At 38.1% G+C, this 72089-nt stretch overlaps 3 protein-coding genes across 4 annotated transcripts; 2 read left to right on the top strand and 1 right to left on the bottom strand.

The window, feature by feature from the left end:
* Window positions 1–22861: 22861 nt before the first annotated feature.
* Window positions 22862–42999, bottom strand: MRPL32 (mitochondrial ribosomal protein L32). The gene is made up of 3 exons (XM_045827562.1): window positions 42819–42999; window positions 40384–40565; window positions 22862–23405 (listed from the first exon to the last, which is right to left on the bottom strand). The coding sequence occupies exons 1-3, from the start codon at window positions 42967–42969 to the stop codon at window positions 23151–23153; spliced, it is 588 nt and encodes a 195-aa protein (XP_045683518.1). The 5' UTR covers window positions 42970–42999; the 3' UTR covers window positions 22862–23150.
* An 81-nt stretch (window positions 43000–43080) lies between these two features.
* Window positions 43081–60160, top strand: PSMA2 (proteasome 20S subunit alpha 2). The gene is made up of 8 exons (XM_045827561.1): window positions 43081–43226; window positions 52785–52861; window positions 53606–53738; window positions 55529–55651; window positions 56392–56473; window positions 57819–57892; window positions 59193–59250; window positions 59334–60160. The coding sequence occupies exons 1-8, from the start codon at window positions 43186–43188 to the stop codon at window positions 59448–59450; spliced, it is 705 nt and encodes a 234-aa protein (XP_045683517.1). The 5' UTR covers window positions 43081–43185; the 3' UTR covers window positions 59451–60160.
* Window positions 60161–65002: 4842 nt separating this feature from the next.
* Window positions 65003–68995, top strand: CUNH7orf25 (chromosome unknown C7orf25 homolog). 2 transcript variants are annotated; one of them, XM_045828006.1, is made up of 2 exons: window positions 65003–65136; window positions 66061–68993. In XM_045828006.1, the coding sequence occupies exon 2, from the start codon at window positions 66082–66084 to the stop codon at window positions 67345–67347; it is 1266 nt and encodes a 421-aa protein (XP_045683962.1). In that variant the 5' UTR covers window positions 65003–65136; window positions 66061–66081; the 3' UTR covers window positions 67348–68993. The 2 variants fall into 2 exon arrangements, with proteins under 2 accessions (XP_045683962.1, XP_045683963.1); XM_045828007.1 differs by having other exon boundaries at window positions 65038–65192; window positions 66061–68995.
* The last annotated feature ends 3094 nt before the right edge of the window (window positions 68996–72089 follow it).

Raw genomic sequence — 72089 nt, 5'->3', positions numbered from 1 at the left:
CCAATAGTGTACTAGGGTAACCTTTTCTCCATTACCTCACCAGCACTTTTTTTGTTGTTGATTTGGTTATGATGACCATTCTGACTGGTGTGAAGTGGTGTCTAATTGTGGTTTTAATTTGCACCTTTCTGATGGCTAGTGATGCTGAGCCTCCTTTCACATGTCTCTGGGCCCTCTGTATGTCCTCCTTGGAGAAGTGTCTGTACAGGTCCTTTGCCCATTTTTTAATGGGATTTTTTTTGTCTCCCTGGAGTGTAGTTGTATGAGTTCTTTGTATATTTTGGAGATCAAACCTTTGTCTGAGGTATCATTGGCAAGTATATTTTTTCATACAGTTGGTTCCTTTTTCATTTTTCTGATGTTTTCCTTTAGCTGTGCAGAAGCTCTTTATTTTGATGAAGTCCCATCTCTTTATTCTTTTCTATGTGTCTCTTGCTCTAGGACATATACTGGGGAAAATGTTGCTGCTTGGAATATCTGAGATCTTCTTCCCAATGATCTCCTCTAGGATTTTCACAGTTTCAAAACTTATACTTAAGTTTTTTACCCACCATGACATTATTTTTGTATATGGTGTAATTTGGTGGTTAAGTTTAATTTTTCTGCATATAGCAGGCAGTCCAGATCTCCCAACACCTATTGTAGAAGAGGCTATTATTCCTTCATTTTATGCTTCTGCTCCTTTTGTCAAATATTCATTGATCATAGAGCCTTGGATTTATTTCTGGGCTCTATGTTCTGTTCCATTTATCTATGTGCTCTAATGTCAGAACTAGGTTGTTTTGAATACAGTGGTCTTGTAATACAACTTGATATCAGGTATTGTGATCCCTCCCACTTTGTTCTTTCTCAAAATGGTTCCATATTAATTTTTTTTAAATTTCTATGGAACCATAAATATTTTGCAATATTTGTTCTATATCTGTGAAATATGTCATTGGTACTTTAATAGGAATTGCATTGAATCTATAAATTGCTTTGGGTTGTATGGACATTTTGATGATGTTAATTCTGCCAATCCATGAACATGGTACATGCTTCTATTTGTTTGTGTCTTCCTTAATTTCTTTCTTCAGTGTTGTGTAGTTTTCTGAGTACAGGTCTTTTACCTCCTTAGTTAGTTTTTTCCTAGGTACTTTGTTTTTCTTCTGGCTATATGAAATGTGATTTTATTTTCCTGATTTCTCTTTCTGATATTTCATTGTTGGTATATAAAAATGCCTCTGATTTTTGAATATTGATTTTTTATCCTGCTGTTTTACTAAATTCACTTATTAGGTCTAGTAGTTTTTTGGTGGAGTCCATAGGATTTTCCATGTACACTATCATGGCATCTGCAAACAATGACAGTTTGCTTTCTCCTTTCCAATTTAGATGCCTTTTTTAAAAAATTTTCTTGTCTGATTGCTGTAGCTAGGACTTGCAAAACTATGTTTAATAGAAGTAGTAATAGAAGTAGTGAAAGCAGACATTCTTATCTTGTTCCTGAACTTAGTGGGAAAGATTTTAGTTTTTGCCAATTGAGTATGATGTTGGCTGTAGGTTTCTCATATATAGCTTTTATTATGTTGAGGTATGCTCCCTCTACTCCCACTTTGCTGAGTCCGTTTATCATAAATTAGTAGTGTACCTTATCAAATGCTTTTTCCCATTTTATTGACATGATCATATAGTTTTTATCTTTCATTTTGTTTATGTGATGTGTTACACATATTAATTTGTGAATATTTTACCATCCTTGCATTCCTGAGAGGATGGGGATGCAACTTAGTAAGAGTAAGGAGTAAAGCCTAGGTAAATAGAAGGGGAAAATAATATTAAATTACTCAACCAGAATCAATAAGAGGAAGTTGGCAGCAAGATAGTTAGGAGCTCAACCCAGTTGCTTGTGCACCCAACTGGGACACCTAGTCCATCTTCTGAAGGACAGGGTGAAGAGCCAATGGAATCCTAGGTGATATAAAGTCTGGAAGCCAAAGGTTGCCGAGAATGAAAAAAAAAATGTGGGTGGGAGGGATTGTAGGCCAATGTAGGCTGATGTGAAGGTCCCCAGGTCTTGTGTCTGAGACTGCAGCTGCCCCAGGGGTATTGGGGGAGAGCTGGGTCAGTGATTGCAACTTAACAACTCCTTCCCCTCCCACAGCAAGGAAGTCACAGACCCACACCAGGAGAGACTTGGACTCTTAAAGTTGCTTGAGGGATAAACAGGTAGTAAGAGACATACAGCAGGGGGCATGGGGGGAATACCCTGGGTTGGACGGTGGTTGCTGACTGGGGTGGTAGTCTCTGGCTGAAACAATACTAGAAAAATTGTAGAGGCAGGTGAAACCTGGAGCTTGGAGAGGAGACGGCCAGAGATGACCAGAGAGATGGTCTTTGGAAAGCCAGGGCTTGTTAGGAATGGCAGGCCACTGCCAAGGGGACTTCTCTCAAAAGAGGATCTTGTGCACAGCTGCTGTGCTATGGCATCATGTGCACAAGACCTTGCTTGCACTGAGACCTCACACACAGGGTCCTCATGCTTGCAGTAGCCAGGCCAGCAATGAGGGAAGACTTGGGCTCCTTTTGCTCCCACTCAGGGCACCTCACAGATTGTTGAAAGGGGACAGCAGGGACTCAGAGAAGTAGTAGTGCCTAGAGGGACTTCTTTCAATAGGGGAACTGAGCTGCCTTGCAGGGACTTTGCATGGGCATAGCAACCAGGCCAACAAGGAAGTAGGGTAGAACAATTTGCTCCCACTCACTACACCTCACAGAGTGATCAAAACGTTGCAAAACTAGGTGGATTATTGGCACTGGCCTAGTGCATGTCCAGAGAGGACAGTACAGGCCTCACAAGGCTCTGAGGGTTTGGGCTGGAAACTGGGCACCTGTGATTATTATAGTCCAGACTGAGTCCCCATCCTCAGGGAACCATAGGATAGGAAAAAAGGGAGCCCAAACCCCCTCAGCCTGCAGGATCCAGGAAGACCTGCAAATCCCACTTCACAGATTTAAAGAGACTGTGAGAAAACCAGAGACAGATCCAATAAGTAGTGAGAAGGTGAACACCAACAGCTGAGACAATTTCACTTTTCTATCCTTCAGAACTTGCTTTTAAAAAAAAAATCTCTTCTTTCCTTTTTAATTAGTTTTTTGTTTGTTTTCAATGTTTGATTCATTTTCTTTATTTCCCCTTTCACACTGCATTTTAATTTTTCTTCTTTCACTTCACTCATATTCTAATAACACACTACTCTTGGTTTTTTATTTTTTATTCTTTTTGTTCAGATTATGTATTGCTTATCATACTATTGTAATTCCAAATCCCACATAGCACTCTTCTCTGGTCTTAATGCATTTTGCCATCTTCCTGAGGCTTATTGCTATTGTGGTTAACTTAATTTTCTCTCACAGTATGCCAAGTTTCTATCCCTTACTCTCATTATTTCTACTCCAACTAAACTTGTATAAGTGGTCTGGTTTCTAAAGTCTGCTAAACATATTTTCTCTATAATGGGAGTCTTATCTCTTTTTTATCTTTTATAAAATGTGGCTACTTGGGTGAACTATTGGTTATTGCTGTGTTTTCCTAAAGGATCTCCTATTTGTTTACTATGTGTTAATACTTTAAATCCCATAGAATGCTCTCCCACTGTCTTACTCCATTTCACCTTCTCCTTGCCAATGATCAGTAGTGTAAGGAATTCTATCTCACTCTTTTCTTTCTCCTTTTTTTCTTTCTTTCTTTCATCTCTTTCTTTTTTCCCCTCTCTAAACCTGTTTTCTTCCTTACTATTATTAGTTTGATTCCCCATCCTCTCAAAATCATTTTTTCTTTACTGTAGACATCTCATATTCATTTTCAATTTTCTACAATATTCTTATTCCAGTTCCACCTTTGTTAACGTTCATTCAGCAGTCATTGCTATTGACCTTGTTGTGGGTTTTCTGCACTTTTGCACCCATTGGCCCAGTACCTTTTGAATTTTACTTCAAAACTCACAGTATACACTTCCCGCTTCTTACCCCATTGTTCCCATCACCCTTTCATGTTTTACTTACACTATAAATTTTGGTCTCTGCCTTTCTTCTCTTCACTTCTATACCACTTCTATATCAATTCTCCTCTCTCTTACCACACATTTCCCCTCATTTCGACATCTCATATTCCCTTTGTCATATAATATAATATCTTTGATCTTTCTTCACCTTTATTAATCTTAATTCTATTGAGGTAGAGACTGTTGATGTGGCAGGGTTTTTTTTTTTGCGGGGGGGGGGGGCATAGTTTTGATGGTCTGGTAATATTGTTCTGTTAACCAAAACCTGTACAATAGCATATTAGACAAAGGGGGAGATGTGAATACCAGTAAACCCACTGAAGGAGAAAACTGACCAACAAAGGAGCCACCATGAGGTAAAGCCCAAGTACAACAAGAGAGACCACACATACAGAATAAAGGGCAACCTAGAGCATCCAGAGGAAGCCAAAGAGATCACATCAGTGAGTTCCACAGAACTCCTACCATAGAAGTTCACCCTACAAAGACAGCTAGCAAAGCAGAGCAATGGGAATCACAGAAACAAAGAAAAAGATGCACATAAAGTGGGGAGACAAAGAAATAAACTTCAATGAAAAGGAATGGAAGACTACCCAGTAAAAGAACTAACTGTAATGGAGGCAAGCAAGCTATCATATATAAAATTCAAAAGAATAGTTATAAGGGTGCTCAAGGAACTCAGAGACACCTACAGGGAAATGAGTGAGAACTACAAAGGTATGAAAAAGGAAATAGAAACTATAAACAAGAACCAGGAAGAAATGAAGAATACAACATCTGAAATAAAAAAAAATCCTAGAAGAAATTGCAAACAGGCTGAATAAAGAAGAGGATCGAATTAGTGAGCTGGAAGGCAAGGTAGAAGGAAACACCCAGGTCAAGCAGTTGCATGAAAAAAAAAACACTAAAAAATATGAATATAGCTTAAAGGAACTGCAAGAGAACATGAAACACAACAACATTTGAATCATAAGAATACCAGAAGGAAAAGAAAAGAAGCAAGGGATAGAAAACATGTTTGAAAAAATAATGACAGAAAAGTTTATGAACTTGGGGAGTAGAAAACCACAGAAGATCAGAAAGCACAGAGGGTCCCAGTCAAGATGAACACAAAGAAGCCAAGCCCAAGACACATCAAAACTAAAATGTAAAGCTTTAAAGAACAAAGGAGAATCTTAAAGGCACCAGGGAAGAAATGAGAAGTAACATACAAAGGAGCTCTGAAAAGGCTAGCAGCTGATTTCTCAACAGAAACACTGCAAGACAGGGTAGAATAGCAAGAAATATTCCAAATAATTAAAAGCAAAGGTATGAGACAAAGACTACTGTACCCAGCAGGCTCTCAATTAAAATGTAAGGTTAAATTATATTTTAAAACTTAAAATGGAAGGTTAAATAAGAAGTATCCCAGACAAAAGAAGGCTGAAAGAATACACCTCCACCAAACAAGCACTGCAAGATATGCTAAATGGGCTGTTATAGCAAGAATAAAAAAAAGAGTGAGAGAGGGAGGAACACAAGGACAAAGGGAGAAAAATGAATAAATACCTATCAATAATAACTTTAAATGCTGATGGATTAAATGGTCCAATCAAAAGACATAGGGAAGCTGAATGTTTGTTGTTTAGATTTCACATGTAGGTGAGATCCTGCGGTATTTGTCTTTCACATCCTGGCTTATTTCACTTAGCATAATGCTCTCCAGATTCATCCATGCTGCTGTGAAGGGTAGGAGCTCCTTCTTTCTTTCTGCTGCATAGTATTCCATTGTTTAAATGTACCATAGCTTTTTTGATCCATTGATTTACAGAGGGGCACTTAGGTTGCTTCCAGCACTTGGCTATTGTAAATTTTGCTGCCATTTATATTGGGGTGCATAGGTTCTTTTAAATTGGTGTTTCTGGATTCTTAGGGTATAATCCCAAGAGTGCAATGGCCTGGCCAAAGGCAATCCAAATTTTAGTTCTCTGAGGAAATGCCATGCTGTTTTCCACAGTGGCTGCAACAGTCTGCATTCCCACCAACAGTGAATTAGGGTTCCCATTTCTCCATAACTTCCCCAGCACTTCATTGATTTGGTTACAATGGCCATTCTGACTGGTGCAAAGAAGTATCTGAATGTGTGTTTTTTTAATTAAGATTCTGTTTATTTACTTTTAGAGAGAGGAAGGGAAGGAGAAAGAGGGGGAGAAAAACACCAATGTTTGGTTGCTTCTCATGTGCCCCCTTCTGGGGACCTGGGCCTCAACCAAGACCTGCTGGGATGGCTGGGAATTTCACCAGTAATCCAACCTTTGGTTTGCACTCCATCACTCAATCCACTGAGCCACAGCAGAAGGGCTCAAGGTGGTTTTAATTTGCATCTTTCTGATAGCTAGTGATACTGAGCACACTTTCATGTCTCTGTACCCTTTGTATGTCCTCCTTGGAGAAGTGTATTTTGTCCATTTCTTAATTGGGTTGTTTATCTTAGTAGAGTGGAGTCATGTGAATTCATTATATACTTTGGAGATCAACCCTTATCCAAGGTAGCAATGGCAAACATATTTTCCCATATGATTGGTTCCCTTTTCATTGCTGATGATTTCTTTAGCCATGCAGAAGCTTTTTATTTTTTGAAGTCCCATTTATTTCTTCTTTCCTGTATGTCCCTTGTTTCAGGGGAAATATCGGTGAAAATAATGCTGAGTGGAGTATCTGAGATTTTCCTGCCTATGTTCTCGTCTAGGATTTTTATTGCGTAACTTAAAGTAAACTTAAAGTAAACTTAAATATAAGTAGATATATCCACCTTGAGTTTATTTTTGTGTATGATCTAAGCTGGTGGTTAAGTTTCATTTTTTTGCATGTAGCTCTCCAGATATCCTATGTGATTTATTGAAGAGATTTTTTTCATCCATTTTATGTTTCTGCCCCCTTTGTCAAATATTAGTTGACCATAGAGACTTGGATTTATTTCTGGACTCTCTGCTCTGTTCCATTGATCTATGTGTCTCTTCTCATGCCAGTACAAGACTGTTTTCATTACCGTGCCCTTGTAATATAATATAATATCCGGTATTGTGATCTCTTCTAGTTTGTTCTTTTTTTTTATTGCAAAATTGTTACCATTATCTGGGGGCATTTATGTTTTCATATAAATTTTTAAAATTTGTGTTCTATATCTGTGAAATATGTCATTGGTATTTTAATAGGGATTGAACTGAATCTATAAATTGCTTTGAGTAGTAGGGCATTTTGATTATATTAATTCTTCCACTACATTAACATGGTATGTGCTTCCATTTCTTTGTGTCTTCCTTAATTTCTTTCTTCAGATTTGTGTCATTTTCTGAGTAAAAGTCTTTTACATCCTTGGTTAGGTTTATTCCTAGGTATTTTATTATTCTTATTGCAATAGTAAATGGGACTCTTTTCCTGACTTCTGTTTTTGATATTTCATTGCTGGTGTACAAAAATGCCTTTGATATGTGAATATTAAAATTGAATGCTGCTGTTTTTCCAAATTCACTTATTAGGTCAAGCAGTTTTTTGGTGGAGTCTGTAGGGTTTTTCTATGTACCTTATCATGTCATATGCAAACAGTGACAGTTTTATTTCCTCCTCTCCAATTTGGATGATTTTTATCTGGTTTTCTTGTCTCATTCCTGTGACAAGGACTTACAATAGTATGTAGAATAGAAGTGGTGAAAGTGGACATCCTTCTCTTCTTCCTAATCTTACTGGGAAAGCTTTCGGTTATTGCCTGTTGAGTATGATGTTCACTCTAGGTTTTTCATATATGGCCTTTATTACGTTGATGTCTGCTCTCCCTACTTCCACTTTGCTGTGTGTTTTTACCATAAATGGGTGCCATATCTTATCAAATGCTTTTTCCACGTCCATTGTTAAGATCATATGATTTTTATCTTTCCTTTTTGTTTATTTGCTGTATTATGTTATTGATTTGCGAATATAGTACCATCCTTGCATTCCTGGGATGGATGCCACTTGATCATTGTGTATGATCTATTTAATTTATTGCTCAATGTGTTTTCCCAATATTTTGCTGAGGATTTTAGCATCTATGTTCATCAGTGATATTGACCTATAGTTTTCTTTCTTTGTTGCGACTTTATCTAGTTTTGGGAATAGGAGGATGCTTGCTTCATAAAGAGTCTGGGAGCCTTTCCTCTTCTTGGGGTTTTTGGATCTGTCTGAGAAGGACTAGGGTTAGCTCTTCCTTAAATGTTTTTTTTTTTTTCAATTCTGCTATGAAACCATCCAGTCTAGAGATTTTGTGTGCTGGGAGATTTTTGATGACTACTTCCCTTTCATCAGCTGTTTCTGGTGTGTCCAGGCTTCATGATTATTCTTCATTCAGTTTTAGAAGATTATATTTTTCTGGAAATTTGTTCATTTCACCCCGGTGTCCAAATTTCTTGGCACATATGCGTTCATAGCAATTTCTTACAACCCTTTGTATCTGTGTGGCATCAGTTGTAGTCTCTCTTGTTTCATTTTTTTATTTTACTTATTTGGATCCTGTCTCTCTCTTTTGTTCTTGATGAGTCTGCTTAAAGGCTTGTCAATTCTGTTTATCTTTTCAAAGAACCAGCTCCTGAATTTATTGATTCTTTGAATTGTTCTTTTACTCTCTATGTCATTTAATTCTGCTCTGGTCTTGGTTAATTCCTGCCCTCTGCTCACTCTGGGATTTGTTTGATGTTGTTGCTCCTGTTCCTGTAGATGTAGGGTAAGGTTGCTTACTTGAAATGTTTCAGTCTTTTTTAGGTAGGCCTGTATCACTATGAACTTCCCTCTCAGGACTGCCTTTGCTGTGTCCCATAAGTTTTTGACTGTTGTGTGTTCATTTTCATTTCTTTCCAGTAAATTTTTGATATCTCCCTTATCTCATTATTAACCTATTTGTTGTTTAATAGTCTACTATTCAATCTCCATGAATTTGAGTGTTTTCTTTGAGATTGGTTTCTAGTTTCAGGTCTTTGTGGTTTGAGAAAGTGCTTGATATGCTTTCAATTTTCTTGAATTTGTTTAGGCTTATTTTGTGTTCTATTATGTGGTCTAATTTTGAAAATGTTCCATGTGCATTTGAAAAGAATGTGCATTTTGCTTCTTTGAGATGAAATGTTCTATACACTTCAGTTTTGTCCATTTGATATAGGTCTTTGTTCAATTCTGCAATATCCTTGTTGACATTTTGTTTGGAAAATGTATCAATTTTTGACAGTGGAGTGTTAAAATCTCCTAGTATAAGTGTGTTGCTGTCTATGTCTTTCTTGAAATCTTCAAAGATTTTCCTTATATATGTGGGTACTCCTATATGGGTTCATATATGTTTATAATGTTTATGTCTTCTTGATGAATTCTTCCCTTGAGTGTTATGAAGTGTCCTGTCTCTGTATTTACAACCTGTGTTTTAAAGTTTATTTTGTCTGATATAAGTATTGCTACAGTAGCTTTTAAAAAGATTATATTTGTTTGTTTATAGACAGAAGAAAAGGGAGGGAGAAAGAGAGGGAAACATCAGTGTGTGGTTGTCTCTCATGCACCCCCTACTGGTGATCTGGCCTGCAACCCAGGCATGTACTCTGAGTGGGAATTGAACCGGCAACTCTCTGGTTCTCATAACTGTGCTCAGTCCACTGAGGCCAGGGCTACATCAGCTTTTTTCCCCTGCCCATTTGCTTGAAATATTTTTTCCAACCCCTTACTTTTATTCTGTGTAGGTATTTTATTCTGAGGTGGGTCTCTTCTAGGCAGCATATGTGTATGTCATGTTTTCTTATCCACTGCAACTACCCTATGTCTTCTGATAAAAGCATTTAATCCATTTACTTTTAAGGATATTTTGTATAGGTACTTATTGATTTTCCCCCCTTTGTACCTGCGTTCCTCTCCCTGCCCCTTTTCTTCCTCCTTTTAACAGTCCCTTTCTTCCTCTTAAACAGTCCCTTTAGCATCTCTTGGATTGCTGATTTGGTGGTGAATTATTTGAGGCTACTTTTGTCTGGGAAACTCCTTATTTCATTTTATATTTTAATTGAGAGCCTTGCTGAGTAAGTAGTATTGGTTGAAGGCCTTTGTTTTTCATTACTTGGAGTATTTGTTGCAATTGCCTTCTGGCTTGTAGTGTTTCTGTTGAGAAATCAGCTGCTAGCCTTTCTGGAGTTCCCTTGTATGTTACTTCTTTTTCTCCCTTGGTGTTTTTAAGATTCTCTCTTTGTCTTTAAAACTTGGCATTTTAATTATGACATGTTTTGGAGTAGGCCTCTTTGGGTTTCTCTTGATTGGGACCCTCTTTGCTTCCTGAAGTTGTGTGGCTTTTCCCTCTACAGGTTATGGAAATATACTGTCATTTCTTATACACAATTTCTATCCCTTACTCCTTTTTTTCTCCTTCTGGTATTCATATGATTGGAATATTGTTGTATTTCATGATGTTTTTCAATTCCCTTAAGGTATCTTCATACTTTGTGAGTCCATTTTCATGTAGCTGCTATACCTGGATGTTTCTACCTTATCTTGCAGCTCACTAATTCATTCCTCTGCTTCATCTAGCCTGCTTATGCTTCCTTCTAGTGTATTTTCTATTTCTGAATTTGTATTCTTCATTTCTTCCTGTTTCTTGTTTATAGTTTCTATTTCCATTTTCATACTGTTGTTGTTCCCACTCAGTGCCTTGTAGTTGTATGTGAGTTCCTTCGTCATCCTTATCACCATTCTTTTGAATTTTGAATTCCATATTTGATAGTTTGCTTGCCTCCATTTCATTTAGCTCTTTCACTGGGGAGTCTTCTGTTCCTTTTGATTGCATGTTCTTTCTTTGTCTCCCTATTTCATGTGATTCTTTGTTTTTGTGATTCCCAATGCTATTCTTTACCAGCTGTCTTCATAGGGTGAGCTTCTGTGGGACTCAGTGGTGAGGTCTTCTTGCGTGGATGCTCTAGGGTTGCCCTTTCATCTGTTTGTGTGGGCTCTCTTGTTGTACTTGGGCTTTACTTGTTTGTGGCTCTTTTGTTGGTGGGTTCTCCCCTCCAGCAGCTTTACTGGTATTTACAACATCCACCTTGTCTTGTGTGTGTACAGGAGCAGGGTGATGGTAAAATGGAGTAACACAGTGGGAGAATATTTTATGGGATCTAAAATACTAACAAGTAGAGAAAAGTTAGAAGGTCTTTTTGAGAAGTACAGCAATAACTGGCATTTCACCTAACTAGCCACTGTTTATAAAGTATGAAAAAGGGATAAGATTCTTATTGGAAGAAAAAAAGAATTTGTGCTGATTTTAGAAAGCAGAGCACTAAAAAAAAAAGAAAAAGAAAGCAGAGCACTTATGCGAGGTTAGATGGTAGTTAGATGGTGAGAGTAAGGGATAGAAACTTGGCATAGTGTATGAGAGAATAAAGTTAACCACAACAGTCATAAAGCTCAGGCAGATGGTGAAATGGATTCAGATCACAGAATGGTGCTGTGTGGGATTTGGAATAACAATAATGTTATAAGAAATATATAATGTGAATAAAAATAATAAATAGTACAAAACCAATAGTTGTGTGTTATGGGAATATGAGTGAAGTAAAAGGAGAAAAATTAAAATGTAATGTGAAAGGGAGGATAAAGAAAACCAGTGAATGAAATCAAATGAACCACAGAAAAATAACAAAACAGAAGGGAGAGAAATAAAAAAAGAAATAAAAGATGAAAATAAAATAAATAAAAAATGAAATAAAATGCAAGTTCTGAAGGATAGCAAGGTGAAATTTGTCTCAACTGTTGGTGTTAGCTTTCTGACTTCTTTCTGGATCTGTCTTTGGTCTTCTCACAGCTCCAGGTCTTTTTGTCTTACACTTAAGAGGAAAAAAGCAAAAAAAAACAACAACAAAACAAAAACAAAGACAAAAAACAAAAAACCTCCTGGTGACTTTAAACCTGCCAAGAAAGTTTTGCTGTTTTTCCTGGATGCTGCAGACAAAGGGAACTGGGCTCCGTGTTTTGTTTTGTTTTGTTTTGTTTTGTTTTTCCCTTTCCTGTGGTTATTCAAGCTTAAGGATTAAGTCTGGGCTACAATATTCACAGGTGTCCAGTTTCCATACCATACTCTGGGAGCATTGTGCAGTCCACACTGTCCACTGCTCATATATGCAAGGCCAGCACCTAAAGTCCATCCCATTGTGCAACCCTTTGATTATTCCATGAGATGTACTGACTGGGGGCAAATTGCACCCCTCCTTCTTTCTCTTTGTTGGCCTGGGCCTGTGTGCACACAAAGGCCCTTCAGGGCAGTTTAGTTCCACTATTGAATTAGGTCTCTTTTTCACTGCTACCTCTTTGAGCCCCTGCTGTCCCCCTTTGGTCAATCTGTGAGGTGCCCTTAGTGGGAGCAAGTCGCACCCTGCTCCTCTCTCTTCCCTGACCTGGCTGCTGTGCATGAGAGGTCCTTGCACAGTGGCTGAGAGCCTTCTTTGAATGAATTCCATTTTTTTTTTTGCAGAAAGATGTCCCTAAGGAGTACCCAACTTTCCACACAGACCAACTCTCTGAGCAGTCCAGAGACTATCTGAGTCACAGCCAGTAGAGGCCTACCTCTTCTCACATCTCCAGGTGTCACCTGGCTCCCCAATTTCTCTGATCTTGTCCCAGCCAGCAACCATATTCCCAGCTGGGGTATGCCACCAGCTGTATGTCTCTTACTGTGTCTTTATCCCCCACAGCGACTTTAAGTGTCCAGGTCTCTCCTGGATTGGGTCTGTGAAATCGCTGCTCTGGCAGGGGAGGGAGCCACCAAGTCATAATCACTGACCTGGCTCTCCTTCAAAGGTGCTGCAGCAGCCGCAGTCTCCAGTGCAACAGCAAGGGACCCTCCCGTTGGCCTGCAAAATCTCCTTACCATCTGGTGTTTTTTTTTTAATTAAATTAAATTTTTTTTTATTTTGATTGTTGTTCAAGTACAGTTTTCTGTCTTTTACTCCCATCTTAGCCCATCTCCCCAGCCCTCCCCACTTCCCTTCCATTTCCAACCCCCCCCCCAGTTTTTGTCCATGTGTCCTTAATACTTGTTCCTGTAAACCCTTCCCTTTTTCCCCTGAAGTTCCCTCCCCTCACCCGTCTAGTCACTGTCAGCCTATTCTCTATTTCAGCGTCTTTGGTTATATTTTGCTTGTTTGTTTGTTTTGTTGTTTAGGTTCCTATTAAAGGTGAAATCATATGGTATTTGTCTTTCACCACCTGGCTTATTTTGCTTAACATAATGCTTTCCCGTTCCATCCATGCTGTGGCAAAGGGTAGGAGCTCCTTCTTTCTTTCTGCTGCATAGAATGCTATTGTGTAAATGTACCATAGGTTTTTGATCCATTCATTTACTGATGGCCACCTAGGTTGCTTCCAACACTTGGCTATTATAAATTGTGCTGCTATGAACGTTGGGGTGCATAGGTTCTTACTATCCATTTTTAATCGTCCTCTGGAACCTTTTGCTTCCAAACTTCATAACAGCTGGAATTCTGTTTGCTGTTCACTCTGTTCCTTGGAAGATCAACTAGGTGTCTCATCCTTGATTTTAATTACTAAGTCCTATCTATTCTGTTTCTGAAACATATTTCAAGTTCCTCTAGTTTTTTCTATGAGCATTGCTAACATCCTGGTCTGTGCTATATAACATCTGGTCTAGATTACTGCAAGAGACACTTGGCCTATCTGCCTTTGTTCATTTTTGCCCTTCCCAAATGCCTTCTTCTTGCAGCATTCTTGCCTATTACTTCAAACCAATTTCCACTCAGGAATCAGATGTATTTTAGGGGTAGAGTCAAGAAAAGTTGTTTATGGGGGATGAGAAGGAAATAGAGAAATCAAGAATAACTAGAGTTTTGCTGGAGTGACTTTACAGGAGGTGATAACTTTTATCAAGTTGGGTAAGTTTGGGTCAGGTACAGGTTTGGTTGGAAGTGTGATGAAGAGTTCTGTTTGCTGTGTTTTATTCTTGAAATGTCAATTATTGTTTAGGTGTGCTGTAGCTGGATGGAATAATAGACATGATAGATATCTGTTGAATGAAAAAGTTAATCAAACTAGGCTACCAGAAAAGGAAAATATTCAGGGAGAAAGATTTGGAAGACTTATTTGGTTGTAATGTGACATTGTAATAGAAATTTCTGGTATTATTTGGATATATAAGCCTGGAGATCAATAGGAATTTTGGACCCAGAGGCTTAGACCTGAGGCTCATCCTGAGAGCTTAAAATATGGAAAAGCTAAGATGGATGTGAGACTTGTAGAAAATTAAACTATTTTAATGTCATATATTTTATTCACACCAAAATTAGTGTTGTTGAGTCTGATGGGGAAATATTTAGCAACATCCCTGTCTTTTCAACCTACTAGTAGCTAGTAGCACTCTCCTCACCCCATTTATAACAACCAGAAATGTCTTGAGACATTTTTCATTCCTTAGGGGTGCAGCAAGAATTGCCACTCATTGAGAACTACAGATTAGAAGAATGTCAATGAGAAAACTGGTACTTCTTTTTATCCACTGAAATGTTAATATTTGAGAAACAACTACAAAGCAGTAGCATTCTGAACTTCTATGTTGCAAAAAGTTCTTAGAAAGGACTTCCTAATTAGGTAAGCTTCATGCACACCAAAGGTGGGCAAAGAAGATGGTGGATGAGAGCTCTCAGAGGGAGAGCCCTGGAAACACAAGCAGAAGAAGGAAGGCAGCTGAGCACCTTCACTCAATGTTGCAGACTGCCCTTTATCCCCTGCAGTAATCCTTTTTGCTTCCTACAGGTGGGTGGCTTTGATAGAAACAGACAATATGTTCCCAGAATGGCCACTTGTTTCCCCCTAGTGAGGTGGCTCAGGATCCCTGGTGAAGAGTAGCACTTCTTGGGTTTGATTTCAAGGTTGAAACTGTCAAGCTGGTTCTGAGCTTGAATGACAAAGTCCAGGAGACCAGAACATGTTGACCTCCTAGCTTTGCTCCTGTCCTTGCTCCACTCACTGGCAATTTTACAAATGTGGAAAAGGGGAGATCACAAGAGGTCAATAGAATAAGGCAGGGGTGACACAAAGGTAGGAACATTGCAGAAAGTTTCCAATAAGGTAAAAAAAAAAAAAAGTCAGTGAAGAGTAGGCTGAGACAACTCTCTGTTGTATAAACAAGAGAAGTCCACAGCTGGAATTTTGCCCCTGAATTAAAATATTATGCACCAATGTAGTTGGTTAGAGTGTCATCCTGAGTTATGCATCAGCATAGGCTATGGAATGCCACTGTTTCTCCTGAATTTCAGCTAAAGACAGAGCATCTATTTGTATGTGTGCCAGGAAAAGAAATACTAAACAAAATCAGAGTTCCTTAGTACAGATTTAGAAATATTGAGGGACTAATCCTGTTCGTGAAATGTAACAGTTGCATATGGGAGGATGGCAGCTGGGATTAGAACTAGTTCTCTGCCCTGGCTGTTGTAGCTCAGTGGATTGAGCACCAGCCTGAGAACCAAAGGGTCGCTAGTTCAATTCCCAGTCAGGGCACATGCCTGGGTTGCAGGCTGGTCCTCAGTAAGGGGCATGTAAGAGGCAAACCCACACTGATGTTTCTCACCCTCTCTTTCTCCCTCCCTTCCTCTCTCTCTAAAAATAAATAAAATAAAATATTTAAAAGAAAAAGAACTAGTTCTCTGAGGTGAGGGTTAAAGTTATCCCCATACCTAGAATGTTTGAAAGGTCCCTACTCTTTGTACTTCTTTAAAGATAAAATCTTGAATTTAAAAGTCACACCACAAATGTTATTAAAAATATTCCTATTTTTTAAAGATTTTATCCAAATTTCTTTAAATGGTCACCACTTATAGTATACCTAAAATATTTTTGGTTTGCCACAACTTGGCCACAAGGAATATATATTTTACAAAGCAAAAATTCTCACATATGTATCTGCATGTTTCATCTTAGGGCTTTTAAATAAAGGAATTTGGACTTCCAGTAAAGATAGAGGCATAGGTAAACACACTTCACCTCCATGCACAACTATAGCAAAAAATACAACTAGACTACAAAACAGATATCACCCACAATTGTTGGAAAATCAAGTTCTGCAGAAGTCCAACAATCGAGGGTTTAAAGAGGCCACATTTACCCAGATGGGTAGGAGGGGTGCAGATGAAGAGAGGCACAGAAGCACAGAGAGGAATAGAGACATGGAGTGGTACAGAGAGGTACAGAGACGGGAATGGGCAGTCCCATATCCATGTGTGGTGGATAAAAAAAGGAAAGGTACTTTGGGAGCTAGGGATGCAGCCCTAGTCCAGACCACCCAGCCCAGGGTTCCAGCACCAGGAAGATAAGTCCCCATAACTTCTGGCTGAAACACCAGTGGAGGTTTGTGCGGTGGAAAAAAACTGGAATTTTCAAGGCTCTTTTTAAAGGGCCTGCAATGGATTTAGGACTCATGTAGATCCACCACTTCTGGGATTCAGGACCAGGACAACAGCTGGAAGGGCACCAGGAACATATGGGAGAAAGTAAAGTGCAAGTGCTAGGAGACAGCTTCCTTCTGGGCAAAAGTCCAGGTAGTGGTATTATCCTCTTTGCAAGCCATTCCCCACATAGAGCAACAGAGCACGGACACAGGTTGCCCGGTTCTGGAGATTACCTAAGGTTCCACCCCATACAAATTGATAGGTGTGATTTCCTACAATAGGTCACACTACTGAGGGAGTCAAAGCAGCTCTACTTAATACACAGGGGAAAAAATGAGAAGACAAAGAAATGTGGCCTAAATGAAACAGCAAAACAAAATTCCAGAAAAAGAATGAAATGAAATGGTGATAAGTAACCTATCAGATACAAAGTTCAAAACACTGCTTATCTGGATGTTCCTGAAACTCACTGGGTACTTCAACAGCATACAAAAGAGCCAGGCAGAAATGAAGGTTGCATTAACTGAAATAAAGAAAAATTTACAGGGAACCAACAGTGGAGGGGATAAAGCTGATAATCAAATCAAAAATTATGAACACAAGAAATGAAAAAGCATTCAATCAGAATAGCAGGAAGGAAAAAGAGGATAGGCTTAGGATCCTCTGGGGCATCTTTAAAGGTAGCAATATGCAAATCATAAGGGTGCCAGAAGGAGAAGAGGAAAAGCAAAAAATTGAAAACTTACTTGAAAAAAATAATGAAAGAAAACTTTTCTAATTTGGTGAAGGAAATAGACATACAAGTCCAGAAAGCAAAGAGAGTCCCAAATAAGTCGGACCCAAAGAGGACCACACCAAGACACATCATAATTAAAATGCTAAAGGTTAACGAGAGAATCTTAAAAGCAGCAAGAGAAAAGCAGTTATGTATAAAATTGATCCCATAATACTATCAGCTGACTTTTCTTAAGAAACTTTGTAGGCTAGAAGGGACTGGCAAGAAGTATTCAAAGTGTTGAAAAAAAGAACTACAATCTAGATTACTCTATCTAGCAAAGCTATTATTCAAAATGGAAGGGCAGATAAAGCGCTTCTCAGAAAAGGTAAAACTAAAGGAGTTTGTCATCACTAAGGCATTATATGAAATGTTAAAGGGAATTTAATAAGATCAAAACAATGAACATTAAAATGGCAATAAATTCACAACAAACTAAGCAAACCAGAACATGAACAGAATCACAGACATGGAGATCACTTGGAGGATTATCAGTTGGGAGGGGGAAGAGAGACAATGGGGCGGGGGGAGATGGTACAGGGATTAAGAAGCACAAATTGGCCCTGGCTGGTGTGGCTCAGTGGACTGAGTGCTGGCCTCTGAACCAAAGGGTTGCTGGCTCAATTCCCAGTCAGGTCATATGGCTGGTTTTCGGACCAGGTCCCCACTAGGGGGTGCACTAGAGGCAACCACACATTGATGTTTTTCTTTCTTCTCCCCCCCCCAAAAATAAATAAAATATTTTTAAAAAGAAGCACACATTTGTGGGTACAAAATACAGGATGTTAAGAACAGTATAGGTAATGGAGTAGTCAACATATGTGTGACCCATGGACATGAACTAGGAGGGGAGAGATTTCTGGAGGGAATAGGGGTAGAGGGTAGGGTGACAAAAAGGAAAAATTGGGACAACTGTAATAGCATAGTCATTAAAATGTATTTAAAAGGAAAAAAATGGGAAAAAATGGTGTTTGAAGAGAGGAGACAGAATGACCTGACTTAAAAAAATTCTCTGTACTGTCCTGGGAATAGACTATAGGAGACTAAGCAGGGAGACCAGTTAGTGGAGTATTTTGGTATTCTAGACAAGATTTTGGGGGCTCTGATCAGGGTGAATTTGTTCAAGGCAGGTTTTAGGATTGAGCAATGAGAACGGAATTGCAATAAACTGCAATAGAGAGAACTGACGAGTGGGGAAACAGTAGGGCTTGGAGATGAGATTCTGACTTGGAGATTCTGAGATTAATGAATTATCTGTCAGACATTTGACTGGAGATTCCAAGCAGGCAGTTGAATATGACTTTGGAGTTCAGGGGAAGAGGCCCCTATCAGAAATACCAAGTTGGAAGTCCTCAACATGCAGTTGCTATCTTAAAGCCATAATAATAGGGGACTCAAGACTTGGACAATTTTAGCTTAAGGTAAAAGTTATAAGTCTAGCAAGTAATGTGTATAGTAAAGCTTTTGTTTCAAAAACTACAGATAAGGCCCATCTTGGCTCCTGGGAAGACAGCCTGGGGCACTGCTAAAGATTACCACCTGGGGACAAGTTGGAGGCATCTGGACCTTTGTATTCTAGGAGGAGCAGACGACCACCCTCTGCTGGGAACAGCTAACTGCCCAGGACAGGAATGTTGCAGCTTTTGATTCTCAAAGCCCTCATTGTACCTTGTTTATCTCCCTCCCACCCTCTTATAAAAGGTCTGGCCTGGAAAGAAAAGACAAGATGGACTGTTAAGGTATGAACCCACCATCTTCTCAGATCAGCAGCCATCTGAATAAAGTGCCCATAAAAGATTCAATTACTGTCATTGTTTATTGGGTTTGGTAGAGACAGGCAGCCGGAATGGTGGTGTCTTTTCCAGTTATAGTAAGACTGGCTAAAACCACCAGGGATGAAGAGTTGGGCACTAGAAAGTTAAGGGTTTGGGAGAGGAGAAGGAATTAGCAAGAGAGTCTGAAAAGAAGACCCACTGAGGTAGAATGTAGGGAACCGCTTTGCGTGGCATGGAAATGTAGCTCAGCACTTACATGGGAAACCAGTGGGGAGCACGTGGCATGCAGGACCACGCCCACAGAGAGGTTTTCCTGTGGGGAATCAGGCCTGCATTGTACCTAGACTACTATGAGACTGGCTTTTGCTAAAAATCCCTCACCCTGAATTGAGGCAACAAGGACTTACTGCAAATTCCTAAAATCTGAGCTAAACCTCCGAAGTATGGAGTGTGACAGGTTCGACCACTTTTCCCCTTGGTCTGCAACATCCTTCTCTTTGAAGGAATTAGCAACATTCTTTCCTTTGTTATCTGTAAAAGGTAATCCCCTGCAGTAAACCTGTGCATAGTAAATGAGGACTACTCTCCATGTAATGTACCCAGAAAAGCAATAAAAGCCTGTCCAGGCAGGGACTGGAGCCTCTGGCCCTCTTGACCTCTCTTTCTCAGAGACTGGCCATACCGTCCCTTTATCTACACAGACTTCTGTAGTCCATATGTATTTGTTCTCTAGCAGCCACAACATACACAGATCCTGTGGGCCAGGATCTGCCACAGAACACACACAGTGAAGCATAGCGTCCAGATACTTGTCTCCATGTATATACCTTACATGAAGATTTGTGAAGGGAATAAGATTTTACTAACAGGGTTCCCAATATGAGGGGTCTTAGAGTATTCCTGTTGGGCTGACTGAGCAGACTTCTGTAAAATACAGAAAACCAGCCACACCCAGGAAGATTAAAGACCAAATACGTGTTCAGAAGTTCCCCATTATTGCTTATCTGTAACCCAAGGTTGTTACTCAAACGGGTCTCCCTCTCTCCAGCTCAAGCCCCCCACTCTCTCTCTGCGGGGAGAGTCACCATTGCCTCTCAGCAGCTATCTCATTTGTGAAATGCTTAGTCTCCATATGTTCCTCTCTGGGTGAATGGAAGCAATCCAGGACCCATGGACTGTGCTACACAGTGCTGTAGTGTCCCAAGGGCTGGCTGGCATCCAGTGAGGCACACACACCAGTGTGAAACCTTGCCTCCCACAGCTGGCTTCCAACCATGCAAGGCCTAAAACCTGAGCAGTCCCGGCATCTGCTGCTCCCAGCTGTGAGGGGCAAAAGCAAGAGGAACTTCTGCCTCCCTTTGCTTTTAAAGTTCTCTCTCAAAATCCCACATGCACTGGAAGCCAGTGCAAGTATCCATCTTTTCAACCAACGAGGGCCAGCATCAGCTATCTTTACCTTTGCCCCTCTTCTGGTGACATGCTGAGGTAAGGGGGCAGTCTTGAACCATGTATGCTATGTACAAGCTCCCTTCTCTTGAGTTAAGAGCTGCTTGTCTGCCTGGGCAACAGTCTTCTTCTAGTGGCCCTTCCCATGGGGAGGGCAAGCCCCTTTTAATCTTCAATTCTACCTTGGAGTTTTTCTCCCTTCCCCCTGCCTTCTCTAGGTGATTTGGCCTGACCTCTCTGTTTCAAAGCCTAGTAAAGACAGTGGGAGAGGAGTGATGCATTCTGAGGTGCTCAACAATCTCTGCTACATCTGGTTATTTCAACAGCCTAAGGGTTGTATATATACTACACACAGTATTAGGAGGTGGGCATAAAGACTTGAACAGATTATGAGGACACAAGAGGTTTAATTTGGACCCTGGTTTTGATCAGGGAGTGAGTTACATAATCACAAACAGTGTAGTAGTGTGGCACTTTGGAAGCATATACATGATGGAATGTGGTAGGTATGGTTATAAAAAAATGATTAACTTTTTTGCTGATACTCTCTATGTATTGCTTCAGTAACCTTATAAATAACAAAAGAAACTATTACATAAAATCAATTGGAAATATGAGACTGGGAAATACTTGAAAAGTACACTTTAACATCTCAGGAAAGAGATGAGGGTTAGGATGAGGGAGGTGGATTCAAGTCAGACACGACAGATTTTTAGAAGCTGGTGATCTACCAAAAACTGGTTAAGGGGAAAAACAAATACTATTCTTCAAAAGTGCCTAGTATCTCAACATATTGATATGTAGGAGTTAAGATCAAGTTCACTTCTAATGTTCAGAATGTATACAAATCAGTGGTATAAATGACTTAATTAATTATAAAAATAACTTTGAGGGGACAGCCTCTTCAAAGAAAGTGCTAAGAGTGCTAAGTATTCCCCTTTATGATAGCTTTCTGACATGAACTAGACATCTGGTTTTGCTATTTGGGGACACACTTTATAACATTTATCTGTCCATGAATAGCAAACAAAAGTTTTATTCTTATTAGTTGTATTCTCTGCCTGCACATTCTCATTAGGTCTACCTACATATGCAGCCTACGGCTATTCAAAATACAAAGGTGGCAAATGTAGGTGTATATTTTGCAACCAGGTACAGTCACCTGAGATGCTGAGTAGGCAGTGAAATAGATTCAGGTATGTACCTGGTTAGAACAGCTTTCTTGAATTGTTTTTTACCTCGAGTATACTATCTACCTTAAATGCAACACAACATTTTTAAGGCTTGTCAGAGACTAAGAGACTAAGAAACAATTATTCATTTTTAAGGCTTGTCAGAGAATAAGAAATAATTATATGCAGAGTAGTGCCTTAGTAAATAAGTCTATTCAAATAATTCCTCCAGGAACTCAATTTTAATGCTCAGATCAATCCAAACGTTAAAAGAGTTATATACTGATATTCCAATACTTTGTTAGTTTTAAGAATTTGCTTTGACTGAATTGCATTTCAACACATTATTGGACTTACTGTACCTTATGAAACTGGTCATTTAACTTCTAGGAATAATATGGATTACCCCTTTACATAATCCTTATTATAAAGCACCTTGGGAGAATGGTCTGTTAGGCCCGAGTACCAAAACAGAGGTGCACTTTTGGATTGTGTCTTACCTTGTAGAAAACTTATTCATGTAAATACTTTCCAAAGAAAAGTTCAATGTTGAATTTGCTGTCCAATTATAATAGTTATTCAGGCTATTGTAGTACGCATTGTTTTAAATATGTCTCTGGACTTGATCTTGTCCCCTGATTTTCCATTCAAACATAATATCTTACTTATCTCTGTGTGTTTTAATAAGCTACCTTTTATTTATTTTTGAATAAGACAGGAAACAAAATATCAAACCTTGGGCTCAGGGTAGAAATAGGGCGAGACAAATATTAAATCATTTGCTTTAAGTTAAAAAGGCCACTGCTATAAAGAGACAAAAAATGATAAAACAAAATAAACTAAAAGGAAAATGCAAAGGCAACATCCTTGGCACATTTTCTGTGCACTACTGAATTCACTCACATCTCCTTTAAAAGTCTCTCTCCCAAAGCAATACATTATAAATCTCAAGAGCTGTTTAATGAATTTCAAATGTCATTCTGACTTAATGTAAAATGTCAATATTTTTATCCAAGTAAGTTAACATAGTATGTCTCATATAAGTTCCAAAGGCAATTTTAATTTAAAATTAAAAACTCAAACCTTTTCTTACTGCTAGAATTGCAAACTTAAAAAGTATCCACAATTAAAATAATAACCTATTTCTAGATGTTACTTAAAAGTCTATGTGTAAGTATTCTGTTGTAAGAAAAACCACTGGCAAACAAACAAAACCAGGGCCAAACACATATCTCTTGGTATGATTTTTAAATTATTTTATTGCTTTGTCCTGGAAATTTAATGTATACTTAAAATCTTATAATAAAAACAGACATGTAAATCCACTGAACTTCTGCATAAACATTTTCAGATTTTATTCCTATCTTCAAATTATCCACATAAAACTAACTGCTTATGAAGAATGTTTTAAGTCACACTGATAATTTTAAAATAGGCACAAAACACTGAAAACAAAGAATCTTCCTTTTATCCAAGAGAAATGTTTTATGTTAAGTTATACTGTTTAAACATCTCTGGCGTCAATTCTGAGTGAACCAGGATGGTCGCTTCCTGTCTCGTTCAATGATCCTCTTGCCCTGATCTTGTTCAGATGGTGTCTCTCCTGTGTACAGCACCATGGATTCTATGGTAGGAGCCTTAAAAGGGCCCCCTTCTTGTTTCCCTATCTGTCTTCTTATTTCTGCAGTCTCTTTGCACACCTTCTCATAGCAACAGCCACAAAGGACATGTTTCTGTTTCAGGCGACCACATTCAGGACAGACGTCTATGTTGTTCTATGAAAAAAAAAAAAACAAACAAAAAGCATTGTAAGAAGAAGCAAAATAATGAACAAATAATTACGAACAAGAGTGATGCTTATATTTGAATATTCTTAGAGTATTCATGCTGCACAAGAGGTCATAAACTATCTAGTCTAACCTCATTTTAATAGGAAAACAGGATAAACAACACTGAGTTTGAATTAGTAGAAAAACTGGGACTAGAACTCAGGTCTAGTCTTTGAACTACCCTACCCTGCAGTCATGTTATGTAAAATGCTACTCTATTTCCCCTATCTTCCAATACAAAGCATCTAATAAAAAGGAATTCACTTTTCTTTTCAATCTGTCTTGAGAAAAAGACAAATACATTACAAGCTGGCTTCTGATTCATCACAGTGAAACTCAAATTCTTATATGAAGTATAGTTGATAGATGGTGTACTTTTTAAAATAAATGAACACTGAGCATTCCTTAATGTAAAGTTTCCCTCTTATAACTTAAAGGTATTTTAGTAGTTTTTGTACTGTCTATTCAAGTTTAATGAGACAATTACAACTTCAAAGAAGACTTTTTGATATGTTTAAAAGTAGGTTTGAAATGTGAAAATATGGGAGGGACATCAGCAGCATGATAGCATGAGGACTGCTACGTCTCTTCCCTTTACATTTCAACAAAATTGACAGCAATAATGCAAAAGAGGATTCCCTGCTCAACACAGAAATACATCTGAGAGATCCATGCATTGAAACACCTGAAGGTGGGTGTGTAACAGGAAACGGGGGAAGAGGGAAAAAGGAAGGCCAGGCACAGGTACCAAAGATCCAGTCCAGAGCTCACTATGGCCCTAGAAGACTCAGTAGCAGGGCAAGTGTTGGGTTACAGCACAGATAATCTGAGCTCTAAGGAACAGAACACAATCAATATTCCTCCTGAGTAACCAGCACACACTACAGCTAGCTACACCTTGTAAAGGGGGCAGAGACAAAATACAAAAGGGTGTCAGCTGTGGTCCACCAGTGGCTATTACCAGACAGAAAACAAAAGCACAGACGCACAGCTATCTCCCCTCACCCTCCCAGAGCTAACAGTGCCAGCAGTAGATGCTGTAGCAGTGGAGGTGTTGGGTTACAGTAAATGCTCTCTCTGCAGCCCTGAGGACTAGAGGGACAGAAAGATCTCTCTAAAGGGCAGGAGCATACTGTGATATAACCCAGTGACAATGGCAGAGATGTAGCAACTGAGTTCTGGCAGATACCATTACTAGGATGACAGCAAAGCCACAAATGCAAGAACTGACTATTCCCTACCCACCAACACAACTGCCACCCATTGCAGTGGAGCCTGGTGGAGGCCCTGGGAAACCTCAGACAGTACACTGCCAGAAGTATCTACTTGCAGGAGGCAGCATATAGATGTCACAGGCCCAGAGAACCACTACTCACCGTAATTCTCAATAGGGATGGTGCCCAGACTAAGGATGCCCACCTCCCCAAGGAATATATGTCATATTACACAGGGAAGGTAACAATGCCCCCAAGAATATCCCAGAAGCCCCAGTAATTCAGGTAAGATCTCAGAAGCCCCAGCAGCCTCTGTCACTGGGTTGAATTGCAGTGTGTGCTGGTTGCTCAGGGAGAAATATTTCTGCCCTTCCTTCCAGTCCTCAGGGCTGTGAAGAGTGTGCTGGTATCAACATTTCCACTGCTACAGAGTCTGCTGGGGGCTGATATGAAGTCTGAGAGGCTGAGGGTAAACAGCAACTGTGGCTTATGCTTCAGCAATACCTACTCAAAAGAAAAGGCCTCTATTTATCAATGTACTAAACAGTGAGGGGTCAAATATTTTTTTTTAAAAAGCATACTTTATTCCCACAAGTGTCTAGGGATAGAAATAATCAGATACAATGAATAACCAAAGTAACAAGGTAGCTTAAAAATAAAAAACCTCCAGAAATGACAAAGATGAAAGTTTAAAAAAAGAAAAAGGAAAACTCAACAATACATGAAAACTGAGTTTAATGAACTCAGAAATACAATAAATGAATAAAAGGAGTAATTTATCAAAGAGATTAAAAGTATAAAAAAATAGCTGAACAGAAATTCTGGAGATGAAAAATAAACTGGCAATCCAAGGAATAGAGCTGACCATGTATAGAAAAGAACCAGTGATGTTGAAGATAGAAATCTAGAAATTAGATGAAAGAACAGAGAGATTTGAGATTAAATATGAAATGGGCCCTGGCCAGTGTGGCTCAGCTTGTTGGAGTGCTGTCTTGTCAACTGAACATCATGGTTTGACTCCTGGTCAAGGCACATGCCTAGGTTGTGGTTCAGTCCCAGGTTGGGGCGAATGTGAGAGGCAATGGACGGCTGTTTCTCTCACTTTAATATTTCTCTCTGTCTCTACCTCCCTTCCTCTCTCTCTACAATCAGTGTGCGTGTCTTTGCATGGAAATAAAATAAATTAATTAATTCATAAAAAACGCAAGAAAGAACTATACGAGTGCTGGAAATCCAAGATCCTGGCAGAGTAGGTGGAAGTTGCCTCACCTCCTCCCAAGACTGAACTGCCATTTTAAATTAGAGAACAATAATCCTGAATAAACAAGTGAAGACTAGCTAAAGAGGTCTTATAACCAAAGATTTATAGAAGAAGCCACATTAAGACTGGCAGGAAGAGTGGAGACACGAAAGGGCTGGCGTGCTCCCACAGGCGGTGGGGAGGCTAAAGTTCAGGAGACGTATCTCACAAAACACCTGGCTGAGAAAAGCAGCTGGGTTTTTTGTCTGCCAGGGAGAAGCAGGGGTCTGTTACACATAAGTACTCTCTTAAAAGGCCAATGAACAAAATATCAGCCACTCAGTCCGTGCTCTGGTGGAGGGAGCGCCGAGCAAAATAGAGTTGTATAAGGCTATGGAGTTTGAGGCTCTGGGGAGGGAGCTTAAGGGACAGCTGCCAGGATCCCTGTGCTGAAATCATTCTCCCAAAGTGCAAACACCATTTTTCTTGGGTGGGCTACCCTACTCCGACAGAATCACCCTGAAGGAAAACAATGACTTCACCCTCTGGACTGTCTCGTCACACACTGTGGAACTTTTACCCTACTAAGGGGTATACCCAGAGACTCTTTCATGACAGATTAACAGGAAGCTAGCAGGTGGAAGCAGGCAGAAGTGAACCTTGTTGGGGTGTCTTGAAACTTTTGCTGACCAGTCCCCAGGCCTGGTGCTGGTAAAAGCCGGCTTTGGTGCACAGTCAGTCCTTCCCGTGCACACCCAGGCCCAGCAAAGGCACATACTGTGGCTTGCTTGTTGCTCCAAACAGGTTACCAAGAGCCAGCAGTCAAAGTCACAGGTGGTTAACTTACATTGCCCTACACCACAGTCTCTTCAAAAAGGCCGACAACAAACACACCCAATGGCAAGCTTCAGAAAACACCACAGCAAGATCCAATAAGCTTCATAAGCCACATATCCAGGGATCTCAGCAGGCAGCAAACCCTGCTGAGGCAAACTCTGATTCATGTGGTCAGCACCTGCACAGCAGCTCAAACACCATGGTTGGGGGGTGAGCCACATAGCCAGCCAGCCTAAGTTTGGATCACCTAAACAAACTGCCAATATCAATCAAGATGCAGTTATAACAGGAGGGACCACATAACCCACACAAGGGACATTCCTAGAGTACCTAGCACAGGTAAATAAGGAGACTGGATCACTGGGTCCCGTGGGACACCTATTATGTAAGGCCACCCCAACAAGAACGGGAGTCATAGCAGATCTAACACAAAGAAACAAACACAAAGAGTCAACTAAAATGGGGAGAAAATGAAACATCCCAAATGAAAGAATAGAAGGAATTTACAAAAAAAATTGCTAAATGAAATGGAGGGAAGCAATTTATTAGTTACAGGGTTCAAAGTCATGGTTATAGTATGCTCAACAACATAAACAAGGACATAAAAACATAAAAAAGGAACAATCAGAAATAAAGAATACAATACCTGAGAAGAAAAATACAGTGGAAATAAACAGTAGGTTGGATAAAGATGATGATGGAATCAGCAATTTGGAAGACAAGGTAGGAAAAACACCCAATCAAAGTGGTAAAAAGAAAAAAAATTAAAACGGATAGTTTAAGGGACCCATGAGATAACATGAAGCATAACAACATCCACATCATAGGGATACAAGAAGGACAGAGAGCTAGGGATCAAAAACCAATTTGAAGAATAATGGAAAACTTCCCAAGCTAGTGAAGGAAAAAGACACACAAACCAGAAGCTCAGAGAGTCCCAAATAAGATGGACCCAAAGGTTCCCATAATAAGACACATTATAATTACACTAGCATATGTTAAAAAAAACAAAACAAAACACAACTGTAAAAGCCACAAGAGAAATAGTTACCTACAATGGAGCTCCCATAAGACTGTCAGCTGATTTCTCAACAGAAACATTTCAGGCCAGAGGGACTGGCATGAAATATTCAAAGTGATGAAAGGGAACAACCTACAACAAAGACTACTTTACCCAGCAAGGTTATCATTTAAAGTTGAAGGAGAAATAGACAGCTTCCCAGATAAGAAAAAGCTAAAGGAGTTTGTTACCATCAAACCAGTATTACAGAAATATTATAAGACCTGTTTCAAGAAGAAGGAGGAGGAGGAGAAACAAAACAAAGGAACATAGTTAACAGAATAAAATGGCAATAAATACATAACTACAAAGAATCACTTTAAATGTAAATGCCTTAAATGCTCCAATTAAAAGATATGGGTTAATAAATGGATAAGAAACCAAAAGCCACATATATGATGTCTATTAAAAGACCCACCTCAGAATGAAAGATACACACAGACAAAAATAAAAGGATAGAAAGAGGTGTCTCATGCAAATGGAATGAAATAAACGCTGGTGTAGCAATACTTATATCTGATAAACAGACTAAAAAAAAAAACAAAAAACCCGTTATAGTAAGACAAAGCAAGACACCACAAATGGGAGCATTCCAAGAAGAAGATTAACCCATGTAAACATTTATGGAGACAACATAAGAGCACCTATGTATTGTGACTGCTTATGGTTGGACAGGTCCACTCTGGATTTGGGCAGATGGAAGAATCCCTATACGAGGAGCTCTAGGGATGTCTGACGTACCTTTATTCAAGGGTGGACGATCCATGCATGCTACAATCTGCAGGTCCCCCTGCTGGAAGCCCCTAACTCCCTTATATACTAAATATAGACAAAGCCAGCAGGATGCCAGGATACACTGTATAACAAAGCGAGAGTCTGTGCATGTGAGCCCACTCAATGTTCTGGGAACTGTTTATAGGATCCAGTCTCAAGGCTATGAGAACACAGCCTATTTTTGCCTTCCAGACATCTGAGTGAAGGAGCTAGACTGCCTCTGTTTATCCTACAACCTAAATATACAAAGCAAACCCTGATCAACACAATGGGAGAAATCAAAAGTAATAAAGTCACAGTAGGGGTTTTCAACACCCCAATGACATCAATAGATAGAATTTCCATATAGAAAATCAACAAGGAATTAGTGGCCTTCAAGAACACATTAGATCAGATGGATTTAATTGACATCTTCAGAGCTTGATGGGTTTAATTGACAACTTCACATCAAAGCAGCAGAATATACTTTATTTTCAAGTGTACATGGAACGTTTTCTGGGATAGGCCACATGTGAGAACATGAAACAACCTCAATAAGTTTAGGAAGACTGAAATCATATCAAGCATCTTCTCTGACCATAATGCTATAAAACTGAAAATCGATCACAAGAGAACTGAAAAACACAAATAATGGAGGCTAAGTAACATGTTATTAAACAATGAATGGGTTAACAATAAGATCAAGGAAGAAATCAAATGTGCTTTGAAACAAATATAAATGTGAAACCAACAACCCCACACCTATGGGAGAGACGGTAGCAATGCTACAAGAAAAATTCATACCATTACAGGCCTATTTCAAGAACCAAAAAAAAAAAAAAATAGCTGAAATAAGCAATCTGACTTTACACTGAAAAGAACTTGAAAAAGAATAAAGCAAGCCCAAAATGAATAGAAGAAAGGAAAGGCTCAGAGCAGAAATAAACAAAAGTGAATCTAAAAACGCAATACAAAAGATCAGTGAATCCACCCAGAGCTGGTTCTTGGGAAAGACAAACAAAATTGACAAACCTTTGACCAGACTCACAGAAAAAGAGAAGATCCAAATAAATCAGAAATGAAAGAGGAAAATAACTGACACCAAAGAAATAGAAAGGATCATGAGAAAATATTATGAACTAAATGCCAACCAACTGAACAATCTGGAAACAAATGGATAAATTCCTAGAAACATACAATCTTCCAAAACTGAATCAAAGAATTTGAATAGACAGATTACAACTAGTGAAACTGAAGCAGTAACCAAAAGACTCACAACAAACAAAAGCCCTGAACCAAATGGCATCACATGAGACTTTTACCAACCATTTAGAGAAGAACTAACATTTATCTATCCTGTAACTATTCTAAAAAATTGAAGAGAGGGGAAGACTACTAAGCTCATTTTACGAGGCTAGAATTATCATAATTTTAAAACTGGAAAAGACACTACAAAGAAAGAAAATTATAAGCCAATATCTCTGATGAACATAGATGTTAAAATCCTGAACAAAATATTAGCAAACTGGATCCAACAGTACATTAAAAAGATCACACACCATGATCAATTACGACTTATTTTAAGGATGCAAAGTTGGTATATCTGCAGAACAATAAACATGATATACCACATAAACAAAATGAAGGATAAAAACCACATGATGCAGGGAAAGCATTTAATAAAATCCAGCACCCATTTATGAGAAAAATTCTGGGCAAAGTGGACACAGAGAAACATATCTCAACATAACAAAGGTTATACATGACAAACCAACAGCCAACATTTTACTGAACTGGTAAACACTACGAGCCCCTTAAGATCAGAAACAAGACAGGAATGATCCCTTTCACCATTCGTATTCAACATGATACCGAAGTTATAGCCACAGCAATCAGACAAAAAATGAAAGGCATCCAAATGGGAAAGGATGAAGAATAGCTGTCATTATTTGCAGATGACACAATACTGTATAAAGAGAACACTAATGATTCCAAAGTGAGGTATCACCTCACACCTGTCAGAATGGCTATTAGGAGCAAATCAACAAACAAGTGTTGGTGTTGATTTATGGACCTTGGTCCAACACCTAGGGCTACAGTGACTCGTAGGGCAGCCGCCAAAGTGCTAGCCCTCCAGCGGTACCAACACCAGTATCAGCAGTTGTAACCCTCCCAAGAACCTCAGCCTTATAGCCAGGTATTAGTGATGCTAAAAGGGATAAAACACCTTATAGCATCAAAGGGGGGAATGTGGCAGGAAAAGAAAAACCCCCATGAAAAAGTTTCTATGCTCTGCAGCTTCTTTGATAAGCAGTGCTCTCTGTAACACTTGCAAAAAGCTATTTTTAGGTAAGGAGCCATCACCAAAGCAACGACCAGTTATCTCAAGGCCAAAACTGACCTCAGCCGCTTGCTCTCAGTGGCTGGTTCCCCCTCCTTTTCTGCCTGTGTAACGTATATAAAGAGGGCTCCAGTCCAGCCTTTTTGCTCAGAATTTGGGATTTAACCATCTGGGCCCCCGGGTAATAAAGTTTGTGCTTCGTTACACTCACTCACTCACTCACTCACACACGTGGCAGAGAACCAGGTGACTTCCACTGGGATGACTGGGCCATTGTTTCTGGCTCATAGCCAATGACCCATGATTCATTTCTGGTTATGACCTTCTTGAAGAAATATGGTTCACTGATAGTGATTTGAATCAAATCATTAACTGCAGCACAATGTTCCTTCTGCTCTAGTAGCAGAAGACACAGAATGAATTTTGCCATGGTATGTTTCATGCCAAGATCCTGCATCTAAATCTTGGATATGGTACTTTTTGGATTCCCCAGATTAGCTTCTAGTTCTCACACTGTCAGTCATCGATCTCTGTTGATTGCAGCCTGTATACGTTCAACATTCTTAGGTGTTCTGCTTGTTGCAGGCCTTCCAGAATGTGGATCCATTTCAACAGATTCTCGACAATCTTTGAAGCATTGTACCACACTTTTATTTGTGCTGCACTCATTGCATCATCCCTGAAATGCTTCTAAATCATCCGAACAGTTTCCATGGAGGAATGTTCAAGCTTAACGCAAAATATTATGCAGATTCATTGCTCTACTTGCTCAGTTAGTTTGAATGTGATAGTCATACAGTACACATGCTCACTCAACAGTGTCTGCCACCCCCAATGACTAGTACCATGAAGTTGTCATTGTTCATGCATATGCACTGCAGTCCGCTCTCCCTGGCTGCCAGGTTACATCAATGTCACTCAAATCATTCTCATTATATTAACAACAGCTGGACTTTTTCCAGACAGACCTCAAATGTCCAGCAAAGTTAACCTTTAGATATGAAGGGGAAATAAAGGCTTTTCCAAAGGCTTTTTCCAAAGAGATAGAAGCTGAGGGAATTTACCACAAGAACTGCACTATAGGAAATATTGAAGTGTGTTCTTTTACTGAAGAGAAAAAGGATGTGAAACTGTTAGAAACATGTCTACCAGTAACAAGAAACAGAAAATGCCACCTTTGTTCAGAGAAAGTGTTTAAAACTTTAAGGGTTAAATACGGTAAAACATTTTTAAAAAGAAGAAAACAATAGCTACTGCAATTTGGAAATAAACTCAGCACAAAAAGGGATAATTTGTTACATCAAAAACATAAAAGGGTGACAGGGAAAGGATTGAACTTGCATAGGTGAATGAAGATGCAATCATAAAAAAGAGAACTACTGTATATCTGAAATTTTCTTTTATATAACCTAAGGTAACCAATCAAAAAAATCCCAAACTGAACATAACACACACAAAAAGAGGAAACCCAGGACAAAATCACGGAATACCACCAAAGTAAAATAACAGACAGAAACACAAAGGAAAAGAAACAATGAAGATACAGAGCTACCAGATAAAATAGCTATAGGAAAACCTCACGTATAAATAATCACCATAAATGTAAATCACCTTAAATGGGTGAATTCACCAATTAAAAGGCATAGAGTAGTAGGCTGGATCAAAAAACAAAACCCAATTAAGTGCTGCATTCAGAAAACCTATTTCAGCCCTGGCTGGTGTAGCTCAGTGGATTAAGTGCCAGCCTGCATACCAAAGGGTTGCTGGTTCAATTCCTAGTCACAGCACATGCCTGGGTGGCAGGCCAGGTCCCCTGTAGAGGGTGTGCGAGAGGCAACCGCACACTGATGTTTCTCTTCCTTTCTTTCTCCCTCCCCTCCCCTCTCTCTAAAAATGAATAAATAAAATCTTTAAAGAAACAGTTATTTAAAAAACTCATTTCAAATGCAAGGAGAAGCATAAATTCAAAGTGAAGGGGTAGAAAATGATACCTCAAGAAAATTACATCCAGTGAAAAGCTGATGTCTTATTTATATTTGACAAAATAGATTTCAAAATAAAAAGGTAACAAGAGTCAAAGATACATATTTTATAATGATAAAGGGAATAAGAAGACATAACACATATTGATATATACACACCCAACCTGGGAGCACAAAATGGATAAAACTATATTAGTAACGAAAGTAAAGGGAAAAACTAACAATTATAGTAGGAGATCTAAATACTCTACTGACAGCTATGGATAATCATCCAAACAGAAAATCAATAAGGAATTATCAACTTTAAATAACACAATGGACCAAATAGACATAATTGACATTTATAGAGCTTTTCATCCCAGAACACCAAACTATATATTCTTTTCCAGTGCATATGAAACATTTGAAGGGATAGTCAATATGTTGAGACACAAAACTAGCTTCAACAAATTTAAGATTTAAATCAAACTGACCATATTCTCTGACCACAATGCTTTGAAGAATGAAATCAGTTGTAAAAAGAAAGAAGAAAATCCCCCACAAGTATATGAAAATTAAACAACATGCTATTAAACAATGGCTGGGGCAGCTCTCACTGGCTTGGCTAAGTGGGTTGGGCATTGTTCATCAAGCGGGGGGTCGCAAGTTAGATTCCTGGTCAGAACACATGCTTGGGTTGTGGGCCAGGGTCCCCAGCTGGAAGTGTGCTAGAGGCAACTGATCAATGTTTCTCCAGCACACTGATGTTTCTCTCCCTCTCTTCCTCCCTTCCTTCCCCTTTATCTAGAAATAAATAAATATAAAGTCTTTAAATAACTGGATCGAAGAAGAAATAAAAAGAGGTCAAAAGATATATACACAAATGACAAAAACAATAGAACACATCCAAATTTGGGGGATATAGCAAAAGTGGTAATAAGAGGAAAGTTTATAGCATTACAGGCCTACCTAAGAAACAATAAAAATATCAAATGAACAGCCTAACATTTCACTTTAAAAAAGTATAAAAATAACAAATGAAGCTCAAAGTCCATACAAGATAATGTTAAAAGTCAGAACAGAACCAAATAGAGAACAAAAATGCGATAGAAAAAATTACTGCAACATAAAGCTGGTTCTTTCAAATGATTAATAAACTAGGCAAACCTCTTGGCTTTACACTGAAAGGGAAAAAAAAGAGAAAATACTCAAATAAACAAAATCAGAAATGAAAGAGAAGTTATATAAGAAACCATAATTATACAAGAATTCCATGAAAGACTATATACCACCAAATCTGATTACCTAGAGGAAACAGACAAGTTATTAGAAATATATAACCTTCCTAGGCTGAATCATGAAGAATTGGAAAATCTGAATACCCTGATCAAAAATAAGGAAATTGAAGCAGTCATCAATAAACCTGCCAAAAAGTAAAAGTCCCTGGACCAGATGGCTTCATTAGTGAAGACTACTAAATAGTCAAAGAGGATAGAAGATTTAATAGCTATCCTCTTTAAACTCTTCCAAACAAATTGAAGCAGCAGCAATACTTCCTAATTTATTTTATTGGGCCAACATGACCCTGATACCAAAACCTGTCAAGAGCAACACAAGAAAAGAAAATGACAGACCACTATCTTTAATGAACAGAGATGCAAAAATCCAAAACAATATACAAGCAAATCAAATACACTACATTAAAAAGATCTACATTAAAAAATCACTATCAGGTGGGGCATAACTATGGTTTAACATACACAAATAGATCCATGTAATATATTACATAAACAAAAAGGATAACAATTGTATGATCCTATCAACCGATAAAGGAAAAGCATATGACAAGATATAACATTCATTTATGATTTAGGCACTCAATAAAACAGGTATAGAAAGTATCTCAACACAGTAAGTCCATATATGAGAAACCTTCAGCTAGTATCATAGTCTATGGGGAAAAACAAACATTTTCCTCTAAGATCAGGAACAAGACAAGAATGCCCACTGTTACCACTGTTATTTAACATCGCACTAGAAATCCTAGCCAGAGCATTTGGGCAAGAGAAAGAAATTAAAGGCATTCAACTTGGAAATGAAGAAGTAAAATTATCACTTTTTGCAGATGACATGATTATTTACATAAAATAACCACAGAGACTCCACCAAAAAACTATTAGAAACAATAAACAAATACAGTAAAGTGGCAGGATACAAAATTAATGTACGAAAATCCACTGCTTTCCTATATAGTGCTAACAATGAAATCTCGACTTCTGGTCAAGATGGAGGCACAGTTAAAGGTTTGCTTCCCTGTGAAACTACACAAAGAATTACAACACAGGAGGCAAAAACAAGGCCCACGGGCCAAATCTGGCCCTCCACCTTTTTATCCAGCTTGGCACCGTGTTTCTACCCAGCAGCAGTGCCAAGCTCCTTGCCCCTAGTTAAGGAGTGTTTACATTTATACAGTCTTAAAATAACATTCAACCCTTTTTGAAGGCAACCACAAGGCTGATGTGGCCCCTAGTGAAAATGAGTTTGACACCCTGAATTACAACTAGACCTCAAACAAACACCCAGAACCACCAGAAAATCAAGAAAACTGTATGCAAGTCAGACAACCAAGGATTTAAATAAACCACATACATCCAGACAGGTAGAGAGGGCAGAAATGTGGAGAGTTGCAGAGACACAGTGTGGTACAGGACAGCTGGCTACAGTGGAACAGGAGGTCCCATATTCACGTGTAGTGGATAAAAATAGGGAGGTATACCCTGGGAGTGAGCAATCCCAGACCCAGGCCAGACTACATAGCCCAGGGTTCCGGCGCCAGGAAGATAAATCCCTGTAACTCCTGGCTGGAAAAACCAGTGGAGGTTGAAACAGTAGAAAAAACTCCACTTAAAGGGCCCACACAGACTTAGAACGGAGGCACACCCTGCTTGGAAAACCTCCAGAAGCCAGGCAGCAGCACTGTCCCCTCTCCCCACATAGCCACAAAGTGGTGAAGTGGGATGCCTAGTTCTGGCGATTATCTATGGCTCCCCCCACACAATTTACAGTTGCCTTTTCTACAATGGGCCACACTACTAAGACATGGAGTCAAAGCAGCTCTACCTAACACTCAGAAACAAACAGGGGGGCTGCCAAATTGAGGAGACAAAAAAAGATGGTCCAAATGAAAGAACAGAACAAAACCCCAGAAAAAGAACTCAACGAAACAGAGAGAGACAACCTATCAGACGCAGAGTTCAAAACATTAGTGATCAAGATGCTGAAAGAACTTACTGAGAACAGCAGCAACATAAAAAAGACCCAAGAAGAAACGAAGGGTACACTAAGTGAAATAAGGAAAAATCTACAGGGAACCAACAATGGAGGTGATGAAGGATTCAAATCAATGAGTTGGAACCTAAGGAAGAAATAAGCATTCAAACAGAATAGCAAGAAGAAAAAGGAATTTAAAAAAATGAGGATAGTATGAGGAGCTTCTGGGACATCTCCAAAGGTACCAACATCCAAATCATAGGGATGCCAAAAGAGGAAGAGGAAGAAATTGAAAACTTATTTGAAAAAATAATGAAGAAAATATCCCTAATTTGGTGAAGGAAATAGACATAAAAATTCAGGAAGCACAGAGAGTTCCAAACAAGTTGGACCAAAGATTACCACACCAAGACACATCATAAATAAAATGCCAAAGGTTAAAGATAGTTTTTTTTAAAGGAGAGAGTTTCATCTGACTTTTTTTCTTTTTAAAATATTTATTTATTTTTAGATAGGGAAAGGGAGGGAGAAAGAGAGGAGAGAAATGTCAATGTGTGGTTGCCTTTTACGCACCCCCTACTGGGGATCTCACTCACAACCCAGGCATATGCCCTGACCGGAAATCGAACTGGTGACCCTTTGGTATGCAGGCTGACATTCCATTCACTGAGGCACACCAGCCAGGGCTAAAGATACTTAAAAGCAGCAAGAGCAGAGCAGCAAGTTACCTACAAAGGAGTTCCCATAAGACTGTCAGCTGATTTCTCAAAAGAAACTTTGCAGGCTAGAAGGGACTGGAAAGAAGTATTTAAAGCGATGAAAAGCAAACAGCCTACAACCTAGATTATGCTATCCAGCAAAGCTATCATTTAGAATGGAAGGGCAGATAAAGTGATTTCCAGACAACATAAAGCTAAAGGAGTTCATCATCACCAAGCCATTATTACATGAAATGTTAAAGAGACTTATTGAAGACAAAGAAGATTAAAACTGAGAATGGTAGAATGACAACAAATTCAAAACTATCAACAACTGAATCTGAAAAAACAAGCCAAGTAAACAGCCAGAACAGGAACATAATCACAGATATGGAGATCATTTGCAGGATATTAGCTGTGAGGGGTAGGGGGGGAATAGGGGATAAGGTACAGGGATTAAGCATAATTGGTAGGTACAAAATAGACAGGGGGGGTATAAAGAATAGTATAGGAAAAGGAAAATCCAAAGAACATACATGCACTACCCATGGACATGAACTAAGGAGGGGATTGTTGGATGGGAGGTGGTTACTGGGTGGAGGGGGGACAAAGGGGGAGAAACTGGGACAACTGTAATAGTATAATCAATAAAATATATTTAAAAACCCAATGAAATTTCAGAAAAAATTCATTTGCAACTTCAACAAAATCACCTAGGAATAAACTTAACTAGAAGTGAAGATTCTATATGCTGAAAACTGTAACACACAGGTCAAAGAAACTGAAAATGACACAAAGAAATGGAAAAATATTCCATGTCCATGGACTGGAATAATCAACAGTTAAGTGGCAATATCACCTAAAGCAATATACAGATTTAATGCAATCCCTATCAAAATCCCAATGGCTTTTTAAAATAAATAGAATTTTTTAAAAAATCATGAAATGTGTAGGAAACCATGAAAGATCCCAATAGCCAAAGTAATCCTGGAAGAAAAAGAAAAAAGCCAGAGATAATACACTCCGATTTCAAATTATACTACAAAGGTATAATAATCAAAACAGTTGGAAGAAAAACAAACACACAGATCATTGGAATAGAACTGAGAGTCCACCCGTATACATACATGAAACTAATTTTTGTCAAAGGAGTCACACACATACAATGGAGAAAAGAAAGCCTCTTCAATAAATGGTTCTGGGAAATTGGAAAGTCATGTGTGAAAGAACAGAGTGCTATCTGACACCATACACAAAAATTCACTCAAAATAGATCAAAGACCTACATATAAGACCTGGCACAATAAAACACATAGAAGCAAGCATAGTTACTAAACTTACGGATGTTGGTCTCAGAGAGGATTTTATAAATTTGACCCCAAATGCAAGAGAAGTAAAAGCAAAAATAAACGGACTATATCAAACTAAAAAGCTGTGTACACCAAAAGAAACCACCAACAAAACAAAAAGGCAACCAACTGAATGGGAGAATATATTTGCAAACAGTACCTCCAATAAGAGGCTAATATTCAAAATATAAAAATAACTCATACACAGAACTCATCCAAAAAACAAACTCATTCAAAACACACAATTAAAAAATGGGCAGAGGACCTGAACAGACACTTCTCCCAATGAGACATACAAATGGTCAACAGATTTTCAAAAATATGCTCAACTTTACTAGCAATAAGAGAAAAACAAGTCAATGAGATAGCACCTAACACCTGTTAGGATGGCTATTACTGACAAGACAGGAAATAACAAATATTGGAGAGGATGGGGAGAAAAAAGAACCTTCCTGCACTGCTAGTGGAAATGTACATTGGTACAACCACTATGGAAAACAGTACAGAGGTTCTTCAAAAAAGTAAGAATTGAGCAACCATATGACCCAGGCATTCCCTCCTTTGGATTATCAACCCCAAAATTTTGAAAAGACTTATTTGCAAAGATGTATATAGACCCCTATGTTTATTACAGCATGATTCACAGTGACCAAAATATGAAAACAAGTGCCCTTTGATGGATGATTGGAAAAGAAAATGTGGACCATATATATTACTACTCAGCTGTAAGAAAAAATGAAATATTGCCATTTGAATCTTGAAAACATCATACTATGGGAAACAAGTCAGCAGGAAAAAGAATCATATGACTTCACCCATATGTGAGATATAAAACAGAAAGCAAGAAACAAAACAACTCATTGACCCAGACAATATGATGATTATCAGAGGGTAATGAGGTAGAAAAAGTAGAAAAGAATAAAGGAAGCCAAATTCATGATGATGGAAGGAGACTTGATTTGGGGTGGTGAAAACACACTGCAATATACAGATTATGGTTACAGGATTGTACTGTTGAAAGTTATCAGCTAATGCCACTCAAATAAATTTAATAATTAAACCATGCACCCAGGACAATATACTATATGCAGCAGAAAACAGTTCAATGAAGAAAATGAATGCACAGGATAAGAGCTATTCTTTTTCCCTCAGAATAAACACATAGTCAGGAATACATAATGGACTGGAGCAAGATCTTATTCCTAAAAAATTAAATTTTATCACCCAATCGTATGAATTATTGTTCTTTTAATTGATGAAGTATTTTTTAGATCCAGGTTTTAAGTGTAGTCCCAACTTCAACTCAGTAATACATCTTGGCCTAATTAAGTTCTAAGGATTTGGTTTAATAATCAACATAGAAGCTTAATAGTAAGTTCTCTGTTCTGGAGTTTCATATGCACTGTGCTGATGCTGTGGAATTCCAGTAATTTAAACATGGCCATTAAGGTAATAAATTAACAGATCAAAGTTAATAAACAACTATATTTTTTGCTTATTAGATAAATGAAAGGTGTATCTATGTATTCAATGAAGAGAGCAAAGATCTGGAGTTGTCTGACAGAACACACAACAATTTTCAAGAGAAGAATTTGAGCTAAAAAATTAGACTTCCAGAGCTCAAATCCTGGCTCCAGCACCTAACAGCTTGTGAACACAGGTTAATTCTTTTTGCCTCAGTTTCTTCACCCTAAGAATGGTCAGAGCAATATTTACTTTGGAGGGCTGTTGTTAGAATTTGATAATTCACATCTTGGATATATCACAGGCACTTAATAGATGTTAGCTATTTTTATTACTAATCTAAGGATTTCCCTTTGTAGCATTTTTACAGGGCACAGGGAAGAATAAAATAAAAATGTGAAGGCCACTAAAACCCAAGATCCAATATAACTATTGCTTCTAACTTTAATTTGAGGTTCTGCCAGTTAAGGTGTTTACCCATATATGGGTTAAAAAGTGATTTATGCTCTTCCCAACCTGGTCCTCTGTGCAGACTTCAAACTCCCTCCTTGACACTGTTCCTACCAATTAGGCTACAGCATAGTAGACGTACAGAATATTGTATTTTACTTTTAGGCCAGAAGAAAGTAGACATATAAAATCTGAGAATAATGTACTCATAGGTTATATGGATATATCAGGAGAATATGCAGTGGTAGTCATGAGAAAAAGCAAATCCACAAAAATCAACACATTACCTTAACTTTAATAAGCTTCTGAGGATTTCTTCTCCTACACTGGTTAACTTCAATGCTACGTCTGTTTTTGGGTGCTGCCATCCAAAAGATATTATCCAAAAGGCTGGAGATCTCCTTACTTCCATTAGTAGTATTTTCTGGTTCTATAAATGTAGTTGAATCTTGGATAGCTAATGCTGGTCCTACAAAATAAAACATGGAGATTCAGAATCAGTTTTAGCTTCTAAATGACTATTTACAGGTATCATTCTCCTTAGTCAACAGTGATATAAAAACAGATATATTTACAGGTAATTTAGAATATTACATTCAATAGACATTTAACAGAAAATCTTAGCTATTAAATATACTAAAACTCATACATAAAGCAAATTTAAAGAACACAAATTGAAGTTTTTCTTAGAGGAACCTGCTGAAATAAATCAGTGAAATCCTACCAACAGTTTCTCACCTTATGAAAAATAGAACTCTGGGGTTTAGTGGTAAACATACATACAAGTCTGAGGCACCTAATTTAAACAAAACAAAGCAATAAAAAGAAAAAGAAGAAAATCATTCAACTGTCCATATCCAGTTGGTGGGCAGTTACCTAATCACTTTACAAGTAAATCTAAACATGAGAGTCCCCAAATGCACCTCTAACCAACAGTAAGATAACTTGCCCACTGACCCTTTTTTATTATATTCAAACTGAGTTAGTTCCTTTGCCACACACTTGTAAGTTGGCAGGCCCTATTTAAGTCACTTAGTTCATAATATTTAACTTTGATTCCTATCTGTTCTATAAGAAAAAAAACTAGCTCACCATTCTTTGTATGATAGTAATTTTCTGTATGATTTTCTGTTGCTGTAACCATCAACATTTCACTTTTGTTTTTCTAAATTGTTTATAAAATCAAACAGATTCCTTAACCCTCTCTTGGCTATTCCTCAGACTTGCAATACTTCTTTTGATTTTAGGAACTCTTAATATACAAAGCTCTGAAACACTTAACTGGTACTCCCTTTCAATGTATCTAAACGTATTTTCTAAGCATAGCCCAGTGGTTAACAGCACAGGTTCTGGAAGGTATGTTTAACCTAGGGACCTTTTCAGACTATTTCAGCAGCTGAAAGTTGGGGATATCTAATGGGATTGTTCTGGAAATTATCCCAGTAAGTGCAGGTAGACTTTGGTATATAGGGAGTGGGCTCTCAGTTCAGACTGCCTGGGTATTATCATGTTTGGAACACCTTAGAAAAGGTGTAGAATGTAAATACCAAAGCAATGACAATTTTAATATCTAAGAAGCTTCTCATTCAACTTAGTTTCTGGGGGAAAGACAGGTGAGACAGGATAACGAAGCTATGAAAATTCATTGGCAAATGGAATAGGGAAACTGAGAAAGATAGCCGAACAAAACGGCTAAGAGATTTACAGCCAGATGCAGTTGGTCACCAGGGCATAAGACCTGGCAGGACGCAAAACTGGGGGAAAAAAGAACCTCGCCCCCAGGATAAACTCCTCTCTGGAGATAACATATACGCCTCAGCTGTATTTCAGCTTCAGGCCCAGAAAAGCAGCAAAACCAGGTGGGCCACACCAGGACCAACTGCAAAGACTAAAGACCACAGTCACTGACCAATCAGTAGAGATCTGGACCCTAAAAGAACATATCTGGAGAAGTGATAAATATTCTACTGAAACTCTACCTTTAGACCTCCCCTAAGATTCCCACCCACAAGAGATGAAAGCCTCAAGACAAAAGGACCCAGCTCCCATGTGCTCTCCCTGTGGGTAGAAGAGGGGGAGGCACTTCCTTTCCTCTCGCCCCACTCCCACTCTTCTTTCTTCCAAGCACCTGTCTCCTAAACTCTAAAGCAACGGGCCTCGGGTAGCTTGTCCCAGGCTAGTCCCCTAAAGGCCCCTTTCTTCTGACTTACCAGTGAATTAAGGTAGGCAAGCCCAAGCTCTCCTATTGCTTCCTCCATGCTAAGCCCTTCCCTGTGTCATTGCCTCCCTGGACTCGTGTTGTGAAATCTAAACACTACAGCTAGTGGCAGACCAACTCAGGTCCAGGTTCCTGTCCGGTAATAGGGCATCTGGATTCAACTGCACAGAGCTCAAATACCACAAAAGAAGATGAACTGCTTTAAGGTGTGGGAGGACTGGAAAGGAAGGATAAAAAAAAAAATCCAGATGGTGGTGGCTGTAAATGCTGAGCTAATGAGCTTGGGTGACTTTCTGTGTAGGAATGTGGGAGAGGACTATTTTCTTTATCGCGGAGAGGGAGCAGAAAAAAAGTCAGCTGTATCTTGTTCCTAAGTAAATGTCCTTGACAAGGTCTCCTAAGCAGGATCCGAAAGCCGGAAAAAGGCATAGTATGAATTGTGCCCACCACGCTGCCTGGGGTTCCCTGATCCATCCCTTCCCTATGCCGGTATTCTTTACGTACCCCACGGAGGGCTGGGAAGACCTGGCCTAGTGTCCAGAAATTTCCATTGCAGTAGCTCCCACCATTTCCGGAGGAGTCGGGCCACTGGCCGTTGAGGAACCACCAGAACCAACATGGCAGCCAACATCTTCCCATCCCGAAGCTCACCCATCTTCAGCGGATAAGTCCCGCCCCTACCCCCAGTACGCTCACAGACGTAGAGTCCGTCAAACTGGGGTTTTGCAACTACAACGCCCAGCGTGCCGCTGGAGCGGCTCTGACTTTCTTCCAATCAATGAGAGGAGAAGCAGGGCGGGGCGCGGGAACGTGAAAAGAGGCCATCTGCAGTGCGCAAGAGTGTGTACACGCTTTGATTCTCTGGGTAAAGATGGCGGAGCGCGGTTACAGCTTTTCGTTGACTACGTTCAGGTATGGAACTCCTCTGCGTAGCTGAGGTTGCGGTATAATCGCCGATCGGATTTTCTCACGTCTTTGGTCTCTGGCTTGGTGCTTTCAGATGGCCTAGTAGGGGATGAGGGTGGAAATGCGATTTTGCAAAGTCATTTGTCGGGCCCGCGGGAGGCATGGGGAGCTGCAGTTCTGGGAGGCCTCGGGAGGTCCGGGGATTCCAGCTGACCCTGGGCCTGTGGGAGGGTCCAGCCCGCAGCCAGGGATTTGCTTTTGCTTTGGAGACTACGGAAGACGGCAGCTTTAGCTGATCTTTGCCCGGATGGCCTATTCAGAACTTAGTATTTCCTTTACGAATTACCCAGGTAGGCCTGACCCTGGAGCTTCTGGAGTTCGAAATGTTGGTCAGATCTCAGAAAGCCTCAACTTTACAATTTGGACTGTCTCCTTTTGGTACTAGTGTCCTTCGAAATCTGCTTTCGGTTTCTTCGATGCCCCCGTTAGAAGCCTAGGGGCTAAAAATGAAAGCCCTAAGCTTTCTGTCACGTAGTGTTTGTGGAACCCGGACTACTAGGCTACATTTGCGTTTTGGATTTTTTTTTTTTTTTTGGAGAGTGATATGTTTACTTTAAAAAAGATTGCAAGCTTTTCTACTTCAGAGCAAGGGGTTAAGGTAAGTATACTTTTGGAACAATTGAGTGATTTATAGCGTTTCCAATGTGAGAAAATAATCATCGAAGATTTAATAAACCGACGGGAAAAGGTTTAGTTTGACCATTTGGTTACGTAAGAGTGAGTCCCCATTTAATTACAATGTCTTCCTATCTGACGACTGAAGGCAGGCGCGATAACTTGTGGAGTACTTTCAGTGTGGGTGCAACTTAACCATCATCTCTTTCCACGACCATGTGTTGACAACGTTATTTCAACATTTTACAGATGAGCCAAGCACAGATGGCACAAATAAATAACTTGTCCAAGGTCATAGGTGAATAGCTGAGACAACATTCATACTGGACTCTGATGATGCAATCAATACACTTCATTAACATGATGTTTTCTTAAAATACTAAATTACTTTCCTTGCTCTTGACATTTTTCACTAATTAAGTGAGGGTATGTATGTTTTAAACCTTTGAATGAAATTAATTTGAATTTAATTCTGTAGTGAAGGTTCTGATGTACAATGAGGAAGAACAATATTTGCCAAGTAGACACTTCGTATTTGTGAACAAAGCAAACCTGTTCTTTTATTTTTGAGAAATTGTAATCCTAGTGGAGTTGAAATGTAAAACCACCATATATCATCAGGGACTGAATCTTTTTATAATAAGTTTCTTTATTATAATAAACTCGTTTTTTTAACATGATGGTTCAACTGTTAGATTTTAAAAACATTTATTTCTAAACTGTTGTGATGAGAATTAAATTATTAATGGTGTGATAAAAGACTGTAATGTAGGATGAAAAGGTATTCTTTTTTTATTTTTTCAATTTTCTTAATTGTTGTTCAAATACGCTTGTCTCCGTTTTGCCACCACTACCACCAACCCTCAGTCCTACCCACCTTTGGCTTTGTCCATGGGTCCTTTTATACATGTTCCTTGAGTACCCTTTCCCTGCTTTCCCCCCATTATCTTGCTCCCCCTCCCCTTTGGCTACTGTCAGTTTGTTCCTTATTTCCTCTCTGGTTATATTTTGCTTGCTTGTTTGTCTTGTTAATTACATTCCACTTACAGGTGAGGTGATATGGTATTTGTCTTTCACCTCCTGGTTTATTTCACTTAGTGTAATGCTCTCCAGCTCCATCCATGCTGTTGTGAAGGGTAGGAGCTCCTCCTTTCGTTCTGCTTCATAGTATTCCATTGTGTAAATAAATGTACACAGTTTCTTGATCGACTCATTTACTGCTGGGCACTTAGGTTGGTTGCTTCCAACACTTGACTATTGTAAAGTGTACTGCTATAAACATTGGGGTACTTATGTTCTTTTGAATTAGGGTTTCCGGATTCTTAGGGTATAATCCCAGCAGTGGAATTGACATTTCCATTTTTAGTGTTTTGAGGAAATTTCCATACAGTTTTCCAGAGTGGCTGCCCCAGTCTGTATTCCATCATCAATGTACTAGGGTTCATGTTACTCGACCACCTTGCCAGCACTTGTTTGTTGATTTGTTCGTGATGGCCATTCTCACCTGTGTGAAGTGATATCTCCTTGTTTTACTTTGCATCTCTCTGATGGCTGGCTAATGATGCTGAACATCCCTTCATAATGTCTCAGGGCCCTGTGTATGTCCTCCTTGGAGACGTGTTTGTTGAGGACTTCTGCCCATTTTTTTAATTGTGTTATTTGTCTCCCTGGAGTGGAGTTATGTGAGTTTTTTATATATTTTGGAGTTCAGACAGTTGTCCGAGATATCATTGGCAAATATATTTTCACATACAGTTGGTTTCCTTTTCATTTTACTAGTGTTTTCTTTAGCTGTGCAGAAGCTTTTTATTTTGATGAAATCCCATTTGTTTTTTTGGTTTTATTTCCTTTATATGCCTTCCTCTAGGGGACATATCGGTGAAAATATTGCTGTGTGGAATATCTGAGATTTTCCTGCCTGTGTTCTCCTCTGGTACTTTTATGTTATCAATACTTACATGTAAGTCTTTTATCCATCTTGAGTTTATTTTTGTGTATGGTGTAAGTTTGTGGTCAAGTTTCATTTTTTTTACATATAGCAGTCCAGATCTTCCAATACTGTGTATTGAAGAGGCTCTTTTTATTCCATTTCATGTTTCTGCCCTGCCATTGTTAATTGACCAAGAGACTTGGGTTTATTTCTAAGCTCTTTGTATGTTCCATTGGTCTATGTGTCTGTTCTTTTGCCAGTTCCAGACCATTTTGATTACTGTGGACTTGTAATGTAGTTTGATGTCAGATATGGTGATCCCTCTTTCTTTGTTCTTTCTCAAAATTGCTGTGGCCATGTGGGGTCGTTTATAGTTCCCTGTAAATTTTTGATGTATTTGTTCTATATCTGTGAAATATATCATCGGTATTTTAATAGGGATTGAGTTTAATCTATATATTGATTTGGGTAGTATGGTCATTTTGATGGTGCTACTTCTACTAATACATGAACATGGTATATGCTTCCATTTCTTTGTATCTTCTTTAATTTCTTTTTTCAGTGTTGTGTGGTTTTCTGAATACAGGTATCTTACTTACCTCCTTGGTCATATTTATTACTAGGTACTTTATTTTTCTTGTTATAGCAAATGGGATTTTTTTCTGATTGCTGTTTCTAATGCTTCTTTGTTGGTGTACAAGAATGCATTCAATTTCTGAATATTGACTTTGTATCCTGCTGTTTTGCCAAAGTCATTGCAAACAATGACTGTTCTCCTTCCTCCTTCCATTTTGTATACCTTTTATTTCTTCTTCTTGTCTGATCGGTATGGATAGGACTTCCAATACCGTGTTGGATAGAAGTGGTCAAAATGGACATCCTTGTCTTGTTCCTGATCTTAGTGGGAAAGCTTTTAGTTTTTCCCCTTTGGATATGATGTTGACTTTAGGTTTTTCATAAATGACCTTTATTATGTTGAGGTATGCTCTCCCTATTCCCACTTTGCTGTTTTTATCATAAATGGGTGCTGTACCTTACCAAATGGTTTTTACACATCCATTGATACAATCATGTGATTTTTGTCTTTGCTTTTGTTTTTGTGATGTATTATGTTTATTAATTTGCTAATATTGTGCCATACTTCCATCCCTGGGATGACTCCCACTTGGTCATGGTATATGATGTTTTTAACGAATTGCTGGATGCAGTTTGCCAGTATTTTATTGAGGATTTTAGTGTCTATGTTCATCAGCAATATTGGCCTGAAGTTTTCTTTCATTGTTGTGTCTTTGTTTGGTTTTGAGATTAGGATGATGCTGGCTTCATAAAAAGTGTTTGGGAGCCTTCCCTCTTCTTGAATTTTTTAGAATAGTCTTGAGAAGGAAAGGGTTAGTACTTCCTTAAATGTTTTGTAAAATTCTCCTGTAAAACTGCCTGGTCCAGGGCTTTTGTGTCCCAGGAGTTTTTTGATTACTGCTTTTATTTCACAAGCTGTTATCAGTCTGTTTAGGCTTTCTTCTTAATTCAGTTTTGGAAGATTATATTTTTCCACAAATTTGTCCATTTCACCCATGTTTTCAAATTTCTATGCACATAGTTCATAGTAATTTCTTAAAATCCTTAGTATTTTTGTCATACCAGTTGTAATTCTTTTCTTTCATTTCTGATTTTATTTGGATCATCTCTCTTTTTTGCCTTGATGAATTGGTTGAAGGCTTATCGATTTTTTATCTTTTAAAAGAACCAACTCCTGGATTTATTAATCCTTTGAATTATTCATTTAGTCTCTTATGTCATTTAATTCTGCTCTGATCTTGATTATTTCCTTCCTTCTACTTGTTCTGACTTTTGTTGTTCCTCTAGTTCTTGTAGATATAGGGTTAGGTTGTTTATTTGAAATGTTTCTGTATTTTGTAAGTAGGCCTGTATTACTATGAACTTGCCTCTCAAGCTTGCCTTCGCTGTGTCCCGTAAGTTTTGGACTGTTGTGAGTTCATTTTCACTCATTTCCAAAAATTTTTTGATTTCTTCCTTGATCTCATTTATTCACCCATTCATTGTTTAATAGTGTGCTATTCAATCTTCATGAATTTGAGTGTTTTTTATTTTTTTCCTTGAGGATGGTTTCTAGCTTCAGGCCTTTGTGGTCAGAGAAAATGCTTGATATGATTTTAATTTTCTTGAATTTTTTGAGGCTTGTGTTGTGTCCTATCATGTGGTTTTCCTTTTGAAATGTTCCATGTACATTTGAAAAGACTGTACTTTGCTTCTTTGGGATGAAATGTTCCATATGCATATTAGTTAAATCCGTTTGATGGAATGTGTTCTTCAGTTTCACAATTCCTTGTTGATACTTTGTTTGGAAAATCTGTTCACTTTTGATAGTGGGGTGTTAAAATCCCCTAGAAAAAAATGTATTACTGTCAATATCTTTCTTGAAGTCCTCCCAAAATTTCCTTCTATATCGGGTGCTCCGATTTTGGATACATACATGTTTATAATATTTATGTCTTGATGGATTCTTCCCTTGAGTATTATGAAGTGCCCTTCAGTGTCTCTTTTTATGGCCTTTGTTTTGAAGTCTATTTCGTCTTGTATAAGTATTGCTATGCCAGGTTTTTTGTCTTATCCATTTGCTTGGAACATTTTTTTTTCCCTCAACCCTTTACTTGCAGTCTGTATAGGTGTTTTGTTCTGAGGTAGGTCTCTTGTAGGCAGCATACGTGTGGGTCATGTTTTCTTATCCATTCAGCTACCCTGTGTTTCTTGATTGGAGTATTTAGTCCATTACATTTAAGGTTATTATTGATAGGTCCTTATTCATTTGCATTTTACTCTCTTTGTACCAGTGTTCCTCTCTCTCTCTTACAATTTTTCTTTCTGTTCTTAAAGCAGTCTCTTGAGCATATATTGCAATGCTGCTTTGGTGGAGATGTGTACTTTCAGCCTTCCTTTGCCCAGGAAGCCCCATGTTTCACCTTCTGTTTTAATTGAGAGCATTCCTGGGTGGAGTAGACTTGGTTGCGGTCTTTTGTTTTTCATTACTTGCAATATTTCTTGCCTTTCCTTTCTGGCTGTAATGTTTCTGTTTAGAAGTCAGCTGCTAGCCTTATAAGGGCTCTCTTATATGTTACTTCTTGTTTTTCCCCTGCTGCTTATAGTATTCACTCTTTGTCTTTGAATTTTGCTATTTTAATCATGTTGTTTCTTAGAGTGGGCCACTTTGGATTCCTCTTCGTTGGGACCCTCTCTGCTTCCTAGACTTGTGTGGCTTTTTCTGTCTTCAAATTAGGGAAGTTTTCCATCATTACATTTTCAAACAGACTTTCTATTCCTTGATGCTCTTCTTCTCACTCTGGTATCTCTGTTATATGGATATTATTACCATATAATATGTTTCATGTTGTCCTGCAATTCCCTTAACCCCTCTTTGTTCTTTTTGAATCTTTTCTCCTTTTCTTGCTCTTTCTGGGATTTTTTTTCTACCTCCGCCCTTCAGCTGGCTGATTGATCCTTTGCTTTGCTTTATCTATCCTCCTTTTGATTCCTAATGTGTTCTTCAATTCAGAAATTTTATTCATCATTTCCCTTTGGCTCTTGTTGATTGTTTCCGCGTCCTTTTTTATGCTAATACAGTTTGCAGTAAGTTCATCCTAGTTTCTCTGTTGTTGGTAATTGTCAGTGAGCTCATTGAGCTTCCTTAACAACTGTTGTTTTGAACTCTATCTGATAGTTGCCTTGCTCCTATATTGTTTAGCATTCCTTCTGAGGATTCTTACTTTCCTTTTGATTGGGGGTTGTTTCTTCATCTATTCCCATTTGTGAGACTCTTCTTGTTTGCTCCTGCTTCTTCAATTGATCTTCTGGTTTCCTGAATTTGTGGTGTGAACTTCTATGGTAGGAGGCCTATGAGATTCAGTAGTGCTGTCTCCTTCAGCACCTGAATTAGATGTTCTTGGGATGCTCTTTTTGCCATTTATATTGACTCTTTAAATGTAATTGGGTTTTAAGTATTGTTGGGTCTTTCTTTGGTGGATCCTTTCCTCCAGCTGGTTTACTGAGTGTCACTGTGTCAACCATGTCTTGTGCACTGTTGTGATGGTATAGATAGGTTGTGCCAAAGCTGATTCTTCTATCTGTTTGAGGTTATAATACTTTTCTCTTGCTATTTCTCAGTTGTTCTGGGTGATTCTCCACAATTAGTTGTGATTCCAGGTTATTCTTGGGAGGAGGTTAAGTGTGACTTCCATTTACTTCTCTGCTATCTTCCTCTGGAAAAGTTTTTCTTTTTCAACTTTTATTTATTGATTTAGGAGAGAGGAAGGGAGAGAGAGAAACATGTATTTGTTGTTCACTTATTTATGCATTCACTGGTTGATTCTCATATGTGCTCCTTGGGGATTGAACCCACAACTTTGGTTTATCAGGGTGACTCTAACCAACTGAGCTACCGGCAAGGGCAGTAAAGGTATTCCTGTGTATTGCATGCAGTTGGGGATATTGACAGTAAGTGAGTAAGCATATTGGTTCCTATAATTGCATTTTGGAAAATGTTTTTCCCTTACTTTTTGGAATTTTTACAAAAAGAACGTTAAAGAGGAATACAACTTTAGATTGGGTAGTCAGAGTCAGGAAAGGGGATGATTTTTGACATTGTAAGATGAAAAGGACAAAACTGATGATTTAGGGAGAGAGTTGCAGACAGAGGGGTGGGCATGCATGAAAGCCCTAAAGTTGGGAAAGAGCTTGAAATCTTAAAGAAATTGATATAAGGTCAGTGTGCTAGAGTGTAGTGAGAAAGGAGTTAGTATGAGTCAAGTCTAATCTCATAGGGCTAGAGTAAGAAGTTTAACTGAACCAAGAAGTTATTCTAGAATTTAAGCAGGGGGTGACATGGTACAAAGGTAATTCTGGGTGGAAAGATGGAAGAGAGGACAACTAGTTAGAAGGCTATTTCAGTTATCCCAAGTAGAGATGGTGCTTTAGAATAGGGTAGAGGCATGATTGAATACAGAGATTAGTCAGTGAGCTCACAGATTTGAGTTTTTATACACAAAGATGCAACGATAAATGTGTATATAAGTGATAAAAGGAAACTTAAGTTTACCTGAGCTTTTAATGGGTTCCCCAGAGGCACCACATTTTGCCGTATAAAATATGCACTTTTTGCCCAAATTTTTGAGGGAAAGATAAGGATGCACATTATACATGGGTATAATGATTACATGACATGGGCATAGTAATCCCATGTATAATGCATACTAAAAATGTGGTTGTGCATTATACTCAGGAACACTTTTTATATGGCAGAGTACAGTTAGTTGAACTAGGTATTCAACAATAATTGAAAGCTGTGTGGGATGGACCCAGAATACCATGATTTGGTAATTGGAAAAGTGACCGTGAAAGGAAAACAAGCACAGCCTAATTAACTAATTTAAATGCCTATTTATGTCATTCTGCTTAAGTCAGCTAATTTTGTTACGTAAGAGTCTTTAAACTACCACTCCTAGACTTCTTTAGATGGGACTGGATGTGTCTGTGTCAGCCAAATGGTTATGGACTCCTGGTAATAGGTTATATGTTGGAATATTGACTGAATAAAGCTTATACTTTGTTATGGAAGACAGATATTGCAAAAAAATAATTCAAGTGTGATGATTCTTAGCCTGAGAGGAGGTACAGGACACCGTAGGCATGAGGGTATGTTTTTCAACCTAGTTTGGCATGGTCAGGGCAGCTTCCCCAGGACATGACATTTCTACAAAGGATTAAGGGTGACCAAGAAAGAGTTCACCAGGTAGTCCTGAAATGCATTCCAAATAAGGATTAGCTTGTCAAAGGGTTTTTGAAACCTAAGAATAGTCCGTGTTTGGAGCAAGGTGGAATGGTATGAATTGAGATTTAAGTGACAGAGAGTACTCATAATTTTATGAAGCTAAAAGAGATGACTTTGAAACTCAAGATTTTCTTTTCAGTAGTAGTCTGGAGCTATGTACCTAGCTGTTTCACTTTGAACAATTTAATTCCACTCAAGGACTTTATAAATAAGGTTGATCTGTGACATTTATGATGATTCTAATTCAACAACTAGATCAAAATAAAGTATAACCTAAAAAAGCCATTCGGGGGCAAGTATTTAGCTACCAAACCCATGGAACCAGGTGTGTTACATAAAACCAGTTCATGACTTCTAAAAATAGTTTTACATTATATAAGAAGTACTTTTGTTGTGACTGATATCTAGGTCTTACATCTTAGGCCATTCTACTTTCTAAAATGTATATATGACTTCACCCACATGAAACATACGCTGCTGTTGTTTGGTATTTAACATTCAACATTACTATTTTGTGTTTATTTACTGCTAATTTTGTGCTGGAGACAAAAGGCATCACTTCATTTAATCTTCACAGTCTTTGAGATAGGTAAAACTACTACAGTACTATTATCCCCATTTTACATATGAGAAAACTGAGATACATAGAGGTTTAATAACTTGCCCAAAGTCACAAGGCTGAGGTAAGTGGTGAAAGGCAGCAGTAATGATATTTCTTTAAGTAGCAGACAAGAAATAAACAATCAAATGAAAGAGTTCAGTACCTCACTATGAATATGTTCAAATTGCCTGGTAAACTTTATCTGTACAACTTCATGATAAATTTCAAAGTCAAGCTATTCTTTTTTTGTAGTTTTTCAAGAGAGATGAAGGGAGAGAGAGACTGACCAATTTGTTCCACTTATTTATGCATTCATTGGTTGATTATTTATGTGACCTGACCAGAGATTAAACCCCCAATCTAGACATACTGAGACAACGCTCTGACCAACTAAGCTACCCACCTGGCCAGGGCCTCTTGATTTTTGATTAATGGGCTTATATAGCTGCCTTTTTAAGAGCTGTTTCTTTAATATTTGAGATTGTGTGAATTTAACAAATGTATTTGTTTCTTTTTAAGCCCATCTGGTAAACTTGTCCAGATCGAATATGCTTTGGCTGCTGTAGCTGGTGGAGCACCTTCAGTGGGAATTAAAGGTAATTAAATTCATTCATTTCAGATGCCTGTTAATAGTTATCCTGTTGTCCTTATGGAATTAAGTTATAATTCCATATATGATTCCATATACTAAGTTATAATTCCTTAAAGACAACAACATAGTAATTAATTTATAAATAAATAGCTATAGCAACATAATTTTTAACAGTTCTTTTTGTTAATTTATAGTATTTTAAGGTTTAAAGGAAGTAATAAACCTGAAAAGGTAATTAATTTTTTTCTCAAAATAAACATAGGACCTTTATTTACTAAGTATGATAATTTATAGTCTTTCCCATTCAGATAACTGAGTATTCTTTCACTTTTCCATTGATTAGATATCACTCTTCTCTGGCAGTTTTTATCTTTCCTGTAATTTAGAAACAGTTATTTATAAAGCTTAATCTAAAGATACCCTTTGAAAAAAGTCCCTGTCATTGACTTTAAATTTTCTATTATATGAACAGTAGGCAAAATTTCATTATTTTAAAACATGTGGTCTCTTACCTTAAGAAAAGTCATTTAATATTGTCAGCTATAGGGGTTTCTTAGTGTATATAGATGACTTGTTAGGGAGAAATTGATTTACTGTTATTTCTTAGGTCATTTTAATATAGAAACCCAGAAGAAAAAGTTTTATAAGTAAGAGGAAATGGGTGAAATGTAGGTATAATTCAAAAACTGTTGAAACATTCTTCAAATTATTAAACATTTAAGTGTTGTTTTATTGTTGTATTTTTAAGCTGCAAATGGTGTGGTATTAGCAACGGAGAAGAAACAAAAATCCATTCTATATGATGAGCGAAGTGTCCACAAAGTGGAACCAATTACCAAACATATAGGCTTGGTATATAGTGGCATGGGTCCAGATTATAGGTACGTTATACTATTTATTAATATTTATTTTCACCATCTCATGTCTTGCTCATAATCTGTTTGAGGAGAAAAAAATTAAGGAGTGTTTTTCCTTTAATCTCCCAGCTGGCTTTTTACTTCTTTTGTGTAGCAACAGCAGCATCACTGGCGGCGGAATTTAAGTTTGCCTGTACATGACAGACTGAGAGTTATTTTAAGGAAGATACTCAGAGCATGTTTGTTGTAAAAGAGGAGATAGAAAGAGTACTTATTCTTATTAACTTTTTTTTAGTAGTTCCTCCTTTCTGATGACAATCCCTCTTCTGCCATCCAAGGGCTGTGCCTCAAGGACTTTGCTCTTTTCTAATGGATTTTATAAGCAATACTAGTTATAACAGGTATAATAAACTACATTTTAAAACGTCATCAGGCTGAGGTAGCTCAGGTCATTGGAGTCTCATCCCATATACCGAAAGGTTGGAGGTTGAATTCTTTGTCAGGGCACATATCTAGGTTGTGGGTTCAATCTCTAATTGGGGCATGTATGGGAGGCAGCCACTTGGTGTCTGTCACATTTCTTTCACGTCAGTGTGTGTGTGTGTCTGTCTCTGTCCCTCCCTCCCTCCCTCCCACCTCTCTCCTCTCCCTCCATTCCTCTCATTCTAAAATCAATAAACAATTTTAAAAACATTTGCGGGAAAAAATGGCATCAAGCAGCAGAAGAAAGCATCACCATCCAGAGTTAACTCCATTATATTTATTTCTGTTTTTAGTAAAGGGACAAAACTCTCCAAGGCCATTGAAAATAGCAGAATATGGCAGCCATTTGGGGTCCAGTTGCACATCTGTTTACTCCTTTTATATTACACACAAGGAGATAGAGTTACAGCAGGGCACCAACAAGTTGAAAGACGGACAGTTTTCCTATGTCTGTCATTTAACCATAAAAGGGGTATGACTTCATTCTTGATTTTGTGTGGAACAAGATAGGTGGAGCCAGAATTTCACTTTAAGTTGAAAAATGGCTGGAATGGTGACTAGACTTCACTACAGTGGATCCTGTTACTGCTGCATAGAAGGAATGCCTCAGTGTGCTACCACTGACAGAATAAACTGAGAGAACGGGGACATTAGTATTGTGTGGGGGGATAATGTACATGGTTCAGATCAGTAATATATGAGCAGATAAAGTACATCCTATTTGTCTTCCTGTATGTTTTTGATGGCTACATAGTATACTCTTTTGATAAATTTCACATTTTTTAACTTATAAGTAGTTTTTGCTCTCCCTTAGTCTCTAAAAAGTACTTTTTGATGTATAGATGTAGAAAAGATTGAATCATTTCAATCAGTCTTTTGAAGCAGAGTGAGAAAAAAATGCCTGAAATTTGGGTGTGTATATTCACATGTGCAGGTGTATCTGTTTGCTGGAATGAGATATAAAACAAGATGACTGCTCTCGAGATAAGGAGCACAATCTTGAAACTATAGAGGTGATAAAACTCTCATTGTGTACACTAAATCTGTTGTTATTAAGCTGGCTGGTATCCCTAGTCTCTCTTTTTTGTGTCCTTAATCATCTGCTGTGGTACATCTCCTCTGTGACACTGATACCTTCTTGTAAATTAACTGGAATCATGTAAGAGCAAGACTGACTTTAAGTAGACAGCTACTATTAAGAGAGATACATGTAAAACTGTGCTGTAGGTATATGCCTTTAGAAGGAGAATGAGTCTTTAGGTACTAGACTCTTAATTTTTTTTTTTTTTTAGTGTCTTAATTTTAATTAAACCTTCTTCCTTGTTTGCTAGAGTGCTTGTGCACAGAGCTCGAAAACTAGCTCAGCAATATTACCTTGTTTACCAAGAACCCATTCCCACAGCTCAGCTGGTTCAGAGAATAGCTTCTGTGATGCAAGAATATACCCAGTCAGGGTAAGTTGATTTTATTACTTGGAATGTGTCATGAATTAGAAAGAAAATCATTTTAGAAGCACAGATGTATTTAAAAAGATAACTTACTATTTCTGTATTTGTTTAACAAATAGATAAAATCATGAATATGATTAAATTCTCACCTGGAGTTAGAATATTTTCTTAAGGAAAAATTGGATGTTTTCTTGCTATTGGTATAATAGGAGAAAGCAGTAGAAAGTAGCTTCTGTATAAAGTTCTTTGACCAGGTACTAAAACACTCCTTTATACCCAGACAGCCCTGATGTTTCCAAGTTTATCTTCTCCATCAGAAATTGTCATAAGCTCACCATGAAAACAAAGCTCTTTGACACCTCCATATTCATTTTAATTCTGTTGGATTTGGGTGTGAAAATGGATGAAGTGGCATAAAGGTAGTTGCTCATATGTAATGCCAGTGGGAAAGCTGCATTTGTTGAAGGTTGTCATTTTGTTAGGACACTAAATGTTACGCCACACTTATTAAACTCAGTATTTGTATCACTCCATTTACCAAAATGATTTAACTGTGGTTCCTTGATTCCACAAAGAGAATTAATTTTGAATTGATTATTAAGAAAAAGTAGGAAATACCTTTTGAGGAATTTATAAGTCTAATACGGTTTACCTGATAATTTGCTTTACTTGAGAGTTTTAATAAATTCTTAACTTAGATTGACTTTAACAACATGAAGACATAATTTTCATTTTCCTTTGTTCAGTGGTGTCCGTCCATTTGGAGTTTCTTTACTAATTTGTGGTTGGAATGAAGGACGACCATATTTATTTCAGTCAGATCCATCAGTAAGTATTGTCATGTGTATTTTGAGGGATTTGTTAAAGTGCTTCTTTAATAGCTAATAAAAATAACCATAAAAAATTTTAAATTAACAATATTTTGTCTTTTTCTTTTGGGCTTTAGAAAGTATGTAGTAGTACATATTTATTTGCACATTTGAAGTGTTGGTAATTCAGCCTTTTGATAAGGAAGCTACATTAGTTCTGCCCTCTGTTTTTCTTTCATGTTCATTAACTTCACATAATTGAATGATTTGTTCAAATAGTTATCAAATCTTCCAAAATTTAGAATTCTGTTCCTTTGAGAAATATTGTAGTGAAATATACAGGTCTAGAGGACATGTTATAGTCTTTACCATCTATTTAATCTTGAGGCTGACTGGAGTGTGACTAATCCTGTGCTAACGTTGGTGTAACTGCCTTTCATTTTGCCAAATGGGTGACTTGTCTGTTCTAAAGCAGAGGATTGGTCTCTCAAGTTAAAAAGTATATGAATGTTGCCTATTCCACATCCTTCTCATTTGCTGTGAAGAAAACTGGAAGAAAAAAAATGATTAGGAACTGATCTTTCATATTTTATGAACCATTAGATATTTCTAGGTTCACCTAATTCACATTTTGTGTAAAGACAAAGGAAAATATTTTGGTTGTTATTTAAGAAAAAGGAAGTATTTTGAGAACTTTGTTACCGCATCTCTTGATTTTCTAAAGCAACATGACAGGCCCTCTTACTTTCCTTTCCAGTGAGTAGCAGAAACTACTACGACTGGAATCCAGGTTTCACCTTTTGCCCTTTTTTTCCTGTTTTATCTAAAAGCAGTTGTTTCTCTTAAAATGTTTATATTTGTGTGTTTGTATGGTCATATGTACTTTTTCAACAGATGAAGTCATGACATTGCTACTGCTTTCATTTAATTAATTTATTCACCAGTGATGATGAGATGAATTGAGCACCATTTTTCAGATACATGACACTTTTGTAGAACCCTTTAATCCTAGTAAACTAAAAGATTACTGTAAATTGTTTGCTTTAAGTTAACCTGAGTTTCCTTTAACTGGCTTTTTTACATAAATTGTGTACAGTAAATTGCACATTTTTAAAGGGTACAATTTGATGAGTTTTGATATATGTGAATACCTGAGAAAACCATCACCACCATTAAGATACAGAACTTCTCCATTACTTCTAAAAGTTTCTAAATACCTTTTGTTATTTATCCCTGGAACTTTTTAAAGAGAATAACCAACTTTATGACCTTAGAAGTTAGAGACAAATTATAAAGCCAGAAAATAAATGGCAGGGCTATAATTAGATTAATGATTTGAATATGGGTTTTCCTTCCTGGTTTAGGGAGCTTACTTTGCCTGGAAAGCCACAGCAATGGGAAAGAATTATGTGAATGGGAAAACTTTCCTTGAGAAAAGGTAAGCTGACCATAAATGGATTTATTAGCGAACTTACTTTATGGTTTTCAGCTTTCTTTTTTCTACTTATTTACTTATTTTTGTTTTTAGCTCATTTTAAATAACTAATGTCATGAGTCCAAATCTGTCGTATTACTCTGTATTTGACCCTACTTACAGATGAAACAAACAGAAGATTCCCCATCCTAGTTCTCTAATCTTCAGTATATTAAATGGTAACATTAATTTCTTAAGAACTTGTCCTATCAAACAAAAAAAAAAAGCCAAGCAAATTTGGAAAAAAACTTTTGGGAAGAACATTTTTACATGATTACTGGTAACATTTTACATTATGATAATTACAAATATAAATTGTGAAGCCAAATACCTGGTGTTGGTGGTAGAATAAATATATGATACACATGCTTAATAAAAAGTAGAGCATGGGGAAAACCTGCTGTCACTGCCCTAGCATTGGAAATTGCTTTCAGTTATTTCCAGTTGTATTCTAGACTCAGCATTATTGTAGTCCACCAGTAATGTCCTACATTTTGAATGGGAAAAGTTTGTAATTGACTTTAACAGATGACCCTTATTGGTACATTTCCACATAGTGTTAAGATTGCTAACAGTCTCAGACCTGGGATTAATTGGTAAACTTAAATAATTTTAGGATCTTAAAGCACTTCCCTTTTCTGTTTACATTTTATTAGTGAGTCTTCAAAACATTTCACATAGAGGTACGGCTTATAAAAACAAACTAGGAATTTTAGCAAAAGTCTGTTTTCTCTGCTTTATTATTATATTTTAAAGATTTGTTTCTTTCTGGAGAGGAAGGGAGGGAGAAAGGGAGGGAAACATAAATGTGTGGCTGCCTCTCACACTCCCCCTACTGGGGACTGGCCCACAACCCTGGGCATGTGCCCTGACTGTGAATTGAACCTATGATCATTTGGTTCACAGGCTGGCACTCAGTCCACTGAGCCACACAAGCCAGGGCTCTGCTTTATTTTTTTAAATTATTATATTTCCACCACATTCTGATTATATTGAATTATTTATACTTAAAGAAGTTTCCTAAAATAAACTCATCTGGGGAATTATCATCGTGATAATGGGAATGCACCTAAAATTATTGTCAGTTTATTTGTGGATGACTATCTCAATGAGATGGCTAAAATAATTAATCTGTACCTTAGTATTTTAAGAGTGCTTTAAATTTTTTAAAAGTCTTAATAAGCTGTTACTATCACTGTTTAAATAATTATAAATAGTATAAATAGTACCATAAATTATTTTTTTTCTTCATAACATTCTTTAGATACAATGAAGATCTAGAACTTGAAGATGCCATTCATACAGCCATATTAACCCTAAAGGTTAGTCCAATATCTAACAGTTGGATTTATAATGAATTTGTCATTGTTTGGAGAATTGACCTTTTTTTCTTCCTCATCAATAGGAAAGCTTTGAAGGGCAAATGACAGAAGATAACATAGAAGTTGGAATCTGCAATGAAACTGGATTTAGGAGACTTACTCCAACTGAAGTTAAGGATTACTTAGCTGCCATAGCATAATAATGAAGTGACTGAAAAATCTGGAGTTTCAGATAATCACTATACTTAAACATGTTTAAAGTATGTTTTGTTTCGCAAACTTTTGCATACCTGTTTCTACATGATTTAATGGACCGATGTTTTTAAATGACACTTGCAAATCATAATAAACTGTTAAATCTAACTTGCAGCTTTTTAGGAGTTAGTAAAAATTTTTAAAATACTCATTTCCTGCTTTATGTCACAGTTGATTCCTGGAAACTACATTGCAAAACAGAATGGTGAGATCATTCTTTAGTCTTCATGTGGTTTGGTTAAGTCAAATTTTATTACCCTTTTTACTACCAGATATTGTCTATGCTTCAATAAAGCAAAATGCTGATTCTGGTAAATACTACTTTTAGATCTAAGAATCTGCAGACTTTCATGGATTCATGAGAGGAGGTAGGATTCAAGAGGCAGATGTTTCTTAGGCACCATTAGGTGTGGGTCAGTAAAACCCTAGGATGTTCTGTGAGGTAGAACTGCAGCTTTGAAGAGAACTAAGCCAAATAGTCTCCTATAGAGATATATTATGTAAGTAAGTAAATTATGTACTGGTTCCTGTTGGTTTCTACATCACAAGTAGGTAAATGTATTTTAAAAGAGCTCTTTAGTTTTACTAGATTTCAAAGTCAACGATGGATGGACATGAGTGCTGGAAATAAAATACTAATACTCAAGTGTCAAAACTCTGGTTTAAGACTCGATCATTCATGTAATCTCAGAGTAACCATACATGCAAGCCACCATACAAGCAAGCTAATAATAGAGTATCTGAACTCTTTTCATTATATATGAAGACATAATATAGTTTTCTTTGTCTTTTTTAAGGATAAGAGAAATCACGTCAGTAGGCTGGCTCACAGAACATAGGGAGAGTTTATGATTGTCATTTTACCAACAAATGGTAGGCATATCCATGATTTCAGTGTAGTTAAAAAGATTTTGATTAAAATTTAGCCAATTTCAGGGAAAAGGAGTCCTAGAGCATTTTTGTCAGAATTCTCAGTTCTACACACCCATGGCTGTGGCAGAAGCATTATTATGGTACATGCGAACTTCTTATTTCAAGATGTTTGTCTTGAAAACCTCATCTAATAATCTTTCCTTATGGGCTCTTGGTACATTGTGAATTCAGCATACAAGAAAATGAAGATAGTGATAAAAAGGGATGGTTTTCAGAGTCAGGTGTTAGGTCTCCCACTTACTGGCTAAGTGACAGCACAAGGTAAATTATCTTAGGGTTTTCCAAAAATAATTTGATAATGCAAGTGAAGGGCCTTGGCAAGGTTAATGGTTTGCTTTAGTTTTAGCCGCCTTTGAATTTACTTCAAGAAGCAAATTCATTTTGCGACTAGAAGAATACCACAATTCTACAAATCAAAGAAAGGAAAAACAAAGCATTTATGACAAAAGGAAACCACATGGATTTTCATTCATAATAAAAACAGGAAAAAACTAGCTGAAGCACGTTTTGTCAAGAGTTGATTGCCTCTTGCTTCATTAAATGTGAAGCACAGTTCAGGTGAAGCTGTTTTTTATTTTCATTGACCTTAATAAACCCTGGGCCCTGGCTGGGTAGGTCAGTTGGTTAGAGCTCATCCCAGTATCCCAAGATTTCAGGTTCAGTCCCTGGCCAGAGTACATAGGAGAATCAACCAAGAATGCATGGTTAAGTGAAACAAACCAGGCTTGCTAGCTCACTCTCGATACCTTTCTCCCTCTCTCCGTCCTCTCTAAAATCAATACATAACAGAATAAGCCCTCCTTTTGCCCAAGTTATTTGGTTTAGCCACCCATTCCCCTGCATCCCTAAATGTTCCAAAATTCTAGTCATTTCTAGTCTGTATATTCTAGCTGCTTTTATTTAAGTGTCAAAATGTTTCTAATTGTCATAATCCCTCTCTGTTTTTGGTTTAACTAGTATCTTAAAACTTTTGTCTCCACTTGCTCCTTTCCTCTTTTTCAGTTCCTCACTTAACCATGAATTTAATTTTACAAAACAATTTTTAGCAGTGAGACATGAAAATATTTAAAATTCACAACAAAAGGTGAAATAAGGAAGAATAATACTGATCTTTACAATTATTAAATGCCGTTTAGGCACTGATCAGGTGATGGGGTGATCAAGAGTTTTTATCTATTGAGTTATGTTTATGGACCAAAAGTGCCAAATCTGAGTCCTTAACCTCACCACTTTGTCAGGTGTCTACTTGCTATTGGAGGCAAGTGCTCTACTCCAAGAAAAACACAAACGGGTGAAATAAGGGGAAGGGATTAGCCCAAAAACATAAGCATAACTCCCAGACGCAGATAACAGTGTGGTGATGGATGGGGGAGAGGGATGAGTGGAGGCAGGCAAAGGGGGGAAAACGGGGACATTTGAAGTATTTAATGAATTGGCCAAAAACTTAAGAGTTTGTAGCTCCCTTAATATAGAATTATGATTTCCTGAAACCCAGTCTAGGGTTTTGTATTAATGTCACATTACCTCACATGGTTTCTTCCATTCTGACTCCATTGACTCAAGAACCTTATTAAAGACAAAGCAATACCTACTGCCATGAACAGTTAGATAACTTTAACACTTCATCAAAAACCATGTCCCTGAGTTGCATCTCTCTTAATTTTGGGGGGTATTTCATTAAGTACTCTATTTCTGGGTTCTGAAGTTTAGCCACTATACAAACTATTTTGCAAGATGAGAATTTAAAACACCACACTCACTTTCCCTCTCTCAATTTTATTAGATCACAATGTTTTAGTTTTTATTACAGCTGTGTAAGTGTACTATAATTATATTTTCTAAATTTTCCAGGGGGTGATACAGCCTCACATTTTTGTTGGCTTTATTTTCTGTGGAGCTATTACTAATTGCCAGTTTTCCCCTACAGGATTGTAAAACCTTCTGCATACTGTTTTTATGGTCGGATATCAGGTAATCAAACAGTTCTAGCTCAGCCCTTCAAACCCACGCCCCCAACATCATTCCAGGAAGTTTCTTGGAACCATCTGTCTTTAGTTGGCGGGTTTAAAAATTCCAAGTTAGAAATAATTATCTCCACATTTTGAAAGTATTACTTTACTCCCTTCTAGTTGCTGATGAGAAGTCTAATGCTCTTTATTTTCGATGCCAAATTTTTCCAGGGGTGTACAACCTTTTGGTGTCTCTGGGCCACACTGGAAGAAGATGAGTTGTCTTGGGCCACACATTAAATACACAAACACTAACAAACTGATAAGCAAAAAAAAAAAATGTTAACTAAATTTATGATTTTGTGTTGGGCTGCATTCATAGCCATCCTGGGCTACATGCTGCCAGTAGGCTGCGGGTTAGACACCCCTGCACCTGTTTGTCCCCTTTGCCACTCTTAGGATTGTTTCGTGTATCAGAAATGTTCTGAAATCTACAGTGATGTGCCTTTGTATGCGTTCCTTAAGAAAAGAGTATATATCAGATGAGCCATGACCTTTGCAGGGTTAACATTCATTGCTCTGCGTTCTCAGCAGGGCCTTACCCTGTAAATATTGGTACCTTTTCCAGTTTTGGTAAATTTTCTAGCATTGAGAAATTACTTCTTTCCTTTGTTTTTGTTTTTAAAACGATTGGCCCCTTTTGTTGCTGTATTTGCTTTTTTATTCTATTTTTTGGGGGGGGGGGGGTATGTACTTACCCTGCCTTTTTTTCTATTGATGTTCAAAATTTGAGGTAACTTTTTTGATTTTGAAGAACTCATTCCTATACATTATCACCTCTTAAAAATTATCTTGATTCATAGCTGTAATACCTTATCTGAGACTGCAAAAGGACATTTTTTGAAACTTTTGTTCTGTATTTTGTTGCCTTCGGATTCTAAACAAAACTGGAAGTGCTGTTTTTAAGTTCCAAATCTACTTAACTGAGGGATGGTGAATATCAGCACCTACAAAATTACGGTCTGCCCTGGCTGGCGTAGCTCAGTGGATTGAGCGCGGGCTGCCAACCAAAGTGTCACAGGTTCGATTCCCAGTCGGGCTACATGCCTGGGTTGTAGGCCATGGCCCCCAGCAACTGCACATTGATGTTTCTCTCCCTCTCCCTCTCTCTCTCTCTCTCTCTCTCTCTCTCTCTCTCTCTCTCTCTCTCTCCCCCCCCTCGTCCCTCTCCCTCACTTCCCTCTCTAAAAAATAAATAAATAAAATCTTAAAAAAAACAACAACAAACCTCTATGGTCTTTCTTTCATTTGCTCAGTTTCTCCAAAATAAAATGTTTTGCAGGGAAGGGTGGTGGGGAGAATGGGAGCTGAGTGCCAGCATTCTAGAGTGGGCAGAGAAGGAACCCATAGCATTTCACCATTCAATAGAACTTTTCATGGAACCCCTCTGGTTCCCTATCTACATCATCATAAACTCTAGTCTTGTGGCTAGCTGCACAAAATAGGAGAGAGGACTTCGGTGTTTTTTTCTTACTCAGACCTCAGCAATGCCCATTTTCGATCCTGCCTCACTGCTCCCCTGTCTTCTGCCTTCCAGGCATCTGTCTGCAGCTTCAAAGCCATTCTGGGGTTCCACTTTGCAAACAATGGGCAAGGTTTTGCCCATTCCTAAATCCTCCATCTTCAGGCTGCCTGTGTTCAAATAACCAATCTGTGTTGACTTAACTGTAAAATATGTCTGCTTTTTAGGTTGTTGAGAAAAATAGGATAAATTTATATGTGACAAGCACTTAACAATGCCTCCCATATAGAAACATAAAATAATTACTGCTTTTCTGTTTTCCAAAAGTGTCAGGTGCAGTCTTGTTCGTTTTGTTTTGGGAGTTTATTTTTTTCGTCTCTTTACTGTTAACTGCAGAAAGGTTTGAGGAAGTCTACATAGGATTAATTTTAACTTGAAGTCCTCTTAATTTTTAAAATTAGCCTTAATGAAGCCCTAACGTTTCTGGGTGACTTTGGGCACTTTACTAAATTTATATTACTAATTTATATTACTAAATGTAAATTTCCCAGCCCCTAAGAAGTCACCTAATCATTTATTCTCTTTTGAAGATGCGTCCCACTTTATAGGGAGATCCCGTATGGTGTAATGGAAAGTGCTTTGGCCTGAAGTCAGAAATCCCAGCTCCAGCACTTAACAGATGTGTAATTTCAGCCAAAATTTTTTCTAAGACAGCTATTGCCCGGCACTCGGTTGGCCGCAGAACCACACAGTGTACTTGGCTGGAGCTGGGCTCCACCGGAAAAGTTTCTCCGCTAAAATGAACCGACTGTCACCCAGGAAAGGTCCAACTGTGATTAGGTGCTAAGGCGCGGGGTCAGCCTGCCTGCGACCCTGGAGCTGGAGCTAGGCGTCTCAGTTGGTGTGAGGTAGAGCCCCGCGAAGTGCACCCCTGCTCCTTTCTTGGGGCCTGGTGGCTGTTCCTCTACAAGCTCATCCAGCAGCGGGATTGGGAGAAGCCCTGTGCCATCAACAAATATGGCGGCCATGTTAGCATCAGCCCCGCTCAGGAGCCCGCGTTGCTTCCTGGGAATCGCGGTTTCTTGTCACCCGGCGCGAGGCCACGAGAAGTGGGAAGTGCCAGAGACCGTGCGGCCCTGGCGGGCTGAATTGCAGCAGCAGCAGCAGCAGCAGCAGCAGCAGCAGCGGCCGGAGTCCGTTGGGGGGTCTGCTGTGTGAGGTTTTCCGGTGGGTCCCAGCTTGTCGAGCGCACTGCCCGCTGCTCGCTGTCCCAGGCGCTGCTGGTGAAGAGCTAGGGGAGGGGAAGAGGGAAGGAAATTGGTCGTCCTTTTGAGGCCTGGAGGCGACACTGCCTGGCCAGTCTGGGTGGAGGGTAGCCATCGCTGGGTCTGCTCGCCGTCTACCCCCGCCCTGCCTCCACGCTCTGGCTGCAGAGCCTTTTGAGCCTGTCTGGCAGGCCTCAGCGGTACTGGTGCCGAGGCCAGCCGGGAAGGCCTTGACCTCGGGGCCGCCACAGACGGTACCACAAAGTTTAGTTGATCTTCAGAGTGGGAGAGGGAACAAAACTAGTGGACTCCATAGATCTTTAAAAGAATGGGAGTTGGCGTTGAAGGCAGGAGTGAGGCGTGTGTACAGATAGACCCCTGTGTAATCGCCATTAAAGACCCATTCATGAAGGAGAAGATTAGAAAGCCTTAATGTGGCATTTTAGGAGAGTCTTGCTTTGGACAATTTGCTAATATCTGTGTATAGTTTTATTTTAATCGTTTTATCTTGACTTTAGGAGCTTTTATTAAAATTTCTCTACAACCAAGGACTAAGGCTGCTGACAGGGAATTCCCACGTAGCTCATTGCAGAATTGCTGCATTTAATCGTGACCCGGTTCATTCTGTGGATCCCATGACTTCCCAGCTGACGAAATAAAGGTCTACAGTTAGTGAGAATTCCAGCACACCTAAGGAAGAGTTCAGAACTAAATCTATCACTTTTTATTTAGCTGTCAGAGGATGGAGACACTCCAAAACCAGACATGCAGAAACTCAGTTTCCTAGACTCAGCCTCCATAAATTTTGTTTCTAGATTGAAGTTTTGTAATCCTCACCATAATTTTTGAGGACTTTAAATTTGCCTTGTTTCTTTTCTTTTGATAGGAAAGGAATAATGCTGTCAGCATGTCAGCACACTCCATGCTCTGTGAACGAATCTCCATAGCCAAAGAACTGATCAAGAGAGCAGAATCACTTTCTAGATCAAGAAAAGGTGGCATTGAAGGTTCTGCAAAGCTGTGTAGCAAATTGAAGGCTGAATTAAAATTTTTACAGAAAGTAGAAGCTGGGAAAGTAGCTATTAAGGAATCCCATTTGCAGAGCACTAATTTAACACACCTAAGAGCCATAGTGGAATCAGCAGAAAACCTGGAAGAAGTTGTTAGTGTTCTCCATGTCTTTGGTTACACAGATACCTTGGGAAAAAAGCAGACCCTTGTGGTGGATGTTGTTGCAAATGGTGGTCATACATGGGTAAAAGCCATTGGCCGAAAGGCTGAAGCTCTGCATAATATTTGGCTGGGAAGGGGCCAATATGGTGACAAAAGCATCATTGAGCAAGCTGAAGACTTCCTTCAGGCCAGTTACCAGCAGCCAGTGCAATATAGCAATCCTCACATCATCTTTGCATTTTACAACAGTGTCTCCAGCCCCATGGCAGAGAAGCTAAAAGAAATGGGCGTATCTGTGAGGGGAGATATAGTAGCAGTTAACTCGCTGTTAAATCACCCTGAAGAACAGCAACCCATTAAGAGAGAATCAGATGATGAGGGCCCTGAACTTTTCCAGGTGACCAGAGTAGACCGAGAAAATATACTAGCAAGTGTTGCATTTCCTACAGAAATTAAAGTTGATGTGTGCAAAAGAGTAAATCTGGACATTACTACTTTAATCACATATGTATCTGCCCTCGGCTATGGAGGTTCCCACTTTATCTTTAAAGAAAAAGTGCTCACAGAACAAGCAGAGCAAGAGAGGAAAGAGCAGATTCTACCACAGCTTGAGGCATTTATGAAGGACAAGGAGCTGTTTGCTTGTGAATGTGCTGTCAAGGATTTTCAGTCTATTCTAGAGACTTTAGGAGGACCTGGGGAGAGGGAAAGGGCCACTATGCTAATTAAGCGAATTACTGTTGTGCCAGACCAGCCTTCTGAGCGGGCCTTAGGACTAGTGGCCAGTTCAAAAATCAATAGTCGTTCGTTAACAATTTTCGGGACAGGAGATACCCTAAAAGCCATCACAATGACCGCCAATAGTGGTTTTGTCAGAGCTGCCAACAACCAAGGTGTTAAATTTAGTGTGTTTATCCATCAACCCAGAGCACTTACTGAGAGCAAAGAGGCTCTAGCCACCCCCTTACTAAAAGACTACACAATTGACACTGAACGCTGATGATATCTTTTACATATCATCATGGATCTCTGGCTGGTGTGGCTCAGTGGACTGAATGCCAGCCTGCGAACCAAAGGGTTGCTGGTTGGATTCCCAGTTAGGGCACATGCCTGGGTTGCCATCTAGTTCCCCAGTAGGGGGCGCTCAAGAGGCAACCACACATTGATGTTTCCCTCTCTCCCCATCTCTAAAAATAAATAAATGAAATCTTTAGAAATATATATTATCATGGAAATAAGTTTTTATACCAGAGACTGGGTCTTCCTATCTTAATTGGGAGAAAAAAATCTATAGTAAAAATAATAACTGAGAGTTCAGAGTTGATTTGTTTCTCATCTATAAAGTATATAACTTCCTAAAATAGAAAAACACAAGAGCTTATTTATCAAGCTGTCTACATTATAGTACCTAAAAACAGAAGTACATCTATGTAAGGCTTTTAGCTGTGTCACAATGCTTTTATTTGTTTGATTCAGTAGAGCTACAACCCCACCTACTGGTAATCACATTTCATGGGCTGTGGCTGCACAGCATCTTGCATTAAATATCTGGTGAAAACAAGCTTGTTTTTTATTATATGGGTCTATCAGTTGGTAATGGGTTGAAGCTAGGAGAAATAGTGTGTAATTAATTTTAGATTCTAAAGTTACAGGCATTATCAATGAAGAGAAACTAATTGCTATGTGTCAGGTGCAGTCTGGGTATGTTTATGAAGAGTAATATAGAATAAGTGCTTTCTTGTTTTTCTTTTCTTTTTAAAAGTAAATTCTGACCTTGCAAGTCCTATGGATCTTTTGATACACCTTTGTAAAAAGAAAGATAGCTGACAATTACACTACTATAAACTAGGACATTTAAGGTAAAATATTAATTTGAACAAATTAAAAGAGAATTATGTAAAACATTGAAAAGAAATTCAGATCTTTTAAATACAAACAGCCCCCATATTGCAAATATTTGGATTATGAATCCTATTTTCGCTTTTTCTTTTGTAAGTAGCAAGTGAAAACTGCATTTATCTCACTGTTGTGAAATAGTAGCAGGGAGATTGCATACCTGTTGAATGACACTTTGTAATTGAGAAGAGATTTTTATGTCAAGGTTGTGCTAGGTACTTAATTTGTAACAAGGTGAACAAATTAGCATAGATATGTATTCACGTTTTAAAAATGAAAAAATGGAGCCTTAGGGCTTAGACTATGTGGGAGCTAGTATTAAATGATTTCATATCATTACAGCCTAACCTCTTTCTACTGTGCCAATTCCTATTTTGTGAGAAGGGAAGTTGAAATTTGATCATTGGGGCCCAGGAACATTCTGGAACAAAATGCAAAATTCAGTGTATGGGGCATTTTAGAGATTCTGTTACTCAGAATATATTTTCTAGGGTGGAATGCTGTAATTCGTGTTCCATTTTAATGCAATGAGGTATACAGGGTCTGGCAGAAGTTATGCCTATGTGAGTGTGGTTGATAGTGTAATTATAAAGGAGTAATAATTTATAGTTTTAATTTGAACATTTCAGCTAAAATGTCATATGGTGTGCTTGCATGTGACACTGTTTTGTTACAGAATTACGTGCTTACGATTTTGTAATAAAAGATTTTGTAATGAAAAAGCATTATTTGTGACAGATCCTGTATTTAACTTACATTGCAACTAAAATTGTCCAGTGTTGGAAATTGGACTTGGGCTTTTGGAAGCACCCATGAAAGTCCTATTAAGTTCTTATTACTGTGAATATTGAGCATTATTATGATAGTTTGGTATGAAAGATAATTGATCTTTGCCATAAGGAATTTTTAGTCTAAAATGGAGGTAGACAGCTGAAGTACAATTTTATTAAAATCTCTAAATGAATTATGTTTAAAATACTATTAAAGTAGTAATTTTTTGCTATGGAGTCAGGAAGTCAGGAAATGACATTTGAGGATTCTTAGTGTGAGATTTAATAAGATATGTACAGGTACTGAGTGGGATAGGGAAGGTACAGAAGTGAGTGTGAGGGTTTGTTTAAAGCCTAGGCTCCTGTGGACAGTTTATAAAGAATGAAACTAGAAAAGTAATTCTTTCCAGAGTGGCATTAGAAAGCCATTGGCAATTTTTAAGAAGTGATGGGCCATGATCATATCTCTTATGAGAACAATGAAAACTTGTAGTATGAAAGATGAATTAAAGGAAGCAAAGATAGGACTATAATGGCCTTGTCTAGAGCAGTAAGGATAGGATGTAAAGTCATGGGTATAAGCTGGATTTGTTCAAGACAGAATTGACATAATGCTAACTTATTCATTCAGTACACATTTTTTAGTGTCATGTGCCAGACAGTGTGAAGGGCCAAGCTTTTAAAAGAATAGTAAGAAAAAGGTATCAATAAATAGATTTCTTTTCCTGTGCACTATGAATTGATACTTGAGGACTTGGGGTATTGGCCAATTGGGATACTTACAGCTATAGGAAAAAACTGCATTGTGAAGTGGTCACAGCTCTGGTCCCCCAACAACTGTTGTCTTTTTCCAGACAATGACTATAATTTTAAACAACAATGCAAAGCAATAGATGTGGACAAGTAGGAGGGCACTATTTTCTGGAATGTAAAGAATAGTGTTACTCTAGAAATGACCTGTATACATCCCTCAAACCACTCTATCTGATCAAAAAGATCATATGTAACAAATGAGGGAGGTAATTAGAAAAATGACAGAAGTTAAGAGAATGTTCAGTGTTTAAGTTAGCCCTGTCAAGGTTAGCCCTGGCTGGTGTAGCTCAATAGATTGAGTGCCAGAACAGTGGGGGAAGCATGAGGTAACCACACATTGATGTTTTTCTCTCTTTCTCCTTCCTTTCCCTTCTCTCTAAAAATGAATAAATAAAGTATTTTTAAAAAACTCAATTCAGCAGAACATAATACAGCAAAGCAAATGTCCAAAAAATTATGAAAAGCAAAGATATGTTGAAATTATTACTAGGAATTGAAAGTGGAGAAAAATAAAGTCATGTTATTTAGAAGGAACTCAACAAAAACTCCATAATTTTTTACCATTAAAATTTAAAGCAGTATAATTTGGGATATCAAACAGGACATGTAACTGATAAAATAAATTAAACCAAGTTGAATCACTTTCAAATAAGGACCAAGGATGGAGAATGAATGCTGTCCATATAGGCAAAAGCAATAATATTCTCAAGAAAGTACAAAAACTAGGAAGGATAGAATAAGAGCTATAAGACCAAGAAGGAGATAAAACAGGTTTGGAGAAGATTAATTAGTTGTAGGGAAGTATACTATAGCTATATACTACTTTGATATATTTGGCAATCTTAAACATGATTTTCTTAGGAAGTATGAGTTACAATTGGAGAAGAAATAGAAAACCCAAATAACTGATAGTCACTGAAAAATTATTAAAGTACAGTAGTTAATAATCTTAAACAAATTTCCAGGTTCAGTTAAATTAATCAGATAAGCTGTTGCTTTATTGTTCCTCCGTTGCCCTTTCACTTAATGATTTTAGCATGCCTTGATTATGACCTGAATCAGTTATTATATTAAGTGGGACAAAATGGTGATTTTCATAATTTTGTTCATTTCCTTTTCATTTATTAGCTATAATTCTTTCATAAAAAAAGGAATTTGAAGAGGCCCTCTGAGCTGGGGTTATTTGGTTACTCTGAAATACAGTTACTTCTGGAATAGCAGAATATATCCTTCATTCTTTTTCTCAGGCAGCAGTAAAGTTTTTGGAGGGAAATTCTATTTGGGGAATATCAGACGTATGAATTAATGTATATTGAAATGTGTCAAAATCAATTACACTTATTCTTTTTTGTTACAATTCATTTCATTTTATTTTTTGGTGGTTATACCTTTATTTTTAAAATTATATTTTATTGATTATCCTATTAAGTTGTCTTGATTTTTCACACTTTGCCCCTCTCCACTCAGCACCATCAACTCCCTCAGGCCGTCCCCACACCATTGTTCATGTCCGCAGGTCATGTGTATAAGTCCTTTGGCTATTCCATTTCTTATTCTATATTTTACATCCCCATGACTGTTCTGTGACTACCTTACCAACTTGTACTTCTTAATCCCCTCACTTCACCCATTCCCCTATACCGACCTCCCATCTGGCAGCCATCAAAATGCTCTCTGTATTCATGTTTCTTTCTCTGTTCTTGTTTGCTTAGTTTGTTTTTTAAATTCAATTGTTGACAGATACATATTTTTTTGCCATTTTATTGTTCCTAGTTTTGATCTTTTTCTTAAATAAGTCCCACATTTCTAATAATGATTTGGTGATGATTAACTCCTTTAGATTGTTCTTGTCTTTGAAGCTCTTTATCTGCCTCTTGATTCTAAATGATAGCTTTGCTGGGTAGAGCAATCTTGGCTGTAAGTCCCTGCTTTTCATGACTTTGAATATTTCTTGCCAATCCCTTCTAGACTGCAAAGGTTCTTTTGAGAAATCAGCTGATAATGTAATGGGAATTTCCCTATAGGTAACTAACTTCTTTCCTCTTGCTACTTTTAAGATTCTCTTTATGTTTAAACTTGGGCATTATAATTGTGTGTCTTGCAGTGGGCCTCTTTGCATCCATCTTGTTTCAGCTTCCTGGACTTGCCTATTTTCCTTCACCAAATTAGGGAAGTTTTCTTTCATTATTTTTTTCAAATAGATTTCCAGTTTCTTACTCTTTCTCTTCTCTCTCTGGTACCCCTATGATGCAAATGTTGGACT

This window comes from Phyllostomus hastatus, unplaced genomic scaffold, assembly GCF_019186645.2.
Source record: "Phyllostomus hastatus isolate PE091 unplaced genomic scaffold, TTU_PhHast_1.1 phas_scaffold_78, whole genome shotgun sequence".
Classification (NCBI taxonomy): Eukaryota; Metazoa; Chordata; class Mammalia; order Chiroptera; family Phyllostomidae; genus Phyllostomus; species Phyllostomus hastatus.
This window is presented reverse-complemented; position numbering and strand designations above follow the sequence as displayed.

Coding starts and splice junctions, on each gene's coding strand:
- MRPL32 (XM_045827562.1), bottom strand. CDS start 42,969: ATGGGTGAGCTTCGGGATGGGAAGATGTTGGCTGCCATGTTGGTTCTG. Junction 40,566..42,818: donor TCTTCCCAGCCCTCCGTGGG/GTACGTAAAGAA, acceptor TTTATTTTGTAG/GACCAGCATTAGCTATCCAA. Junction 23,406..40,383: donor AGAAGCTTATTAAAGTTAAG/GTAATGTGTTGA, acceptor TTTTTTTCATAG/AACAACATAGACGTCTGTCC.
- PSMA2 (XM_045827561.1), top strand. CDS start 43,186: ATGGCGGAGCGCGGTTACAGCTTTTCGTTGACTACGTTCAG. Junction 52,862..53,605: donor ACCTTCAGTGGGAATTAAAG/GTAATTAAATTC, acceptor TGTATTTTTAAG/CTGCAAATGGTGTGGTATTA. Junction 57,893..59,192: donor AAAACTTTCCTTGAGAAAAG/GTAAGCTGACCA, acceptor AACATTCTTTAG/ATACAATGAAGATCTAGAAC.
- CUNH7orf25 (XM_045828007.1), top strand. CDS start 66,082: ATGTCAGCACACTCCATGCTCTGTGAACGAATCTCCATAGCCAAAGAA.